Below are 72,089 nucleotides of genomic sequence, written 5' to 3'. Positions count from 1 at the left end.
CTGAATCGATTGCGCTCTTTTTAGGCTTAATATTTTTATGTTTCGAAAACGTATCGGTGACCAATCTGAGTCGAAAATCGACTCAGACAAAATACCTGCTAAAAAAGATCGAGCTAGATTTGCCGGGCCATGGAGAGGGGCCTTTGGCCTTTATGCGTTGTTGGATACAGTTGCTGACTTCTTGAATAACTTGAATAAAGTTTCGATAGTCTGATTATTGAATTATCAGCTATATTTTTGATGCCGCGACCGGCTTGAGAAATTGCATTTCGCCTGTGATAAACCTATGAAATAAATAACGCTTGCGTGTGCTAGGAAATTCAGCCGAAAGTTTTCCGGACACCCGCTTGCTGGCTGGAGCTGCAAACACTGTACAGCGCTGTGATTTTACAATCTGCGTGCGTGTAGCCGAACGAAAATGCGTGGTGTTGGTTGAGATTTTATATAGTTTCTTGTTATATATTACTTACAAGCGTAGATTCGTGTTTATCTTTTGTATTTATTTGAGCTCACCAATCTGGCGCGGGACATAGTCATTAACTTGCCTTTTATTTCGATGCCAGTATTTGTGTTATTGGTAGTGAAAATTTGAACCAAAACGTCAAGTATTTTGGCGCAGCTTGATTGAAATCAAAGCATAGGTTACTCTGGGCTACAACTTGATTACAACAAAGGTCCGATAGCGAGATATTAAAACGTTGAGGGTCCTGTTAGTGAACCTATTTTATTTGTTTCGTTCACGAGATCTGAAAACGTTCAGTTTGAAAAATTACAATCAAAACATCATTCGAGACCTACAATTTGTTCAACCTTTCTGCTATTATCGGTACAGAAACGAGCAGCAGTCTGGGCAAAAATGTGAAGTCTTCGCCAGATGGTTGAAAAATACGAGGTGGAATTGGAAGGAAAGGAGAAGTTGATTGTGAGACTGATCAGAGGCTGAGAAAAAAAAACTTGTAAGACTCATCCAAGTTCTCATCAACTTTCTTTCTTCTTGATGCTATATTTTAACCGGCAAATCTAGACTCCCAGAACCCATTTCCTATCCCATATAACAATTTTTTCGAGTTCACGGGTCACCGATATCCCACCCCATACACATTTTTTGTTGAAAAACATCAATTTTGAAAATTTTTGGTCAAAATTTAGAATTGACCAAATCGGGGTGAACGTTGGTACTTGGGTAAGTCTATTACACCTTTAAGCGAAGCGACCGAAAAAAAAAAAAGTTTGAAAAAATTGACCAAACTTGAAAAAATTTTGCAAAAAATTTATATAAAGCGTTGATAGATGGCAGATAGAACACTTGTATAAAAAAGAGTATAATTAAGAGTTTGGTCAAGATTTTCAAATTTTGGAAAAAAAAAAAAAGAATCAGATAACTGATTTTTTTTAAAATAAGCGCTTATTCTTGGTAACTCGCAAAAAAATTGTGCATTTAACATCAAGGTTCGGAGTTTGAGCAAAGCTCAAATCAATTATGTTGTAAAAACATTATATGGTTTTCATATTAGCTGCAAGTTCACTTCATCACGCCATAAAAACTGCGCCTCAAGTAACACAAAATCGTTACAAACGTAACGTTTACGCATTACCGGGCCTGAGTTTTAATCCTAACGCTTTGAAAGTCCGAAAAACCGCGCAATTTCAATTGAGTCACTTCTTCCGTGACAAAAAGAGGCTAATTATATGGCATGATGTGGTGAACAATTCATTGTCCCGTCATCGCAGTAACAACAATAAGCCTTTAACACCTTCGCAGCTTATTGAAGTGCTTGAAAAGTATCAGGAGCGCATAGAAGCTATAGTGTATTGCCCCAGAGAGGGAACTCCTGATATTTCTGATCAGCTCAAGCGTAGTACTCTAGTTACCATACACTTAGTGAAAGACATTGTGTCTAGACGTAAACAGAAAGATCCTAGTTTACTTAAAGAGTACAGAGCATTACACCAAAGGCCTGCGCTTGAGCTGAAAACACTGACCATAGTCTTAGCTCATAAGAACAACCTCCGGTCCTTGATAACACGCTCCCGACCGAAGAAACTTTCAAAGCGCCGTCGTAAAACGCTTCGCACCCGTCATGCGTTCGAGGAGGCGGAACTCACACAAGCCTTTGATAACCTGAATGTCACTTAGTCTTGCGCTGTTTTGGGAGTCTACCCGCTGACTGGCGGTGTGACTTAGTTAACTCACGAGTTACGGGTTAGTTTGTGGTTGGTTCTCTCCGATAGCGCTTTACTAAACGTTTCGCTCTCCCCATTCTTCGAGTTTTTCACCACCGTCCGTTTTCCGCAGGTTATCTGGTTTCATTTTCCGTTTCCGTCCTTTTGTTTCCTTGTCACTTTGTTTCCTCCTATCTCCCGTTTATCTGTTGTATGATGTAGTATGTTGAGTTTCTGCTGTAGTAAAATTTCTCTCTGCTAGTATGCTGGTTTGTTGTGTAGTCTCATTCCTCGCTAGGGTGTGACTTAAGTTCATTCTGGAGTTACGGCTGGTTTGTTTCGTGACTTTCACCACACTGGTTTGCTAGCAATTTGTTGTAGCTTTAATAATTTTTGTAGTATGCACTTTTGTTGTCTGGGCAGGGTGGTTTGCTAGGGTGTGACTTAAGTTTGTTCTGGAGTTACGGCTAGTAAAGCTCCTGACCTTTTCGACTTTTGGTTATACTACACTGTTGCCGTAAATTGTTTCATGTTTGATGTTTTGTTGCCGTTGATAAAGCCCCCATAATGCTTTGTGCTAGTTTACCTGGCAGTAGCTCCTCTCCTTCTTTCTAGGGTGTGACTTAAGTTTATTCTGGAGTTACGGCTAGCTTGTTTGGTTGAGTTTGTTGCTGTGGTCTGTTAGCATCGATCTTCCCGCCTCCTCGCTTGGGGTTTCCGCCCCGCCCGTGCCGTTTTCCCGTTTCGTCGCGCGCCATCCGCCCGACTTTTCCGCCCCGCCCGTGCCGTTTTCCCGTTTCGTCGCGCGCCATCCGCCCGATGTTTCCGCCCCGCCCGTGCCATTTTCCCGCTTCGTCGCGCGCTTTTCGCCCGACGCTCCCGTTTGTCCGTCCGGTTCCCCGTTGCGTCGTGCGTTAATCGTTCGGCGTCTCTTCCCGTCCGTCCCGTCTCCCGTTCTGCCCCCTTTTCGTTTTTCGGCCTGACATTCCTTGCATGTATTACGATTGGCGAAATTCTTGAAACCGCAGGAACAGTTCCAATCTCCAGGTCTCCCGCGATTTCCACCACCATCAGCTCCACCGCCAAATCCCCCGGCTGAACTAGCGCCTGCACCCTCAGGTCGACTCTCTCTGCATTTTCTGCATGAGGTACGATCCATAAAGTTGGTCGATCCACAGGAGCATGTCCATTCTTCCCTCTGCTCCCGAGCTGCGCCACCTTCAGATTTTCCTCCAAATCCACCTCGGTTTCCCCCGAATCCGCCTTCACTCTCGTCATTTCCTCCGAAGCCACCTCCTCCAAAACCACCCTCGGCTTTTCTTCCAAATCCAACTCTGTCTCGTCCGTCCCGTCTCCCGTTCTGCCCCTTTTCGCGCTTCCTGCGCACCGTTCTTTCTTTCTTTCGCCGGGTACTATTGTACTCGACGAACATCTTTGCTCTTTGGCGGTTTGCTAGGCAAATCGTCACACTAGGGTTCGGTATAACCCATTTGTGTTGTGCTGTTGCATGTGTGTGTACGTTATACTAGTACCAAATTAAACTTGTGGTTCCTGTTTTTCTTAAGATCATGACAACATTGCAGGACAAATTCAACAAACTTTATAGCGCAAGAGCAAAATTAGAGGCTGAACTTAATAACATCTATGGGGAAATTAACAATGCTGTTGATAAGCAAGACAGGAAAGTTAAGATCGAACGTCTGATTGTGAAGTGCAAAGATGCTTTTACTAGAGTGGTTGATAAGAATGAAGAGCTCTTTGATCTGGCACAGAGGACTGAAGATCCAGACGCTGCCTGTAAGAATCTTGAGAAATGGTTAGAGACTGTAACAAACAAAACTGACGAGTTCATTGCTGCTGCTCGAAGGTATATCAATTCGGTCCAAGACAAAGAGAAGGCAGAGATGTATACCTCTCACCACTCAAGATCAGGTTCGCATATGACTTCCTCAAAAAGATCAAGTCAGCGTCAACGAGAATTAGAATTATCAAGACTAAAAAGGGAGGAACTTGAGAAACAACATGAGGCAAAGCTTCGCATTGCTAGACAACGTCTTGAAATTGAAAAACAAACGAAATTGCGGGAATTAGAAATTGAGCAGCTTGAGGAGGATCATCGCAAGGAAGTAGCTGCTGCAGCCCTTGAGGAAATTGAGTTGATGACAAAATCAGCAACAGACGGGTCTGATACAAGCGAAATGAGTGGGCTCTTTACCGAAAGAAGTTCAGTTAAGAGCAAGAAACTTGTTCAAGATTGGGTTAATTCGTCACCGGCCGGGAACATGGCAGATGTTGCAAACGAACCGAGTTTGCACTTTTCTGGTTCCATCGCCCAATCTAACCAAACAATTGTCCAACGACCTTCTTCAGCTCAACTTCCAAAGTCACACTCTAATCTCAATACTCATGGTCAAGTTGAGGCTAACATCAACCTCCCTGTCCATGAGCCGCAAGAACCAAGTACTAGAACCAATGTAACCAACGATGCACATGTTGCAAATAACATCATGCAAGAACAGCAACAGCCTCAATATACGCCTCCATCACCAGTAAACTTTGGTATGCCAACTCAACTAAACGCCCCAAACACAGCCCGACAACTGTCTCAAGCAACAATGCACTTCGATGGTTTACAGTTAGACCATCAATTCCCTCGCAGGTCGAGCATGCCGGGACAGTTGAATTTAGTCAGCCCTCCGCGTTCACCACCTTTAAACACACTCGTTAATGCTCCGCTAGCACTTAATCCGCAACAATCACATATAAATGTACCAGCCCCCCCATCCCCCGTTCTAAACCCCGCACCACCGCATTTCCCGTTAATCCCACCAGCATTCCGCTTTCCTCCTTCGCCGCCACAAGCACTCCCACTACACGCAACTAACCCCGTGGCGAATAATGTCAATCTGTTACCCCATTCTCCGCCTGCACCATTCGTTTCCTCCGCAAACAATTTCGTGCCTCAATTAATTCATCCACCACCTCCACAAAAGAGTTTTCAGCCCCAAAACTTTGTCCCTATAACCCACGCACCTCCTGCTCCTCCGGATTCAAATGTCTGGCGTTTTCCGGCAGCAGTTCCACCTAATGCAGTACCACTTGTACGTACATCTGCAAATTTATACACCGCACAACCGGCCCCGTTAATCAACCCTCATATAACTACATCTCACCACTCCTCTCATGTACAAGCAACAGCAGTGCCTCAAAATTACGTAACTTCAGACTTCATGCAAGCGAATCCATTTAGTTCCTCCACAGGTATCGCCCCCACCTTTGTCCCTCCGATCATTCCGCCAACGTATGGAGCTACCGTTCCGAACCCGTTGTGTTGGGGTGGCCCGCCGCATCCCACACCTTCGGCTCCTTCTTTGGACTCTGCGGATTTGATAAAGCAGTTGGCAGAGGCAATTACTTGTAAGAAGAACGATCCACTGCCCGAGTGGAAGTTGTCACAGTACAATGGTGATCCACTGCAGTGGCACGAATGGTTCGGACAATTTAAAAGCGCCATAGACTCACAGTCCTTGACTGATGACGTCAAGTTAACATACTTAAAAACTCTTGTAACTGGAAAAGCTAAAACCGCCATCGCTGAGTTCGCATACTGCGGTGTAATGTACAAGGACGCACTTAAGACACTCGAACGTAAATTTGGCCAACCACAGGCAGTAGTCAGTGCACACTTAGAAAAACTCAGCTCTTTTCCACCACTAAAGATGCACAATAGTGATAACATCATAAACTATTCTGCAACAATTTCAAGTCTTGTTGGGGTCTTTAAATCACTTTCATATGACGCAGACCTTAAGAGCGCCTCACTTCTCAATACGGCTGTGCAAAAATTGCCGCCCAATCTGAAAGAGTCTTGGTCACTCTTCACAGTGAAGAAACATTGGGTTAAGCCAACACTCCTTGACTTCAACGATTGGTTGAAGGAGAAGGCCGAGGCACATGATTTAATGAAACAAACTTCGTCGAAAGCAAGAACTGAGGATAACACCAACTCAGTAGTAAAGACCAAAGTTGCCTCAAGAACTTTTGCTGCTATTACACAAACTAAGGGCACTCAGAGACCAGCCTCAACATCGGCAACGCCTGCAACCCCTCGCTGCATCGTGTGTAAAGGCAATCACCGCATCTGGGAGTGTAGGGTATTTAAAGAAAAGTCTCCCACTCAGCGAGCAAAGGTAGTGGCGGAAGCAAAACTGTGTTTCTCATGTTTGAGAGAAAAGCATATGTTCAGGCAATGCCCAAACCCCAGGAAATGCAGGAAGGACGGTTGCAACAGCTCCCATAACACACTTCTTCATGGAGCTGAGAGGGTTTATCCATCAAAATCCCCTCCAAACGGCAACAACAGTAATTCTAATGCTGGCGCAAATCAAAGTAAACTTCCTAGTGTCCAATCATCGAGTAAGACCACCACTTTGTCATCTGTGAGTAATGTGAAAGGCCTCCTTCAGGTGACTGAATTACATTTGAAGAGCTCTTCCGGTAAAGATACCACGGCTTTAGTTTTGTGCGATACCGCTTGCAGTAACTCTTGGGTGTCCAATGATCTTGCAAATAGACTTGGTTTGCACGGTACAGCATTGAAATTAACAGTCAAGGGTATAAATACCGAGGAGGTCGTAGACACTAAGTTAGTTGAACTAATTGTAACACCACGCGACAACCAATCATTTGAACCATTTAAAGTAAGCCCTTACGTAAAGGAAAATTTGAATGTAGGCGCCGATGTCATTAACATTAAAGCACTTCAGGAAACATACCCGCACCTAGCAGTTCTAGACCCAGTTACATATTGCTATGGAAACATCGAGATGATACTTGGACAGGATGTGTATCATGCCATCCGCCCGTTAGAGTACTTCGCTGCCGACGAGAAGTCCTCGCCCTTCGCTGTTCGCTTGCCCATAGGTTGGGTTCTAAGCGGCCCTCTACCGTCGTCTTCAGGTTTAGTCTCGACTTGTTTCAAAGCTAATTTGGAGCAGGATTTTGAACTCGCTAGTCAGGTAAAATCTTGGTACGACATGGAGTCGTACGGCGCACTTAAGCAAGTAGACCCACGATCCGCATCGGATGCACGTGCGCATGAAATTCTTGAAAACACCACCGTGCATAATGGAAAAAGGTACGATGTCGGAATGCTATGGGCTGAAGATAACATCGAACTGCCCAACAATTATTTCTCAGCACTTGTTCAATTAAAGTCTTTGGAAAAGCGGCTAACGAAAGATCAGACATTAAGGGAAAAATACTCGAATACCATCAAAGAGGACTTAGACAAAGGCTACGTAGTAAGGGTCAAAGATGCTCATAAGGTGGAAAGTCGCTCGGAACGAGAGTGGTACCTACCACACCATCCGGTTGTTAACCCGAACAAGCCGGGTAAGGTTCGTAGGGTACTAAACGGAGCAGCAAAATTCCATGGCGCATCTCTTAATAAGTCATTACTTACCGGACCCGACCTACTACAAAACCTAATCTATGTACTCCTACGGTTCAGACAACATCCATTTGCCGTATCCGCCGACATCGAGGGAATGTTCCTCCAAGTTGGAGTGTTGCCATGTGATCAACCATCATTGCGCTTTTTGTGGCGGGAGGACCCCACATCAAATGTTGTGGTACACCAGTATACGCGCCACATCTTTGGGGCAAAAGATTCACCCACCTGCGCCAACTACGCACTTCAGCGCACGGCACGCGATAATGCTAAGGAGTACCCAGAAGCTGCGAAAGCCGCCCTCGAGAACTTCTACATGGACGATTACTTGGACTCAGTGGAATCCCCCGAGAGGGCCCTCATTAGGTCGAAGGAATTGGTACATCTTCTCCATCTAGGTGGGTTCAAGCTTACTAAGTTTGTAAGCAATGTACCAGATCTTGCTGACCGAATTGATGGGTCTGCTCAATCCACTGAACCGAAGGTCATCGTTTCATCAAAGGAGGAATCAATGCACGTGCTTGGGCTTAAGTGGGATCACAACAACGATACTCTGGTTGTGAGTAGGGGTACTAACAGCACCATCACGAAAAGTTTAACACAGCGCTTGGTCTTAAGTCTTGTGTCAAAGGTCTACGACCCAATTGGTCTTGTCGCACCTTTCACTGTTGGTGCTCGGTTAATCTTGAAAGACATTTGGCGTGTCAATGGACAAAGTTGGGATGACGAGTTACCTAAAGACACAGTTGACAGATTCCTTGCCTGGTGTGTTGAACTGCCGCGGTTAGCTGAGATCACTATACCGAGAAGTTACTTTTCAGGACCATTCCAACATCTTGAACTCCACATGTTTGGTGATAGCTCGCAAGACGTATTCAGTGCAGTAGGTTTTCTCAGGGCTCAAGTAACTTGCACCTCCGGGGAGATTAAAACAGAGCTGGCGTTTGTCTTGGGCAAGGCCCGTGTTGCACCTATGAAGGTAATGACAGTTCCTAAGTTGGAATTACAAGCCGCTCTCCTCGCTGCCCGTTTAAAAAGGGAAATCTGTCGAGCATTAACGGTTACTGTGGATAAAGTCTTTATGTGGACAGATAGTACCATCGTCTTGCAGTGGGTAAACTCAACAAACAAACACCCCATCTTCATTGCAGATCGTGTTAGTGAAATCCTGGAGAACACCAGCGTTGACCAATGGAACCACGTCGCCACTTGTGATAATCCGGCAGATGCTGGCACGCGTGGCATATCCGCTGAAGTTTTGCAATCAAGTAGCTGGGTGAGGGGTCCTGACTTCTGGAGAACTAAACAATTCCCTTTTGTACCAAATACTGACGTCGTTGATAACATCAAGCTCGGCGTTGTAACCAAGGAACAAGATGATGACTCCATCTCATCTTTAGCCGCATCTTTAACCAATTCCCCAAAGGAACGAAGCATTAATCTGATCCCGTTTGATAAGTTCAGTTCTTATCAAAAATTACTTCGTGTCACCGCATATGTGCTCCGTCTTTTACCATCTCATGAAAGTTACCGTACCGTAGACGGCAGCATAGCCGACCCTGTTGAGCTTGACGAAGCCGAGCGTCATCTCCAGTACTTGGTTCAAGGAGAGTCCTTTAATACTGAAAGAAAGGATCTTCTTGACAACAAATCCGTTAAGAAGAGCAGCCGCATTGCTCAGTTTACTCCGTTTATTGGACCTCATGGTCTCATCCGTTCCTCTGGTCGACTCCGACGGCTAGTGGAAATTGACTTTGACACTAAGCATCCTATCGTGCTGGATGCGCGTCATATTTTTGTTAAACTGTTTCTGCGGCATACTCATTTGAAGAACCATCATCAGGGCATCGATTACTTAAGGTCAATGGTACAAGAACGTTATGCCATCCTAAAACTACGCTCCACACTGCGTTCCATCAAATCAAACTGCGTTTTGTGTAGAAAGTTCCGTGCAGCAACCACTCAACCTATCATGGCAGACCTCCCAAAGGAGAGACTCGCATACCAGTCTCCTCCCTTTACCAACACCGGGGTTGATTACTTCGGCCCATTCTACGTCACAGTTCGTCGGACTACCGAGAAGAGGTGGGGATTTCTCTTCACTTGTCTCACTACTCGTGCTGTCCATGTTGAAGTTGTCCCGTCCATGGACACTAGTTCTTGTGTAATGGGAGTGGAGCGGTTCGTCTCCCGTCGGGGTACTCCTGCTACGATTTGGTCGGATAATGGTACGAACTTCATTGGAGCGGAGAAAGAGCTCCGTGAATGTGTGGAAAAATGGAACACGCTTAACATTGCCACCGAACTTGCACATAAGGGCATTAAGTGGAGGTTCAATCCACCCAGTGCGCCACACCAAGGTGGCATCTGGGAGAGGTTAGTTCGAAGTTTTAAAAGAGTACTGTACACTATCCTCGGTACGCGTCGCCTCACAGATGAGGTGTTGAACACTACTTTTTGTCTGGTCGAATACGCACTAAACTCACGTCCCTTAACGCCCGTAAGCGCCGACCCGTCCGACCTAGGCGCTATAACACCTAATCATTTTCTACTCGGTAACCAAGCAACCAGAATTCCGTCTATCGTTGGCGTCGACGAGTTCGATCATCGTAAGCGATACGCCCGTGCACAGTCATACGCCAATGCAATTTGGGCACGTTGGCTCAAGGAGTATGTACCTGCGTTGAACCGTAGATCTAAGTGGCAGACGCCTGCCGAGCATCACCTCAAGTTTGGTGATTTAGTTTGGATCGTTGAAGAAAGCAACCCTAGGAGTTACTATCCAACCGCTCGGATTGAGGAACTTCGGTACGGCTCCGACAGCGTCGCCCGCTCCGCCGTCTTACGCACGTCATCCGGATCGCTCGTCCGCCCACTCGTTAAGCTTGTACCGATCCTCCCAACATTTTCTTCCGGGCCGGAGGATGTTACCGAGTAAACTAAATGAACAATCTATTTAAAGCGCTATTTAAATAAAAGAGCAGCGAGAAATCTATGCGCTATCCAGCGAGAAAGTTTATTACGTAATCTCTTAACCATATAAGCCTTATATCCGTTCTTTTATACGTAGAGAGCTCAGAAAAAGTTCGTTAAACATAATTTTCGTTGAGCCTACTAATATACTGAATCGATTGCGCTCTTTTTAGGCTTAATATTTTTATGTTTCGAAAACGTATCGGTGACCAATCTGAGTCGAAAATCGACTCAGACAAAATACCTGCTAAAAAAGATCGAGCTAGATTTGCCGGGCCATGGAGAGGGGCCTTTGGCCTTTATGCGTTGTTGGATACAGTTGCTGACTTCTTGAATAACTTGAATAAAGTTTCGATAGTCTGATTATTGAATTATCAGCTATAAAAAAACTGATTTTGTATTTTTAAAACTGAGTGCTGCTTATGATATTCATCAACGAAATTGAAACTTCCAAGCCGTTAAATAAAATTTGCAAGAAAAACGGTTTTTTAGTGAAAAACGAATAATTGCTTTGTTGGACAAAGCGTCAATTTAACACCGATGCCGATTGCTCACCAACGCTTTGGCAAGTTTACTAACGTTGTAGTGCGAGTCTTTCTGGGTATTCCTTTAATGGTGAATACATACTCAGCAAGATTGCTTCTAATGAATACAAGTTTTTTTGCAGAATTCTAAATAAATTAGCGTGGTTTCTAGTTCTCGGGTAAAATTTTAAAACTTTGCTAATTTAGGTTATTGCAGACTAAAAATATGGGTTCCAAATTGAGCTCAAAATGAATAACTAACAACTGAGTTGTAGCAAAAAATTGTGGTGACTTAAACGAAGGACTTTGTTGACACTGTTAAAATTGATATCTAAAATTGCATTTCAATCGTTCTCGATTTAGCTCTCCATTCGCATCGCGAGTATATTGATTTTAGTTCAGTTTTTGAGCAACATTTTCTTTACTACTCCAGTAGCTACTCCAGTAGCTCGAAGGAGTTTCCGATTCATTTATTCGTACTTGATATTCATCATGTGCATCAAAAATTCTTTCTTTTTTGCTTCTTTGTGAACGGTCACATTATTAAAACTTATTAAACCTAATCCTTTTTCAGACTGCGAGTAGGTTAATTCTAGACAATTGAGATGAATCAGCTTGTTCTATTTTCATCACAAATCTACATTCCAATCTTAACATTGTTTACAGAATGCGAATAAAGTAAATTAGTTTTATCTCACCGCATGCCGCAGCTAGCAGTGCGCAATTTTGGAAAATTACTACTCGGAAGACAACCTTTTTGGGAAAAGCCAACCATGGAATCCTTGTTAAGATGGTAACGTTGGACAATACGCTTGACGATGGACGGAGGACTCTCAATCGAAACACTGCCTAGTCCCCCCCCCCCCCCCCCCCCCCGGCGATGTGACCTAAGAAAGCCCATAAACTAAGGAATGCTCGATTGAAAGTCAGATGGAAAAAATTCTGTTCCTTTGTCATTAAAAGCAGTTCCTTTGTCGTTTTTCTAGTCTTGGCGTGGAAAGGCGACGCTTCTTCAATAGTACAAAAATCTTCATTGAGATGTCAATGGTTGTTTAATAACTAAACAACTGTCGGACTGTCTATGATGCATTCAATAAACAGCGTACCATTACTTGCGATCAATATCAATGAGGAAACACGTCTAAAAATTAAATCTGTTGGAAAAGTATTTGGTAGCCTTACTGTTGCCAACAATTGTGATCTTGGCAATAAGGACTTTTTGTACGAGATGTTTTATCTAAAAAACCGCTTAATGGGGAGATCCAAAGACACTTGCTTCGCGAAACAGTCGAACTAAATGGGGCGCAGAATTAGAAATCAACTATGAAATGGGACTAAATATACTCTTTGTGCCGCTACTTTGGGCAAATATACTTTTTAATGGCCAGCGCAAAAAACTTGACAATTATGTTGTATAACTTAAATTCAATCTTTTCAACGCAGTGGTTCACGAGGTCTGCGCCAAAAAAAGTCAACCCCAAAGGGAGTCTTTGCAATATCGATCTCTTGACTGTACTTCTTGCATTCATGGGACAGCAAGGCAATCGTTTTAAGACTATCAACATATCTATCAAATTGCATCTCACTCATTGAGAGAAAAATCAAAAATAGATTTTATTCACTCCAATGAAACTTAATATCTCACTTCAGAATGATGTAATCAGTCAAATGAGAAGCATAAAAATACGAAGTGGACACTAAAATACATCAGTGTTCTGAACTTCGTATCTCTTTCCTTATCTACCATGTTAATAATACGTTTCAACTACAAACTAAAAGGCAACAGTCGTCATTTTATGAAAGCTCTAGAAATCTTTTCGATTGATTGTGAATGTCATGACGACTATGTCCTGGTTAAATTTAGAAGCTACAATTAGAGGTAAATCAATTCGATATCACACCAAAGGAAAAACTCAAACCATTTGAAATTAATTAATTAATTAATTAACTTGATACCATTTCTATTTGATTTAATACATATCCCTGATAATTAGAGTCACTGAAATTAAACGCCGAAAATTTTTCAGAAGAGTTGGTTTGAGAATATTTTTAAAGAATAAATATGAGTAAAATTCTGATCTATTGAACTACACTGCTGGAATGTTACACTGAGGATAGAACAATTACACAATTCTATACTTAAAATCATATTTTATCTGATCGGATCATCAGCGAGGTTAAGTTAATAATCAACAATTTCGTTATGAAAAGTCAATATTATAACCACCCTTACAAATCCAATTCCACAATAACACAATAGTAATATATTGCCAATCAGTAACTGAGATATTGCGATATGAGAAAAACCTGGGAAGGCACTAAAAGCAGTTGAATAACAATTTTTAAGAGTTTGAGCTCCAGTTTTGTGATCTTGGTTGCAAGCTATAGTGAAAATATAACTGCAAATGGCTTCGGTATGCTCTAAATACTCCAGATTTCAGTTACATATTAAAGAAAATTATTACACATCAATATGAAACGTTTCAAAAGGATTATACATTCTAACAAAGAATAGCTCTGAAATGATTGGAGCAGAGTCATATGAACTCAGTTTTCAGGAATATATTTTTGTGACTTTTACTTTGCTGAACTTCTGTGCATCGCTGAGTTGGTACCGAGTTTCTCGTACATATTATGGGGTAGCAAGTAAATGAAGCTGGTTTCAAGCGTGCGCTCGGGTAATTTCTGTTGCTTCAAGCGCCCTCGTGCCCATCACTTTGGGGTTGTTTACTCTTGGGGAGGTGCCGGCGACACTCGAGATCGTCGGCTCAAAGCGGATGGTGACCTGTAAGCAAAGCAATTGATTGGTGGCTGCGAATTTTCTGTCTCTTATTTTAAATTCATTCTCACATCTGAGATATGTCGCTTTTTGTTTAAGGTTTTTGGGTCTTTCCCATTATTGCTCCCCATATTATAGCCCCCATTTTGTTATAATTACTATGATTGTGGGGGGGGGGGGGGGGGGGGAGGGGGGTTATAGGTTATCTGACCACTAATCGGGGGGGGGGGGGGCTATAATCTGACCACTAATCTGGGGGGGGGGGGGCTATAATGGGAAAGACCCAGGTTTTTAAGGTTTGTTTTGATATCATTACAAGCTTAGTGCTGCTTAGCTAAGGCCAGATGAGTTTAGTCTATTCTGATTATTTTGTTCATTTTTGTTGTAACAATTAGTATAAGGAAGATTCAGACGCAACATGCACTGTACGGTAGATTTGAAGATCTTAAGCTTCGATGTTTTAAATGAATGTACCTGGACTGGAATGCTCCGGCTGCCCCACTTGTGGCACTCTGTCCCATCTGGCTCCCGTTAGACACTGACAGCTTGTCTGCATCCAGCTGTTCCAGCTCCTGTCTCACCAACTGCTCCATCTGCTCATTGTCTGGATTCTGCTGCTGTAACACAAAAATTGAACAACTGCAAGCTGCATGAGTACATTACAGCGGTTCCGGAAAAACCCCACCGAAAAAAACCCTATCGAAAAACCCACTTAATTTAATAGGAAATAAATCCCCACTTTACTTTTAAGGAGCTGCGCATTTAGCGCGCGTGAACATGCCTCGCGAGCCATGGCAATGCCTTAGCGGCACGCGGGACTTGATATGAAACTATCACAACCAAAAACATCACGAAGAAAAATTAAAATGGGGGTTTATTTATCTAATATTATGTGGTTTTTTTCTGTGGGGGTTTATTAACTAGAATCACATTACAGGGAAATCATATAGGTTTGCAATTTTTCACCGTGAAAACGGAACCTGAAACACCTTAAAAACTGAGCAAACTTTGGTGTTTTAAAATTGTTTCTAACTAGATGTCACGAACTCAGCACTTCTGGCATTAGTCCAAACAGCAGCCCTAGATTGACTTCTTGTATCAATAGTGCTACTATTTCGTTCAAGAGTAATACTTACAAAAACGAAACGATCGAGATCGCTTTTCTTTTCCTTAATACGAGCTGACTAAGTCGCATATCTATACATTTTTTCTTTTAATCAAATTAGACGCAAAGTTACAAAGAAACTTAAGGCTATCAAATTCGGTCGGTACTTTAAATAGTTCAAATACAATGATATTAATAACATTGAGACACTCAATGAAATAATGCAGTTGAAATAAGGCATTTTCAAATAACATGCTTTGGATCAAAAACCAGCGGATGATTTATATTAATTTGCAAAAGGGATACCTCGTTGAGGTGGTCGAGCAGTTTGCCCATAGTCTCCTTCCTCTTCAGTCTCATCTTCTCCATGGCCTCCAGTTTCACAAGCACAGCATCTATCTTAGACACTATACTTCCAATCGAGTGCTCCATCCTGTCAACCTAATAAACACAACACGTAGTCAAGTATGCTGGTATGGTCAACTCATCAACTCGTAAGACTTAAGCCCAGATATGAACCCCAACACACAGTCGCTCCAAAGTATTAAAAATCCGTATTTCATTAGAATACGCAAAAAAAACCGTAACCAACTGTTTACCCGTTTTCCAGGTGTCTACAGAACTATGAACATTTATCATATTAACTGTCTGGAAATAAATAGCAATTCAAGGAATCAAATAGAAAAGATGCTAGAAAACCTTTCATTTCTTTGGAAAAATAAAGCTCTTCCTCAACTTGAAATATACTCAATTTTGCCTCAACTTTAATATTGCAACAGCAATATAGCGCACCAACCGGCAGCACTGCTAAGCCAGACTTAAATAAGCATCTGAAACTACATACTCTTCTCGCGAGGACATTGAACTCCTCCTTTGGCACTCCACCCCGTCCAGCTCCACCTCCACTTCCACCGCGACTTCCACCTCGAATGGAGCTGTCATCATCGGAGCCACTTTCAGAATCCTCATCCTCGTCCCCATCTCGGCTCCTATATGTACGATGAACATCAAATATTTCAACCGATGACAAAGGTAGATTTTCATGGTAACCTCAGTGCCTTCTGTGAGCGTCCCAGGAACTTACATTTTTTGAGCCAGCGCAAAATATTTCACTTCACTCTCGTTGAGCAAATTATTTTTCTAAAATTGCATTGAAGAACTATTCCATTCTCCGAAACCTTGCATCCAAATCAGATTGTCTATTGAGTTTTAGGAAATTATGTACTGACTTTGCAGATCTGCCTCGTGACTTTGGCCTGTCGTCATCATCCTGTTTGGCCTCAGCAATCTCCCTCTGGAGTTCGTCCTTCTGTCCCTCCAGACAGGCTGCCATTGCTCTCTGCTCCTCCGCACTCAAGACACCATCCGCATCCACGTCGTACTCTAAACGCAATCAAATTTAGCTCTAAAAAATCAAATAAAGAAGGCTCTTCCCGGCTGCTTCAGAAAATCGTCAGCTAGTTAGTTCAATGGCCATTGTTGACATAACAGCAATTTATCTTAGAGAGTAAGGTTCATGATCAGTTTGCTGCAGTGAAATGCAACGCTAATTTATTGGAGAGTCACATGTGAAGCTCAAAAATCCAACATAAATCACAACTCTAAGAACACCTTTCAAGACTATGATCTTAATCGATACTGAAACAACACAAAATTGAAAAATTGACTGATTTAAAACAAAATATCGGAAGTATGTTATTTTGATTTCAGTTGGTACTTAGCCTTATCTTCGCTTATTAATGAGAAGATAGATGGATTGGAACAATGGCAATAAGCCTTAGCACTGGCGACAAAGACAATTTAAAAAAATTAAAGTAACAGGCATCTAACATTGGTCTTTATGACTTTATCCCACTTCTGCATTTATTTTCGGTTATCAAAATTTATTCCGCGGTTCATTTTAGATTGCTTCTCTGAGACACCGGTGCTTGAGAAATAGCCCGTTCGGAAGATGACGCGGCTATTAGACACAACTGACCACGCATACAAAAGCAAATTTCGCTAGAGTTTTATCACCTACAGAAAAAAACTTGCAAGCCTGGTGCAAAAAAACAGCAATATAAATGGTAATTTGACTTTTTCAAGTGATCTTAGTAGCTCCAATATAAAAAACCATGAAAAATCCTACTTAGACTTATCACGTGCACTCGTGAAAAATGATACGAACTGATTAGACGAAATTTCCAGAGAACATCCATCCATAGCAAATATGGAAGCTGTCTTGACCCTTCGAAGCCAAACAAAAAATGTACAAAGCAGCAGAACTCGTCACTAATTTGAAATTGTTCGCTATTACAGCCAAAGTTTTTATGAAAAAGCAGAATAACAAACGTACAAGCTGAAAAAAACTTAATTTTCGAGTTAAAAAACTGAAATACAAAATGGACTCTTTCAAGAAACACGCTATTAGCTGGAAAAACTGATTTACTACATGCAAATAGTTTTTAAAATGCACAGTCTTCGGGATTTGAAAGTTTATCCCGTTTCCAAATTTCAAAATCTTCTCATAGCTGCTAAGACAGCCTACCAAAAAGAGAACAGCAACATTTCTTGGATTGTGAAAAAAGCACAGCTCCAGCAAAATCTTAATTCTTATATTCTGAAACGTGCAAAACAACGTTAAGAGCTTCAGCTTAGCTCCGCTGCTTTTAAAAGCATAGCCGGCAGATTGCCGGAATAGCTGCGAAACAAGACTTGAGTGTCGTATAATAGAGAAAGAAACAGATAGAGATATAAGAAGAAAAATTCATCGACGCCGCTCAAAAAACTATGGAAAAAAACGTTCAGCGGTAAATTAAAAGGCTTGTGAAAAATAATTGGGGAGAAGCCTTTTCATTAGGGGCCTTTATTACACATATGAGTTGCTTTGACCTTAACCAAATTCAAATTAAACCTACGTTTTAAAGTGCAAAAGTCATTTTATTGAATGAGGTAAGTCACGAATGATACAAAAACTTTTGCTAGAAGAAATGTGAGAATTGACGCCACGCGCACAAATGCGGTTAGTGAGAGGAATAAGTGATTCAGAAAATTTGACTTCAGCTTTGCTGTGTGAACAAATGTAAAACGAAAAAGAGCGTCAGACGACAAAAAAAACATAACAGGACAAGTCCTGACAATTCCAAGAATTTTTATTCACTAAACAAAAAAAACTAGACCTCAAATGGACTGTCTCGATCAGGAAAACCATTAAGAAAAAACCTCGATAAAAAACGAAAAAAAGACCAAAGTGAAAATGCCGCATGTTAACAAAAAATCACTAGCGAGAAAGCGAATTTTTGTTTGTACACCGTTTTTTCTCTCTCTCTCTCTCTCTCTCTCTCTCTCTCTCTAAAAAAACATACCCAGCAGATTGCCGGAAAATAGCCGCCGTAAAAATAGATTCCCATAACTCTATTGGGAGAAAGAATAAGATTGGGAGAAAGAATAAAAAGAATAAGAATAAGATTGGGAGAAAGAATAAGATAAAAATAGATTCCCATAACTCGATTGAAAGAAAAAATCAACAAAAATTGATTTTTGTATAAAAACATTTCTAAGTGCGATTTATTTTGATGTCACTTCGTAATTGAACATACTCCTGTCTCTCAGTGAGAGGCTACAGGGTCTAGTATCAATACCAATAATCATTATAGATAGTAACTAAAACTTATGAGAACAAAGTTCAAGTACCGGGCATCTAAAAATGGGCTTTATGGGTTTATCCCGTTTCTATTTCTGACTTTGATTTTTTTATACTGACTCTCTTTATTTTGAATTGCTTTGCTGAGCAGCTGCTGTTTAAAAGGACTTTGAGCAGAATGACAGAAGAGTGAAACTAGCCTAGAGAAGTCAAAGATTTTGCCTAGAGAAGTCAAAAAGCGGCAAAATGGGTAAAGCGAAAAAGTTCGACGAAGTAAAAAAAATATTAGGAGTGCTATAATAGCCGGCTGAGATGAGGGCGGCTATTAAAAAGCATGAAAAAATTTCAAGCCGCAAAACCACTCGCTTTTTCGCTCCACGTCCTGTTTTTGCGCGCCCAAACTCACTACTACAATTTGACTTCAATGTGTGAACAGATCTTTAAGACAGCGACCCAATACAATTCACATTCTTTGAATTTTAAGAAAAACCAAGATCACCGTAATATACCTCCGCCCAGCTTACAGCTTCGCAGCTATAAAAAATCTTCAGGTGTGCGTAGCTTTTTGGTACCATACAGTCTATCATAGAGAACATTGGAAATCGCGGTACTTGAGTATATTGATACAGTATATGGTTTAGAAATGAATGCCAAATTGTCTCCACTTTAAACAACTAACCAGCGAACATGGCTCTAATCTCGGCATCACTGTGTCCGTTCTTCTTCAGCTCCGCCCTCCACTCGTTGAAGTCGAGTTTGTTGTCATTATTGATGTCAGCCTTGCCAATAGCCCTCTGGATGTCCGAGAGACGGTCATGCTTGAAGGTCAACCGGGCAACTGCCTTGTTCAGTCCCTAAAATAGCAAGAAATAAATGAACCTCGTTCAAATTCCGTTTCAAATAGTTTTCATAGGTTAATGGCAACTTTATGCTGAACTTAACTCAATACGTCATGGCAAAAACCGGATCTGATTTTAAGTAAATCCAGAGAAAATTTCCTGTATAGACAAACGGCTGCCAGAATCAGTACAAAATTTCCTTGCTAGTGAAAGACTACGAATCCTGAACTACTTCATAGGGCCGGCTGTAAAAACCTTTACAAACAAAATCCTTAAATCGATAATCTCACCTTCTTGAAATAGTCGGAGATCTCAATCTCGCTCTTCTGGCTGGCCAGATCAGCCTTCACTTCAGAGTAAGTATCGTTGATGATAGCCAGGAACATGTTAAGCAGGACGAAAAAGACGAAGAACACGTATGTCAAGAACACAATTGGACCCAAAACTCGGTTTGCTGCCTCCAGGGCGTAGAAGTCGAAGTCACCCAGGATGATTCGGAACAATGTGAAGCTAAAAAAGATGAAGAGTTACGCGACAATTGTTAGTTTTCGTTAAAATTATGGAAAGTGCAGATAAGTTGGCCCAATCAGCATTTTTCGAGATGTTCAAATTCAAGGTGGTGTGGTCCAATCATGATTATATTGCTTTAATTACGTCTTATACCATATACACTTATACAATCATAAGATATACAAGATTTCAACTCTTCCACGATTATGAGTATAAAAGATATACAACACTATTTTCGGATCCATGTATGATCAAAAAGAGTTCTTGTAATTCTGACATAACCGTCTTCATCCATGGCCAAAATACAATGACCATCATTAAATAGATCTGGTTTAGCTTTAATTACATTGTTTTTCATAGACAAAAACTCTTAATATCACTATCACTATTAAGATAAGCTGGAAAAAAGAGAGTGAAGCCTCACATGCAATTCTTGAATGTGGAGAAATCTTTGACTTGGGTTCCGAACACCAAGTAGCTAAGCTGTGCATAAGCCAGGAAGACAATCAAGAACATCACCAGGAATCCAGCAATGTCCTTAGCACATCTGCTCAGAGTGGTCTGCAGTTGAGTCATTGTCTTGTTGAAGCTGATGTACTAAAAATGCACAAAATTGTCAGTCGAACCCTTCTAGAAATATTATTTTTTTTAAAAAAATAACTTAATACAGATTATTAATGCACCCTGCATGCATTCTCCCTTGACACAGGATATGCAACTTTGGACTTTGGTTGGCATCATGAAGTTTTGATTTCCTGATATTCAGCTATTTAAATAGTAAAATTGAGCATCACAAAAAGCAGCAAGGGGACAAAATAACTAATAAGGATCCGCCAATTTACTCGAAGTTACTTCAGAGCTACTTTGTTTCATTAATTCCAAATATTCAAGGTATGGATTTAAATGTGAACCAACCGGTTTACAACTTAATGTTAAAATTCTGCTGTGTTGAATTTTAATTTTGTTACAAGTAAACATTTGGTTATAAATTTACTTGTTTCAAAAAATAAGTTTCTTGAAGACACAAAAGTGAACTTTCAATGATTCTTAATTCATGAAAAATTCACTGACTTTGAACAGCTTGACCCATGCGAAGAACACAACCACAGCGAGTGCATTGTTGAACTGAGTCTGGAGGTATCCGAGCCAGTAGAAGTTTCCGTAAGTGTCACTGTTTGCAATCAGAGTCTCCAGTTTGCTCTGTACTGTTCTCTCCCGGTAGATAGAGTACACGATACCCACCATCGATAGCTGTAACAGTTAAGTATTAACGATTTACCACCAACAAATTGAGCAAGGTGTTAAATTGACACTGAGATCTTACCAAATAATGGTTTCGGCTAATTGCAACATCCGGCGAAAAAAATCCCAAAAGCAGCTATCTGCCAAGTAATAATCCCACACTTCCTCAATGAGCCGTTTATTATCACGAATTTCTCGACAGCTTCTTTTATAATCAAAGAGTACTAGAATTCAATTCTGAGGAAAAATTTCTCGTTTCTTAGATTAGCAGTTTTTTAACGAAAAGGCAATTCATGGTCGAAAATTTACAGAAAAAAATTTATCGACATAAAACTGCACTGCCCAAAATTTAACATAAAAATATCAAAACTTTTGCGCCAACAGTCATGAGTGAAAAAAAAGAGCAGAAAATACTGCTCGACAATCAAACTGACATCAGAGAAACAATCAAACTTACAGCAATAATCACGATATCAAGAATGTTCCAGAATCCTCTGAAGTAGTTGAGCTTGTGGATCTGGATCTCAAGCATCTCCTCAATAATGTAGTAGATGATGAAGAGAATGAACAACACTTCACACAGGTACACGAATCGATCGAACGCAGACACATATCGGATCAGCTTCACAGTTCTGAATTGCCACGAGGGAATCGCACCGCCAGTTGGAGGGAACTCCAATCGAAGTCTAAAAAAAGACAAAAGGAGTGTTGTGAACAGTTTTCAATTCCGTTCCTAGGTCCTGAACAACTATTGGCCGTGAACAAATCGATGTACCTATCATTTTAGTCGATAAGATATTATTTTAAACATGTATAATCTTTTGCATGTATAGCAGGCATCAAAAATACTCATTGGATGTCATATCCAATTCTCAGTTGAAATTTTCTAAATTGTTTGTAACAAGGAGGCTCGGTAATGTGCGTTCGCACATTAAGTTCCGACCCCGCCCATCTACATTTTTCTCTTAATTGTCTACCAAATGAGGAAGAGATAAAAAAAATTAACATATCAACATATCGTTCAACAAAATACTAAAAGAATAAAAAAATCTACTCTATAGGGCGTATGAGACCTGTGGCTACCATAATATGACTACCAGAAAGGACGGCAATAAAAATCAAATTGTTACAAATATTAATTACGACCAAAACTCGTTGTCCATTTCTTGAAAACCACTAACAACCAAATCAAAATGGCATCAGCTAAAAATTAACCGGTAGTTTTTGGAACAAAATATGGGACTTTTCTTCAATGCGACTTGGCAACAGTGGCAAAAGTTTGTTAAAACATTGCTTTTTTTTAAAAAAAGAATTAAATTCGAACTGATTAGAAACATTACGCATCAAATGAAATCATTGAGAGAGTCTTTTATACCTCAATAGAGAGCGACTGAGGCTTTTCATTATCCAGGATATGTCATATGACTACAAAAAGAACGACAAATACAGGCAAAAACGAAAAATTTGCAGGAAAAATTATACATGAAAACGATGTCCCCCCGATCAATTAATATTAAGCTGATCACTAAAAGCAATAAAAATCTTCGTTTGCACCTTTTGCAGGTGACAACATTTGTAATTCAAATGACGCCCATTATTGTGACACTGTGAAAAGAAAACAAAAGACTACAAAAAAGGGGGCAAATTTGCAAAAATCACGAAAATTGGTTTTATGAAAACTGATTGTTCCAAGAAGAAAGACCATTTGAGGAAAATAAAACCGTCATGGAGAGCAAATTATATTTCAAAAGATAATTGATGTGAATTATATATAAAGATGCTTAGCAACAACTTAACAGAAATAAAATTGGCAGATCTTAAAAAATCTATCTCTTTTTTTTAAATACAAATATTTTCAAAATTCATAGCCAACAAAAGCTTTCGACTAAAAGAGTAGACAGTTTGTCTTGCATCTACTTGGAAAACTAATTGCGACTGTTTTCAATGAGACTAAATCATAAGACTATAAAATAACATTAAATACAATCTGAACAAATATGTTTCAAAAACAACTTTACGAAACCACAGTTTTGAAGGCATTAAATTTATTCGCAGTTAACCATAAGATATTAACAGCAAGAATATAACATATTCATTTGCGTCTTCTTTGATCATCATAACACCCTTTTGTAAAAAGACCATCACAAAAAGACAACAAAAAGACACAAAAACTGAAAAGTATCTAAACTTCACAAAATTCTTCTGAAACAAAATTGTCTACGCACTGAAGACATCATTTAACAAGTTTAAACAACAGAAAAATTATTTTGTTTGATTCAACAAAACATTCAAAACAGCTCTAAATTATGAGGCTAATTTACGAGAATGATACAACATTGTAAAATACGAAAAAAAACGCAAACCAGAACAAAAAGGGGATAAGTTGAAGAATACTATTACTGTTTTTTAAGAAATTTATGTCGAAACGCAAAACAACCATTAGTTATTTACCAATATCAGCTATTTAATTTCACTTGTTTATATAGAGTTGGCCACTGAGATCTTTAATTACACAATATTTGGCATGTGACAACAAAAATTAACAACAAATAAAGGGCAAAAAAAAAACAATTTCTGCAAGAGAACGGTGTCGCAGCCCTTCAGACCATATGTTATGAAAACATACTAGAGTTCAGTTTCAAATGTTGTCAAGTTTTTTTCAGTTAGATTGTTAAATAATTGACATTTTACAAAAGAAACAAAAACAACAGCAAAATTGGGCAATTATGCACAAAAATCAGAAAATTTTGTATGAAAACTCGTAGAAACAAAAGCAAGAAGACCTTCTGTTAAAACAGTAGGACCCAAAATTAGTTTTTATTCTGTAGGGAGGAAAGACTGACCGGTACTTACTGAGAACATGCAAAATGTTGACTAAAGTAATATAAAAAATGACAAAATCAAAAAAATCACAGAAATTTCCCTAAAACAAATACATTTAATGATATAAGAGACATTAGGTAACAACCGAATGAATAGAAAAAATTCACTTGCACCTCTTGAGGAAGAGATTTAGATCTTCGAGTGGTTAAACTTAAAGATCAGACTGCCAAACGGATAACAATTGAAGGCAAAATACAATTCAGTTAAATTTTACTAAAACTCTTCCTCAAAGCCATAAACCCTTTGGTTCTCTGAAAACAAACAATCTACATTTGGCCTCAAATTTACGTAAATTGGAGCTGTCATTGACGGAGCCGTAAATAAAAAATATTGTCAGTATTTAACATTAAAAAAACAAAAGCAAAATTTTTTGAAAAAAGGCAGCATCAAAATAAAAATCAAAGTCTCTGATTCTAAGAGTCCATGATATTATCAAACCTCTCCCTGATTTTGTTGCACGCCATGCAAGCCGACCAAGTGTTCAAGTTATTTGCGAATTAGACCAATTGTTGAATGGAATTCTTCAAAAATTGAAAAAAGATGCATTTTGTATAATTATCGAGTTAAATCTGTAAAAAACGGCAAAGTTTTAATTCCGGAAGACTTTCATGTGTCGCCTTATTGCAACAAGCGCTCTTTTTGAGATTGTGGAGTCTGTGTTAAGGTGTCTAGGTCACTAAGTCTGGCAAACTTTAACAAAGTGGAGCAAAAAAGCATATTTTGTGCCATTTTTGATGAAAAAAGTTTGAATTTTGAAAACTTCATCAAAAATTTTAGCCAAAAAAAATTTCAACCAAACAATTCAGCAAAGCTCTTCTATCTCTAACGGTAACAACAACACTTTGCCGTTAAAAATTTTAACTTATTTTGAATTATATTAGCGAAATTGTGCCAAATTTTAGCAAAAGTTACTGAAAATGTGAACAAAAACAGTCGATGTTCACAAAACGTTAAACCTCGATAACTCCCTGTAAAACACGAAAATCAAAAAAATCTTTTTAATTCCGTATTCTACGCTGGACGGGCTTTTTCATGATACCACTCACAATTCTCTACGATGAATATATCGGTCGGCCAAAATTGACTGAACAAAAAAAAACCCAGTTGAGTATATAGTTCCTCCCTCCCCACTAAAGTGGGGGTCGGAACAATAAACAATTGGGCCGTTACCATTATACATGATAATCCCATTCCCCCCAGCAAGTTAGCCATACGTATTACCCCAAATTACGGTAAACACACCATGATGGAGTATATAATGGGAAAGACCCCAACAATGAAGGTTTGACTTGGGCTTACGTGATAACGCAGAAAAGGTTGATGTTGGCATTGTAGACAGTGAAGTCAATGAATATGGCCCTGGTGCCTCTGTCCACCCACAGTCCACTCTTCAGCTCCGCTATCACTGCCTGTGCATCCTCCTTCAGCGGAGGCAGATCCTGCAACAAGAAATTGAGTGGTGATTACTTCTCAGTACGATTGACACTGCAAAAGAGGTTGGAAACTAGTCTTGCCTGGTTTCAGAGCACAGTGTCAACGCACAAAATCTTGTTTTCAATCTTAATCCTATTATATACATCGTGGTTCTCAACACACTATAAGGAAACTGAAAATAGGGCACCTCAATAACTTCTTTTGTTCAGCGAGTCAATCATTTTCAAACAAAGGTTCCATACATGCTTAATGCTAATATAAGCATAAGTGGGTGCAAAATCTCCATTATCCATAACTAGTTACAAAGCTGAGGATGTTCAGACCGGTTAAAATACAGACCTGGTAATATCCGCCACCTCCGTACTTGGCCAGAGTTCCCCAATCTGTTGCACCATCCAGCTCAGATTCGGTAGAATACGTCCAACTGAAATACAAAAACATGTCTGAATGTTCAGGCATCCGTGCTATTGCAACCTTTCACTAGCAAAACTCACAGTATTAGTGACAATTCTTCATCCCGCTTACGCAGTATAATTTGTACTACGAAGACTAAAATACATTGTGGCCCAGTAAAAAAGAGCATTTTTCATTATGATTTATTTAAGCCAATTAATCAATGTTCGTCAATTAATTCATAATAATACATTTGCAATCTAGTGGTGGGAATAGATTACATAAAACTTCATGCAATGTAGCAAATATGAAATGAAAACTTTATAAAGTTTTGAAAAGTAATAAGCGTTGACTGCTAGTTTTCTCTCCAATGCAGCTGTTCAATGAAAATTGAAACTGTTTCAACAGTTCTGCTTCATCTGCAATTTAATCGTTTTTTAAACGGATTGTGTAAAAAATTTCTGCGCTAAAAGTCAATATTAGACCGTTTTTTTCTTTCGTTGAAACTGAACCTCTCAAATTTATCAATCCCAGCTCAGCAAATCCTTGACTTTATAGCTTCCAATGCATCAAAATTTATGGCTAATGTAAATTTAATTAATGCCTTTGTGCGGATTTGAAGTTCACGGGCGGATTTAATATAATGATATAACGTCCTTTATTATTTAATTGGGGTTAGAAGGAACTAAGGGAGGTTTCCAGAAAAAACATCCGAATAATGAATTTTTGAATTGAGAGAAGGAGGCCGGCAAATGTGCAATGGCACAATATTTCTACCTCGCTGATCCAAAATATTGTCCCAATTGTCTACAAAGGCACACACATGGACTGCTTTAAAGAAGGAGCTCATTTTTGTTGAATAAAATTTGGCAGATTCGTTAAACTGAATTCAGACAGAACTAAAAAAAATGTCATCAATCTATGTCAATTAAATCTATGCTAAGCCATCATTTGAGAAAGAGAATTAGATTGACGTGACTCGTTTTTGACTTATTAATAAGACAGACCTCATCATGTCTCTAAGTCAGCTATGCCTCTAATAATGCAGATTTAGATATGCATCATTATTGACTTATGAACCCCAGTCGTTGATAAGCTTCTTTTACGCCACCTCAGATCATTGAGATCTTTTATTACTGATGACTCTCACAAACCCACAGAAAAAAAACATTTAAAGTCCAAACTGGAAAAGTTAAAAAACTTTCTAAAATGATTGGTTTTAAAGTAATCAGTGCCAAAAACAAAAAAGAACACATTATTGAGATTTTAAAAACCTTATTAGAACCTCAATGAGACCTCTGGGTGTTGTGACTGCGTAACAAAAATTAAGAAAACAAAGTTTAATAAAAACACGTATCAAAGTCAACAAAATGATTATTTCACACCGACCAATTCGGACGACAGCATCTATGCGCCACGATAAAAAATACATAGGATTTGCTAGAGTCAGTAGTTCTTGTTTTGAAAGAAATTTCCAGCAGGTTCTTAAAACAGGAACGATAGACATATACAAAAGAAGTTTAACACCAGTGAGATGAATCGTCATGTCACCAGAATGATTACAAGAACAAATGGAAAGACAACAATTGAATGAAATTTAGTAAAATTTTGCAATTGAAGAGCAACTATTATCAAGTAACCGCCTAACTTAACCAAATAACGAAAAATGAGATCACCAGAAATCAACAATTTTTCCGTTTTCAAACCAAATTTTCAAACTGAGAATTCTCAAGTAGCAACTTCAGTCATATTCAGATTGCCTGTTAATTTTTTCGGTTAGGTTAAAAAACTCTACTTAGATAAATAACCTAGTGCATATATAAAATAAATGAACTCTGCAATCACCTAAAAATGTTAATTTTTTCGGTTAGGTTATAAAAACACTACTTAGATTATAAATAACCTAGTGCATGAATAAAACAAATGAACTCTGCAATCACCTAAAAATGAAAACTGTGAAAGCAAGTTCAAAAAGAGGACACCCAAGAAGTATAATTGCAAGCTAGTTTTCAGGTAGGTATGCCAAGATTGCCGGTCAAACTGACCAAACATTCGATTTAAGAAACTAGTTATCAAATCATATGAACTCACATATTCGAAAACAAAAAAGGAAAAATTCCTCAAAAAACTCAAAATTCAAAAAATCTTTGATAAAACTTCAGAAAATAAAATCTCATCGAACATTACATAGCATCAAACTCTTAAAAACAGAGCCAGGAGCAGCTAGAACTTCTGTTAAGGAGAACCACTGACAAGTAGAAAAAAGCGGATCAATTTTTGTCCCCATAATCTGTTATTATTTTTGAAACAAAAGTTTAACACCACGAGATGTCAAATGGACACATTTATAAAGCTCAACTATACTTCTAACTCTGTTAATCTTGTACGCAATCGGAATCCTTGATAAGTTAAATATCAAACAACCAACTTAAAACCAGAAAACCAAATGAAGGAAAGACCAAATAGACAAAACTGTCCAAATTTTTACACAATTAAATGGAGACAATTTTATACCTATGACTAGCCATCAACTGAAAAAAATAACTTAGATTGAGATATGCCTCTTTTTACTAATAGGAGTTTAAAAAATGAGAGAAGGCCAGCCAAGACAACAAAACTAAACATAGCTGGCAGATTGCCAGAAAATAGCCGCAATAGATCCGTAGATCGGCAGTCTCAAAAAAACAGAAAAAAAGAAAGACCAAAAAAATTGTCATTTCATTGAAGGCTGATCAGATATATTTTGATTGAAAATCCGTATAAGTTATTGCTGCCTCTATTAGCTGATCGCAGATAACCTTCATTTAGAGTGACACACACCCATTCAACCTTATCTCTTTGAATTGAAGTAAAAAGTCAATTTCAAAGTGAGGTAAGTCAAGTGTGACCGAAAATTTAATCACGCGAATGAACAAAAAAACTCGCTCCACCAAGAGCTAAAAATGACGTCACGCATGCAATTCAGTTGAAATTGCATGAACGAATGAACAAAAAGTGGCTGTGACGTCATATGGTCGTAACAAAAATCATGACGACGAAATAAAAAAAACCAAGAGAAGGCCAATAATAGCCCCAGCTATCGCTGTGTGGCTATTAAAAACAGAAACAAACAGAAATCAAATTTGTTCAAAAAGATATTTGTCCAGTCTCAAAAGTCATTGGCGAACAATTAAATCAATTGATAAGCTTCCTTGATTCCACTAATGAAAACAATGAGAACTTTCATTATTCAGACTGTGACAAAGCTAGAGAAAAACATCTATAACCAAAGTATTACTGAAACAAATGGTTTCGAAGTAATCATGGCCATAAACCAAAACTGATAGCAATATTAAGGTATATTCCAAACTCATGAGATTTTCAGTAAAACCTGTCAGTATCGGGACCAAGCAACAAAACAACAAAGGGAGAAGTGGACTAAAAGTTTTAATGAAAATTTCCAACGACAAAGTCAACAAAATCATTAGTTGCAAGAAAGCGGCATGCTTACATAAACAGAACTTCGGTAGCTTGCAAGTTTTTGAGCATAACACAAATGCCTTACGTAAACACAAAATTTTAGGAATACTCAATGCATACAAACCAAGGTTAAGTAGCTTGCGAGTTATACCTGCCTTACTTTTTGCTATATTTGTTTGAGTGAAGCAATTATGTCATATTTAATCCTGCGCTTCATTATGCCTTTCCTACGATAAGTCGCAACTAGTTTATTTTGCCAGAAAGTCACGAGAAAAACAAAAGAAACCAAACAGAAGTCAAATGGCCGCAAAGGAAAAAGAAAAAAGACTAAGAAATCCAAATGCAAATCTGTTTTTTTTAAAAAAACGTGGACGTGACAAAAATGGACACTACGTTGCTTCAGGATTACTAAAACCCATAAAGGTTGAACTTGGTAACAAAATCGGGCAAAAATATACAAAAAATTTCAAAAAAAATGTGAACAAAATCAGTGTTAAAAGTGAAACTTAAAACCTCAATAACTACTCAAAGACAAATAATTTTAAATGCTTTTTAATTTCACATTCTACAACTAACGAACTTTCTTCTTATACCACTCACAACTCTCTATGATAAATATATCGATCGGCTTAAATTGGCTGAGCAGAAAAGCCAGTTGAGCATATAGTTCCTCCACCTCAAGTGGGGTTGTAACGAAGATTTTTTTCCGTAGATGATTAGGAGAGCCAAAATTTCAAAACCTAACATCTCAGCAGAAACAATATTTCCAAAAATCGAAGAACTTCTTTGTTGAAAATCTTCTCTGGGGGGCTTTAAAATGATACTCTTTCTCCAATCAATATTCGGGGGACGAAAAAAAAACAGAGCAAAAATATAGCAACCGACTAGGGTTGACGAGTGGAATGAGGTGTTGGGGTGTGTCTGCATGAATTTAAGTCTCCTCAGTAGTTCCGGTGATCAGCATACTTAGAGACTAATAACGCTTTAATATATCTGCTCAGCGACTAAACGCACTCCGGACGTTACCTGTTTATTCTACTTTTGAGGACAAGTCAAATGGTCAGAAGAAAAGTTGATGGTACAAAAGATTGCATCAAAAAGACCTGCAGGACTAATATAATTGCTACAAACTTCTTTGGAAGCAGTTAATAGCATATTTGAATAGAAATAAGAGCTGAAATTACTTTGATATAAGGGACTATTTTTCATTTCCTACAATCCATTTGCAATAGAAAAGGTTATTAATTAATGCTTACGCAGTGCCATTGCCTAGACCAAAGTCGGATATGTCTTCATTGGCTGGCGCATAAGCTGCGAAGCACTCCTTGATTTCGTTTTCAAAGTCTTCAGGGATATCACACGTGTCGTTTCTCACTTTCACCTGTTAAGAAATCAGTGATCATCAGTAGAAACCACCTAATGCCCCTCCCAAATCATCAAAACCCTACGTTTGCGGCGATTATCGAACTTTTATTTATTAATGCGGCTGCTTAATTAAAATAATTCCCACAGGTCGCTCAGGAACGGCTAAATGCGCAGCTCTTAAACAGTCTAGTAGGGGTTTATTTCCTCTTTTTCCTTGTGGATATTTTTTCCTGAATTGGGGGGGGGATGCTGAATCCAAAATTGATTCAGCATACCTGTCTGAGTCGGGCGAGTCCCATGAGTTTGTTCTCGTAGTATATGTATCCCTTCTCATCATCCGCCAGCTCCTCTCCATTGTACCACTCCTCCCAGTAGAGTCCATTCATCAATGGGCCCTCTACGTACTAACAAACAATCAAATATCATCCGGGATCAAAAAATCATTCTCATCAAAGTCTCTAAGTTCTTCCTTTCATTGCTCTTTCTTTTATGATAAATGATACGCAATGTTTCCAGCCTGTAGTAATTAGTAGACATAGCTGTGTAGTAACTACTACGGTGGGACATTACATATTTTAAGATAGCCAATACCATATAAGGAAGGATAGAGGGGGACATGGGACGGGACATTTCCTACAATTTTTGACCAAAAAGTCGAAATGTCCCCCCGTAATAGTTACTACACAGCTATGTCTACTATTGTAGTACTAAAATTGAAAGCTAACTAATTTACATTACTTAGTTTTGGTCTAATGTGGACTTTGATTTAACTGTTTCAAATTATTAAAAGTAAACATTCAATTTAACGTGAAATTAAAATTAAGGCAAATTTCTATTTCGGGAAACAGCAGAGAGCAACCTTATAATTTCAAATTGGAAGAATTTAAAATCATGCAATGAATTTATCTCTCCGATGGTTGATAATTGAATGGTAAGTTGTTGGAACAAAATTTATTAGTTCAAACTCATTCGTACACTCCACGGCGATCACTTGCCAAGGCAGCTTTAACTTCAAAACATCACTCAAATATGAAATATCATGACTTGCTTTTGAAATGTCGACAAAATTTAGAAAATTCGATAGCTGTTACTGTCTGTCAAATAAATTTTGTAATTGTGTCGGAACAGTTCACCATAAATTTAAACAGTCCATTGGCCCATATTTGATTTTGTGACGCCACTAAAATTTTTTGATGTTGTGAAGAACAAATTTCAAAGCAAATCCGGTTTCGTTTCCATTGGTAAGGCTGAACATTAACGCCCCATTACCATAAGTATAGTTTGAATCAGAAAAAAAAGTTTGAATTTAACCAGCTCGTGTCTTGGAAAGCGAATACCATACTTAGATTATGAATTTTGACTGTTTAAACTCAGAAACAAAAATTCCAAACTCCAAATATAACAGCTCGTTTTTAGAGTCCTGAAGTTTTTTTCATTCAAAAGGGCAAGCGAATGGTGATTTTAAGGAACACTCGTTTTAAGCGTTGCATTGCAAAATTCGTTGATAGTAGCCGCAGAGAGTAAATCAACAAAGATTTAGACTTAAGAACCACACATCAGGAAAAGGAAACTTCACACAAGCAGTGATTCTGGAAAACCTGTAAAACTCTTAAACAATAGCAAATTCCGTTCAATTCATTCCTAAAATTTACATACAGAATTTATTCACAATATCGCTCACGAACAATATTGAAAAATGGCTTTAAGTTAATCCCGATTGGATAAAATATTGATATAACATTATTCAAATACTTAATTGTGATTCGATAGACTTATTAGAAAGGAAAGTTGTTTTCACTAAAAGGTTGGTTTGTTGATTGAGGCGATTGAAGGTTAAAAATTATAAAAATTCAAAGCAAAATTGAAGTACCACTCTTCAGAAAACGCGATTTCACACTTGAGCAATGACTTTGCAAACCGTTCAAACTCTCATATATAAGATTGCTCTTAGGCCTTACATCCCAGAAGTCGTTGATGGTGGCAGCGGATCTGAAATCCACCGAATCATCCACCGTCTGGTCCAAGAAGAGGACCATCAACACGTTAGTGAAGTAGTACATGGAGGATGAGAACATGCCGTATGTTACTACAGCACCACGCAGAACGCACAAATGCACCATTTGTTAGAACAATTTCACATTCCAATTTAATCGAATTAAGATCGATATTTGCATCAATTAACCAACTGGAACGGATTACATAAGCGAAATTTGGGGCGCACAGAAATGGTGGACTTAGAAGTAGGTTCGTGACAGCGTTGGGACGGATCCTACATATATGCATTGGACCACCCCAAATTATACTACTTACAATCGATATTCTTGAATTTTTGTTACAATAAATTTTTGTTACCGAAGAATGAAAAATATTATAACATAGCTTGCAGATTGCATGAAAATATTTGCGATAGCTTTGCAGATCTGCATTCTCAAAACGATAAAAACAGACCAAAAGACAAATTTTTCTTTTTTATAGTAATTGCTGATATGTTGTATTTTGATTACGAATACGTACAACTCATTGATGTTTTCATAAGCTAGTCTCAAATTGAAAAAAGTCATTTTGAAAGTTAGGAAAGTCATTTTAGAGAGTGAGATAAGTCAGGTGTGACCGAAAAACACAATCAAACAGATGAGCAAAAATTGTTGCTCCATTCCATTAAGAGTAAAAATTACGTCACCCACGCAATGCAGTCATAATTGATTGAGCTAATGAACAAAAAGCCAATTTGAAGTCATCCTGACGTCATATGGTCGTCAGAAAAATCTTAACAAAATCAAAAACATAGCAGGACATATCCTGACCTATAATTCAAAGAATTTTCAATGACTAACAAAACAACTAGACCTCGAATGGACTGCGAAAATTGAGAATGGATTGCGAAAAAAATAGAAAACAGCTGGCAAATTGCCGGAAACAGCTATTAAATAAGATAGCCGGAAGACACTGAAATCAACTCGAAGTAAAACTTAACTAACGCCCTAGCGAACTGAACTTAAACCGTTTACTTCACTGTACCAATGAATTTGAATCAATAAACGGAGGAAAATAGAAGTTAAAAGCAAAGCGTAACTTTCAACAGTTTCCTGGAAACTTTTCACAAGTCGGGGCTTCAAAACCGGTCATGACTTGTCTGATATAGTTATTTTAAGTTTGACAGATGACAACTATATGATAGTGAAGATATAATATAAGATACATCTCGGGATCAGAGGAAACCAAGCGAAAAGATAATTCAAATCTAAACATCTGTTCACTGAAAACTCTCTAAAAATTGCGGAGTCTCAAAAATTGTAATCAGCACAACTTAAGAAAAATGTTCCTTTTATCCATTGAGCACCCTCAAAACACCAAACACACTGGAGAACATTTAAAATATGAGCAAACAAAAAACTTGAAAAATTCAAGAGTTGGCTTACTTATTTTATGAAAACATGGTCTATCAATTCAAATTTTTTTCACCTAGTAACAATACCCCAAGGTAAACTAAATAAACAGTTGAACGAGAAAATCTAGATTAAAATCTAGAAACAAATTTTCAGTAAATTGCTAGCAACTTTTCCGGCTCAGCTTAATCTTACATTCATAAGAATTAAGTATGTCATTATCCTCGATGGTTCGGAAGCATTAAAGTACCTTTTTATCTTCCAAAAATAATTGGACCAAAATTGTAATCCTGACAGTACCTATTTCCTGCATAGAACTACTTGACCTAAATGCTCAATTTATCAGCTCTTCCTAGAAAAGCTGCACTGTCCATTACATGATTTCATTTTTTCAAAATTCTTTAAAAAATCGTTTGAATTAAACATCTGAAATTTTATTAATAAAATTCATGTAACGTAAGCTGTTCATCAATTACGTCAAAGAAAAACCATTCAAATCCAAGTCAGAAGAACGAACAATGTAAAAAAGTAACGCGTCATTGTGAGCAAAAAGAATTACTATTTATGTTATTTTCAAACAAACATTGATGAACAAAAAACATTACTTCACTCTTCAACTCTATGTCACAAATATGGATAAAATTTCTAGCTGGATCTTTTTTACATTTAAAAAATGATATCCTTTATAAACATAGTACGATAATAGGCGAAAAAATAGATTAGGCAAAAGCAAGTTCTGTATGCATTAGCATTAAGCACAAATTATCAGGATAGATAAATGAAAATCAGCCGAAAGCTAATTAGAAACAAACCGACAAATGTCGGAAGAATTGCTCTTGAACAACAGGCGAGGCAATTTAATTCAGGGGCTGTAGCCTAGATCAATTTTTCTTCATGGGTGCAAAAAACCTTTCCCCCACCGGGATTCGAACCACTGACCTCCCGAACCGTGACCCCAAAGCACTTCCAACTCCGCCAACAGAACGTGCGGTGTAGTTTAGATAATTAGGGGTGACTTATATAGGAACAAAAAATCTCAAAATGACATCTTCGCCTTGAACATTACCAGCAGTTCCTAATTACTATACATTACAAACGAAGCTACTGTTAAAGTCCAATGTTCGAAAACAGAAGTCAACAATCAAAAACGGAAATGCTCGAACAGTAAGAAGTCAAATTCACGTCATTAACAAATTTGCTTTCTGCTAAAAAAAACCTGTAGAATCTCAATAATCCTCTTCGAGTCGTAAAAAGACACACACGTTTACAATACTTGCTATTTACTTCATTCAAGAGCAATTAAACAATTCAGATGATCACTTGAAAATATACTTGACAACATAACGTAGTCAGTTTTCCATGTTTTACTCCTTGTGCAAATGGGTAGCGTAACGTATGAGTAAGAAGAATCTGTTTTCCAAAACTTTTGCGTCAGTTCAACCAAGATTGTATAACAATGGCAGTCTAAAATAAAATATTCATTGCTTTAACCTAAATTTTAGAGCTGCTGGTCAAAAAAATGAAAAACTGCTGGATTGATTGAAAATGATTTGTTAAACATGCTTGAAAGTTTTTTAAAAATTAGTTAGTTTCTTATCTGTATTTATAATGTATTTTCTAGTGAAGACAAAGATTCAGGACACTTGATTGCTTTATATAGTCAATTAGGTTTAAAGTGCCCTAATTTTAAGTGTTTCAGTTGGTGACAGCCTTATTTCTACAAATCTTAAACTGAAAATAGTCGTCTAAACAATTCTTTTGTCTAGTCAATTTTCCGCCAAATATCCTATCCCATCTCCAGTCAATAACTGTTTCTAATACCCGTCGAAGTTCTTTTTTTATTTTCCACACGTTGGGACCATTGTTACGATCGTGAACAGTGCTTCCTAGGAAAGCTCTACTTTCTTTTATTTGTGATTGAAATCGTTCAGGCGCCTTAAAAGTCGAAAATCAGGGTCCAGGTGAAACTTCTTAAGATTCCACTACAAAATTACAATTCCTTGGAAATAGAAAAAATCGGTCGATTGAAGTATTGCTCATCTCATTTATCACTTATCATAAACTCGGTTTTTGAAAGGTTATCGATTACGTTGGTGCTCATAGGAGTACTCTGTTACGTTGTTTCAGTTTTGCTGTTAATGCCCTTCGCTATTCTGAATGGTTGCTAAAATGTTAAAATAACCGTATTGTTTGCATTTTCTTCGCCAAATTCAGTTTCCTTGTAAACTTTTGTGAATGAGCCAAATTTGGACACATTTATTTAAAAAGTATCTGAAACGTTTCAGGAGATACAGCTCCATAAAATATTAACTCACCTGGGATAGAAAAAAGGACATTAGGTTACCATCGGATTGTCAGATAACTGCTAAGTTGTCCTCAAAATTAAGTTCTACTTTTATGTTATTTGTAACGCATGAAATTATAAGCTTATTTATCCCATTAGAAAAATACAAAGGAATATATTACCAGCTTAACTTGCAGACGCTGCTACTCTTAAAACGTCTTGAATAATTAGAACAATTTTAACATGAAATCCAAGAGGCTATTTGCATTGTACTCAAAATGCAAAAAGAAACATTCTCAACACTTCTAAGGTTTGGACGCGTTACTAATCATGAATTTTTCTGACATCCGAATAAATTGTCAAATTATTGCAATCATGAACTAATACAGTTTTCAAGCTTCAATGGCACGCTTAGCAAATTTTTAGATTAAATTTTATATGGGTCAAAAAATCAATAGAATTGGACATTGAAGATGCTAAACCCCATAACGAAGTTAATTAAAAAACAAAGTGCATGTTTGTTTTCTCCGTTCTGAAAAAATATACCTGATTAATGTTCCTGGTTCAGCATTAAATGATGGTATTATCAATGACATTTTAGAATGGCAAACTACCAATGACATTAGGAGCAAGCTAATTATGATTTCCTCAGATGCTCGTTTTTCTTTAAAAAAAAATAAAGACTGCTTCAATGCACAGTTAGACGTTTCTCTTCACGACTGCTAGTTGTTGTTAAACGCATGCTTTGTTACTGCCCATGATTAATAATTCTGACAACTACACCGCTTTTAGTATTCCACTTTAGGACTAAGAGGAGGGAGGGGGCACTACCTGCCAGAAGTAGTCAATGGAGTTGACATCCCTGAATGTCAGGGTGGATCCGGTTGCCGAGGAATCCAAGAAGAGATTCATCAGCACAGCCGTGAAGTAGTACATAGTCGAGTTCACCATGCCATACGTCACTAATTGTTACGTCATAATCGAATTATCAGAAAAACCACTACATAATTCCTATACAGGTCTCTTAACATTGCCTTAACGTTTATAGAAGCCAGTTACAGAAAACTTAGTTCAAACAAATTCAAGATTAAACATACTTGACATAATTAAATAAAACTTCGTTTAACAAATGCTTTCTTGGATACTAATACCAATAATACCAACAAAATGCTCAAATTACAGGATTTAACGACCCGCAATATTCGCTCCATGGCAATTAACGGACATAGATATGACAAAATCTTTTTGACTAGAATATTTAAACCGCCATTCTTCCCTCCGCCATATACCCAAAGATAACCACAAACATATTTCCACAAGACAACGTTATATAGCACAGCATAAATTACAACAGTTGTCATATAGCACAACCTCAAAGAACATCACAATATGTACTATCATCTATCTTCTTCAGAAACTTTTAAACATCGACCAACAAGATTATTACGTTAGATCTATCCTTGATTCCACAGTAAATTTATAATACCGATACAAACTAGCTTCAAAAAAACCTTCGAAGAATCAAACAAAAAGACTCAAGAGAAGAACACAAGCTTACTTATGCACAGGATGGTGAGGAAGATGCAGTAGACGACCAATTCCCTCAGAGTGGTCCGGATCACAGTCTCTCTCGTCGCATCTTCCGGAATCGTTAGACGGGTACGCCAGATAGCTGTAAAAAGAAGACTAAAGCTTAAAGTCCGACCGTGATTTTTTGTCTCCTTTACTCTAAAACTCTAGTCATTCTCCCACTTTTATAAATAATGCGGCCCGCTATAATTGAGTTTTTTTGTAAACTTTGAGTCTCCGATGGTAGTGTATGTAAACACAAATAACGTAGGCTTCGTGCTGATTGAAGTTTTGTCTGTACCCTTAACAACAAAAATAAAAAATAATAAAATGTAATAAATTCAGACTTAAATTTTCGATTTTTCCTAGTCCTTCCTAATTTTTCTGCAAACACCTTTCGCATTAAAAAAAAGAAATTTATGACTTTGAGAGAAATTTACATTAAATGGGCTGATACTAATACAGATAATGTAAACAAGAGGTTTCTCTTTCAATGCACTATTTAAAGCCTATGTCTGACGTCACAGCGCCCTCTTTTAGGTTTTGTCACAAAACCCCAATTAACACAATATCTCGCATTCAAAATTGTTCTCAAGTCCCATTTTAGATATCTTTTGTCTTTCTAAATGTCATCTAAATCAAAAGACGTCAGAGCTTCCACAAATACGTGGAGAGACAACAATTTTATGGCCACTGTTCAATCAAAAAACATATGGAAAACTGGGAAAAGACAGGTGTTGATTGCCATGGAAACGTGAAAGAACAAAAGACCCATTTTCAATCATGCGTATCCAACATATTCGTTTTACAATAGCTCAAATAAAAACATGAATTGTAATTACGACAGCAATTTTTCAAGCTTTCTGATTTCTCAGCTGTTTACATTGGATGTTTTTGAGAACAAAATAAATCTTGACGCCAGTTAAGTGATCAAAGGTCGTGTATAGGATTCAAAACTGGCGTCAATTTAATTTGGTGCATGGAAACTAGCCATGGGTGCAAAATTACTCGATAAAAACACTTTTCGTTAAACTTCGAAAAATTTGAAAACTATTCCATTTCTTCAACAATTGGAAAAATAAAATAGGCTCAAGAAGCTATTTCGCATTTTGAGATCCGATCAAATAAATAGCAGCTCGGGACAAAGTTAAATAGAATATGGCTATAAATTCATATCAAGTCCCATAGGCTGCTGAAGCATGGCTGTGGCCCGCGAAGCATGGCCAAATGCCTTAATTTCATATGTAAGCGAGTTATCTAACAGTTATTGTTTCAATATGTCAGAAAATTACGCTTGTGACCCACTGGGTAAAAAGGGTACTTAAGTTAAAGTTGGTTGGCAAAATTTTACCTAAACATTCTACAAGAGTTTCTAACATTTGGCTTTTACAAAATTTTACACATTTGACAATTGCGAAAAGTTTTACGAAATTACGATACGAACATCGAGCGCCAATTAGAGACTAGTGAATCACAAAAATGTTTCGTTAACGAAGTTGGGTTTCTGAAGGTCGTTGAGAAACCTAATGAGGGTATCACTAGTGAGTACATGTAAATTGTGTCAGGACAACATACCCAATGCCATTACACCCAACGCCAATACGTCCAATGTCATTATTGTTGTGAACATTTGTTGTGGCCGCGACCCAACAAATGTTGTACTGTATCAATACAAGCGCCATATATTCGGGGTTAAAGACTCGCCCACTTGCGCTAACTAAGCATTGCAACGCACGGCCCGAGACAACATAGGTAAGCACCCGGAAGAAACCACAGCCCTCCTAGAAAACTTCTACATGGACGATTACCTAGATTTGGTGGAGTCCCCTGAGAGGCCTCTCAATAGATCCAAGGAATTGGGTTCAAATCTTAGATCTCCATCTAGGTGAGTTCAAGCTCACTAAGTTGGTAAGCAATGTACCAAATCTGGCTGGTCAAATTGATGGTTCACCGCAGTCCACCGAACCAAAAGTAATCGCGTTATCTAAGGAAGAATCTTCGCAGGTGCTTGGGTTGAAATGGGATCACAACAATGATGCTATAGTTGTGAGTCGAGGTACATCCAGTACAGTCACTAATTCCTTAAAACAACGCTTGGTACTGAGCCTAGTGTCTTAGGTACTTGATCCCATCGGTCTAGTGGCACCATTTACCGTTGGTGCCCGATTGTTACTAAAGGACATCTGGCGTGTAAGCGGGCAGCATTGAGACGAAGAGCTCCATAAGACACTGTTGAAAGGTTCCTCGAATGGAGCGTAGAACTACAAGCTTGCCGAAATCACTACAGCGAGGAGCTGCTTTTCGGGAACCTTTGAACACCTGGAATTGCAAACGTTTGCCAATAGTTCGCAAGAATTTTTTAGTGCCGTTGCATTCCTACGAGATCGAGTAACTACTTCGAGAGTGTCTCAAACGGAGTTTGCGTTTGTCCGGGGTAAACCTCGTGTACCACCTATGAAGGTGATGACAGTTCCGAAGCTGGAATTACAGGCAGCGCTACTGGCCGCTCGATTGAAACATGATATCTGTCGAGCTGTCACAGCGAAAGTCAACAGGGTTTTATGTGGACCGACAGCACTACTGTCTTTCAATGGCTTAACACTACAACCAAGCACCCAATATTTATTGCAAACCGTGTTTGCGAGATCTTAGAACCCACTAGCGTTGACGAATGGAACCAAGTTGCCTCAAGTGATAACCGAGCAGACGCCGGTACTCGTGGTAAGTCTGCTGAGGTTTTGCAATAAAGTAGCTGGATGAGGGACCCAGATTTCCTATGAACCAAGCAATTCCCGTTCGAACCAAGGACTGAAGTAGTTAAAAACATCAAACTCGGTAGAGTAACCAAAGAAACTGATGATACTAACACATAATTGGCCGCATCCGCAACTAAGTCAATTAACGAACCACCCCCTTAACTAATCCCCTTCGATAAGTTTAGTTCTTATCAAAAATTGCTTCGAATACCAGCATTCATACTCAGGCTGTTACCCTCACATGAACGCTACCGTAATATCGATGCCAGTATAATAGTTCCCACTGAGCTTCACGAAGCCGAGCTTCATCTGCAGTATCACGTTCAAGGAGAATCTTTTTCTTCCGAGAGAGATTTCCTGAAAACAAATCGGCTAAACGGAGTAGCCGTATTGCCCCGTTTTCTACCTTTGTCGGACCAAATGGTCTAATCCCTTCGGCTGGCCGCATCAAAAGCCTGGTCGAAGTTGATTGTGATGTAAAACATCCTGTCTTTCTTGACGCACTGCATATGTTTGTAAAACTGTTTCTACGTCATACTCACTAAGAAAAATCATCATCAAGGCGTTGACTATCTGCGGGCTAAATTACAGGAACGCTATCATCCTCAATATGAAAACCATTGCGTACGATTAAATCTAACAGTGTCACGTGCAGAATGTTTCGCGCTGCCACCGTTCAACCCATTATGGCTGAGCTCCCAGTAGAAAGACTCCCATAACAGTCTCCTTCCTTCACGAACACAGGGGTCGACTACTTTGGCCCGCATTACGTTACTGTGCGTAGGACTACCGAGAAGAGTTAGGGTTTCTTCTTCAATACTCGTGCCGTTCATGTTGAAATTGTTCCGTCCATGGACGCCAGTTCGTGCGTAATGGGAGTGGAGTTGTTTGTCTCCCGTCGGGGTAAACCTGTAATAATTTGGTCAGAAAATGGTACGAACTTCGTTGACACGGAAAAAGATCTACGCGAGAATATCCAAAAATGGAATACAATCAAAATTGCGGAACTTGCCCATAAAAGCATTGAGTGGAGGTTCAACCCGCCCAGCGCGCCACACCAAGATGGCATCTGGGAGAGGCTAGTACTTAGTTTTAAGCGAATACTTCACACCATCCTCGGTACTCGTCGCCTCACTGACGCAGTTTGAACACTACTTTTTGTCCCGTGGAATACGCACTTAATTCACGCCCGTTAGCGCCGACCCGTCTGACGTAGGCGCAATAACACCTAACCATTTTCTATTTGGTAACCAAGCAAACGCAACTCCATCATTCGTTGGGGTTGACGAGTTCGATCACCGTAAGCGTTACATCCGCGCAGTCTCAAGCTAATACTATTTGATCTCTTTGGATCAAGGAGTAAGTCCCGACACCGAACCGACGTTCTAAGTGGTAAACGCCTGCCGAGAAAAACCTAAAGACTGGTGACTTGTTTTGGGTAGTTAAAGAGACCAACCCTAGGGGTTAACACCCTACTGTCCGGATCACTGAACGCCGTTACGGTTCCGACAGCGTCGCTTGCTCCGCCGTCTTGCGCACGCCCACCGGATAGGTCGTCCGCCCGCTTGTAAAATTAGTACTCATTCTCCCAACATCTTGTTCTGTGCCGGAGGATGCTACTAAGTATATTGATGCAAGCGAGAGAATATTAACCAAAGAGAAGAGTATTTAAAATACGTTCTAATATACGTAGAAACTTCCGAAAAACTTCCTATAACCTAATTTTAAGTAAATATAACCCACGATATGTACGGATTAAGGTGGTTTTCGGCTGAATATTTTAAGGTTTTCTACACGATTGTCGGCTGATTATGAACCGAATTTGACGTCAAAAATATCAGATAAAAACCGGTAAAAAGATCATAAAAACCTCGCCGTCAAAGTTTCACTTGTTGCTATGATTGTACTAATAATTATACGTGTTGTCGATAATACGTTGACTTATTGATCTTTGCTTATATAGACGTTGCTGTACTGACATACTAAAGAATTCAACTTACGAAAGAGTCTTTTACACCTTTATAATTATACCAATGCGATTTGATAATTTCGTCGAATAATCCGACTACAAATTAGCATTCACTATTACACATATGTTTTAACGCTCTTAATGGCCATGGCCAAACCTCAGCGGCCCCTGGGACTCGAAAGTAAACTTTCACAACCGAACATGGGATTAATTGTCCATTTCAGTATGTTATCACAAACGTGAAATGGCGACGGCTAATTTGTAGTCGGATTATTGAACGAATATATCAGAGTGTATTGGTTATACGGACATTGGGTATATTGTAATTTATCCTTGTAAATTGCGGTTTACGCAGTTATAAATTGCGCAGTTGTACATTTGTATTTGCTTTAAAAAATGGTTTAACTGGTTTGCGAAATAAACTACCTGAAATATGCATCCACATCATATCGCAAGATCCAATATAGATAACCGATGTTTAATTAATCGCATCATTTTCAAAACCCATCAATCTTTCTGTACCATTAAATGCAATAGCAAAAAAACCCAGGCAGCAGTTCGCAAGTTCTCGTTCAGAGAATTTAGCAAATGCTTCGTTATCAAACTTAATTACAAATATAACCAGACTTAAGTCACTACAATCCATATGGCAACAAATGGCGACTATGCAATGCTCACTAAGAGCAACAAGGAGGCTCGGTGATATGCGTTTGCACAAAGTTCCGGTCCCGCTCATCCCATTTTTGGCATGAATGTCTACCAAATGAGGATCAGCATTTTTCAAGAAATGTGTATGGACAAAACGATCGCCTCCAACGTATATAACTCAGTGAAGTAAAAAAGCCGCAACAGATTGATGAGATCAGCAATTATTAAGAAAGCAAGTCAAGACGAACAACAAAATAAAACCAAAATAACAAACATTAATTAAATCCAACAACTTATGTCCATTTTTCTTAAAAAAACATAATAACAAGTCAAAACAGCGTCCAATAAAACTGAAACTAAACAAAATAACTTGTGTACATCACTAGAAAACATACGAGATCACTACACAATAAGGCTCGATAACAATTAGACAAAAAAGAACAAAAAAACCAATAAAAATTCAAATTATATTTTTTAAAAACAATTAATTTCGAAGTAATGAAAACCATTAGATAGCACTTGAAAACATCCAAAACTTTTATTATCACATACGCCTCTAGAGGAGGTCACAAGACCTATTATAATTCATATTTGTGGTAACAAAAAGAACAAATAGAGACAAACAAAAATTCGATTAAAACTTGCGAGCAAACGCTGTCGAAGCCGTAAAGCCGGTCTTTGACCCACAAAATATGTTCAATTGCGTCTTCCTCGAACACCCAATAAAGTTGTATGCGACCTCTCATAATATTAAATAGGAAACAACAAGACAAAAAAGAAAAACAACTACGTAATACTTTTCGAAAACGAAGTATTTTTCGAAAACAATTATCTTTAAAGTCATGAAAGCCATTAGCTACAGAAAGAATTAATTGAATAGGTTCGTTTGTTCGCCCAAAAGAAGCGCTTGAGACCTGTAACCATTCAGAATATGTCTTTTGTCTACAAACAGAACGTCAAGTATAGACAAAAAATCAAAAATTAGTTTACTCTTTTTGCGAAAAACCCGTAACGAGGCCGGTCCATTCATAGCGAATTCTTCAAAAACATCAAATTTTGAACATTTGCACCTTTCCTCGATGACAGTTATGTCATATGTGATCTTTAATTAACAGGACTAGGTAACATGTTGACAAAAAGAACAAAAATTCAAAAAAAAACTTATTTTCATTTTTTAACTTCACTTTTAATTTTTTTTTAAATTTTTTTGAGAACAATTGTTTTCAAAGTCATGAAAGCCATCAGCTATCTGCTCAAATAAAAAATGGCTCTTTTATTCCTACATAAAAAGTCAATGAGTCCTGTCTCTATCCAAGAAATTTCATATGACCAAAAAGACAAAGTAAAAACTACAGTTAAAGATAAATGTGAAACAATCAATTAAATTCTTCGAGGAAGGGCTGTCGAAGCCGTTAAAAGCATAATATATGCTTTTAAAAACCTCTACATATTCAATTGTGACTCATTTTTGAACGTCAGTAATGTAATATGTGAACTGTCAACAATGTGACAAAACGAGAAAAAGAAACGTGAAAAACGGGCCAAGGCAAAAAATCAAAATTTTGTGAAATTTAGTAGTATCAAAGACAGAAAACCATACCTTATCGCGTAAACCTCAAAAAATTGCTTTTTAATTCAGTAGATTGAAGAGGAAGAAGAATCATCTTTCTTTGCTGCCATTAAGCTACAAGTCGAGGGGTTCAACAAAGTTCAATAAGCCATTGTTTATTTAAAAATCAAACATTCCTAAAAGTCAAAACGACCATAATCTTTCGATTATGGTCGTTTTGACTTTTAGCCGGAAGATTTCTGGACGAAAGCTGCGAAATAGACTGTCGAGACTCCAATTCTCAAAAGATGATTTCAAGCTCTATTCTTACTTCCAAATGAGATTTCAGACACCAATGATCCTCAGCCAACTCATATTACAATTATCTAGCTTTGACCTCTATCGGATTTAAATCGCAATTAACCAGTGCAGAAGCCATTTTTTGTTCCGACCCCTCTTGGGGGGAAGGAACTATATACTCAAATGAGTTTTTTTTCTGTTCAGTCAATTTTGGCCGATCGATTATTTCATCGTAGAGAGTTGAGACTGGTATCATTAGAAAGCTTGTCCGGCGTGGAATATGGAATTGGAAAGATTTTTTTAATTTTCGTTTTTTACAAAAAGTTATTGAGGTTTTTTAGAAAGTGTTGTTGATTTTTGTTTGCAAAGACAAAAAACTTTGTTGAAGGCTATTTTTATTAATTTTTTAGTCAAAAATTCTGGCTAATTTTTTTCAAAATTAAGATTTTTTCGTCAAACACAGCACTAAATAACTTTCTTTAGTCCAGTTTGATTAAATTTGCAAGTAGTACAGACCCCAACACCACTAACACAATCCTTTTAGACTCAAAATGGGCCTTTTTCTACTTCAAATTCCGTTGAGAGTGCTCTGAAATTAAAACTTTGCCGGTTTTTGCTGAATTATTCGTTGATTATCAAAAACGCAGCATCTATTTTTGAGTTTTTAACTAACAAACTATCAATATCTAGAATTTTCGAATAATCAAGTGTTCCTAGTGGACATGCACCATTAGCAGGGCTAGTTTTGGACCAATCAAAGTATTTGATTTTTAAATAAATAATGACTTATTGAACTTTGCCTCTATTTTTCTCTTAATTTGGTCAAACTGTAGCTTATTGTCAGCAATGAAAGAAAGCTTCTTCTTTCTATTGAAATCAAATTCAATCTTGATTGCGGTTTTACGCCTTAAGTTATGGTTTTCTGGCTTTGATATTACTAGATTTCACATTTTCTTAAAATTTTTTTTAGGTATTTGCCCATTTTTCAAGTTTTGTCACACTATCATGTTGTCGCCAGTTCGTATATCACGTTACAAAATAAGGTACAATCGATGATATTAAAATCCTTGAACATATAGAATATGATTTAAACGGCTTTTCTCGAAGAATTTAATTGAATTTTTTAAATTTTGTCTTTAACTGTCCTTTTTACTTTGTCTTTTCAGTCGTATGAAAATTCCAGCACGAAGACCCGGTTTCATTGGCTTTTCATGGAAGAATAGATGATCCGACATTCTGATATTAGTAGATAGCTGATGGTTTTCATAACTCTGAAAACAATGGTTATATAAATTAACAAAACAATTTCGCTTCTTTTATTGTCTGTTTGTTATCTAGTCTCGTTAATTACAAGCTAGATATGACATTATTGTTGTCAAAGGAAGGTGTCAAGAGGCATTGGTGTCATACAATCTAATGTTTTTAAAGAATTCAATGACTTTACTGGCTTCGAAACGGAAAAAAAAAGTAAATTAATTTTTGATTTTTGTCATGTTTGACGTTTTTTTTGTAGACGTAAGACATATTCTGGATAACTTCAATTCTCAAGGGCTTGCTTTGGAAGAAAAAACAAACCTATTTAATCATTTCATTCTGTAATTAATGGCGTACATGTCTTGGAAATATTTTTTTTGAAAAAAATTGAAGTGTTAATTTTGCATATTTTCTCATTTTTATCTACTTGTTACCTAGCTTCATTATTGAGAGGTTACATAATACATTATCGGTACTCACAGAAAGTGCAATCGAACATATTTTGATGGCCATAGTATGGCTTTACGGATTCGAAAGCGTTTTCTGCCAAGTTTTAATAGATTTTTTGTTTGTTGTCTATTTGTTGTTCTTTTTGTAACCGCATAAAAAATTGAATACCGGCAGTTCTTAATTCCTTCTATAGAAGCATTGGTAATTGTACACCTATGGGATATTTTATTTGATTTGTAATGGTTTTCATTACTTTGAAATTAATTAATTTAAAAAATAAACAAATTTTACAATTTTACTGTTTTTGTTCTTTATTGTCTAATTGTTACCCAGCCTTTTTATTGAGTATTCCCATTTCTTTTCTGGTGAATTAAAAGTTTTTTGTTTAATATCAGTTTTATCTGACGCTATTTTGACTTTATTAAGTTTTGTTTTTAAAACGGACATGAAGTTTTTGATGTAATTAATTTTTGTTGTTGTTGTTTGATTTTGCTGTTCGTGTTGACTCGCTTTCTTAATATTTGCACATCTCATCAATCTAATGCACCATTATTCACGCCACCACTGAGTTATTTGCTTTCGAGGCTATCATTTCGTTCATACTTGAACTTTTGGTTTTTCTATGTTCCTCATTTGGGCGGGGTCGGAACCATATGTGCAATGGCACATTACCGAGTCGCCTTGTTTTATTGAGACTTATTGAGTGCATGCTCAAAAATTGACGATCACACAATTAACCTAAAAACCTTTAAATAGTACAGAAACAAATGACATCACGCACACATAATGAGCTACCGGGTGGTAAAAGTTACTCTTTTACTTTTAGGCGCCTATATAGATGATGGGAACAAAATCGAGGAAGAAGATTTAAGCATCATAGTCCTGCTGAACTACAACAAAAGAATTCTCATTGACCAATTTTAATCACCAATACAAATTTCTGACTGTACTTTAAAAAAGAGGGAAAAATTTTATGCCTCAAAACCACTCGCTCATAAATTCCGTGCTCAAAAACACAAAAGAATTAATTAACTCAGCTTTTGAGGACAATGCTCATTCAGGGATAAATTGACCACAACACAAGGTCAGGGACAGTTTATAGTGCTAATGACAAAACTTTTGTTAACTGCTTCGTTAATAAGCTTCAAAAATATGTTCACTGGCATTTTAGGGAACATCGCGACCAAGGTTTTAAACTCAAAGCAAACTGATGAAATTTGCAATCGATACAACGATGAACGTTCCAAACACCAATGCTACTTTGGAAGCCTATAGATCAGCATATTTTAAATCAGTTCCAAAACTGATGCTGATTATTTTCAGAAAGGTTCGAAAGAGATATATGAGTTAATGATCGAACAGATACCAAATTTTAAAGCTCGGCTGATTACGCACGTCTTCTTTCGCTCTCGTTTCAGTAACAGCATACGCTATGCTATGCGTATGCTGTCGTATCACTAAAATGAGAACAAAAGAAAATTTTAAAATGTATTCAAAATTTAACAGTTGTCACAAAACTGCTAACCAGCCAAAAGAAATTACATTGGGAGCTCGATGCATAATCTTAATATTTGGTCGGTAAATAGGAAACTAAAATAATTGTGAAATGTGCATGTGATAACTGTTGCTCCCATTATTAGGACGAGACAACAAAAATTTGCCCATATCTTAAGATACTTCGACTGCAGTTCACCACCGTTGGTAGTTTAACCGCTTATACAATAACTATCGAGCTAACCTCTCAAAAAGCTAAAGACCAATAGAAATGTTGATGACAAAAAAGGTGTTGAAGACAAATTAAAGGTAAATTTAAAGAAGTTCAAACTTACTGTATAAAACCTTCTTGCCCAATGTGCAAAACTGTTTGGGCTTGTATTCGTCGTCATCTTGGGCCTCCACATTGTTCTCTCTGGCCCTTTGCTCTCGCCTCTGAGCTGCTGCCGGATCGACCAGTGACCTGTAAGCACCAAAAAAATGATAAGCACCAGAAAAGATCAATATTTTTCAACGATAATTTCAATTACTTCATTTTCTTGACGTTGAAGTTCAGCATCCAAAATTGCGCTCAAATTTGTTAACTTTAGTGGCAATTATCTCTATGTATATTCAAAATAATTTTTAATTTTCATTGGGGATCGAAGAAAAAAGTTAGCTGAACTTACTTCGAAGAGTCAGGTCGAGGAAAATCAAAATCTTCTTGCATTGCGCGTCTGAAATAGAATAAGAAACCGCATACACATCTCAGTTCCCAACTTTACCTAAAATTGATTTTCTAAAATAAACTAGCTTACCAAGTTAGGAAAATAAAATTTAGTTAGAAGGCGACTCTCGAATCGAGGTCTTGTCAAAGGTTTTTTTTAGCTAAAGCTAAAAGGTACAATACGTACAGCGTTTTCACTTCAAATGTAGGAAATGTGGAACGGTTCCAGCTCTAAATTCATCCACAGGCAAAATTAGCGGAGCGAGGCGAAACGAATGTATTTTTCCATAAAAGAAGAGATAGCGTCTTTATGAAAAATTAATCAAGCGAATATTATTCAATACATGGCAGGTGTGGATTTGAGTCTGTTACCAAGGAGCAGATGTTTTACTTCCAACGAAATAAGCAGCAACGGAAAAATTTGCGTTCACTGGATAAAAGCGCAATGATCAAGCGCGTTAAAGCAAATAACTTGATTTAGCTGCTTACGTAACACCTGATCAAGAACAACTCTTCGCAATTTTTATGAAAATAGATTCATGTGGAAGACATATGTCGTCTCATGTAACTTTTACCAGTTTCTTCCCAGAATATTTAAAACGTGTAATTTAAAAATTAGTTTATCTCTTACAGTTTTAGCATGATATAAACGGGTTCCAAAATCAAAATTGGCTTTTAAAAATGCAAAAAATTTGGGCCTTTCCCATTATAGCCCCCCAAGCTTACTGGTCAGATAACCTATATCCAAGGTCAGATCTCCACAGAACATCGGCCTTATTCTTTTAAATCTGATTAGGTGGGAAGAGTCCGAATTTTCTGGTTCGACTAAGCTCCTGTCTCGAAATTGCAGTCCCTTATGTGGTATAGTTACGGTTATTGCGAAGAGGGCATGAGTTGATAAGTTATATACCCACTAAGGTGAATTCCTGCAGCAGGCGAAGAGTGCAAAGTAGTAAAAACAAGACATCATAGAACGCAGCAAAGGTGATGGCTGTATTTTAATTGTAAACACCATTTATTGGGGATGAAGATAACGGACCACCCGCAAACCTGTGTTGGAGGTTCTGACATCTCCAAGCTACGAGCGGATTCAACAAAATATAAGAAGATCAACAAATAGTAGTAAAAAAGGATCTATTCTGTATTCCGTTTTCTATGCCCCCGCTAACTATAATTATATAGTTCTACTATAACAATATAAAACTAACTATAAACCCCGCCTGTGTTACGAAGCGTTTTATAAAAATATCATGTGCGCCTGGGAGCCGTAAAAATTACACGCCCATTAAGCTGGGGGAGTTTTACGCCCAACAATAAGCATTATTCCATGTTGCAGTTGCCATAGCTCAAGTATTTGACTTTCAAGTTTTACAATGACTGCATTCACTTTGATCATGCAAACGGTAGAGCGAAGAGAGAGAGAGAGAGAGAGAGAGAGAGAGAGAGTTCAGGCTTCTGTGTAGTGTGTGCACAAGGGTTTGCACCCATCATTGAGTTGACCACTTTCTGAATTGTGTTAGAGCTGCCACAATTGCAGAGCAAGGTCCAAGAACAGGAGTTGACTTCAGAGTAACAATTTTCGAAGTAATTCCAGTAAACTTTTGTTAGATATTGTTTGTCAATCTGCTTTATTTCAATGTTAGCGCTTTTAATAATGATATTCAGTAGCTTGCAGAATCTAATCCAAAAATTCTCATCCGCTTTTTTGGCACGGGTAGTTCGAAGTAGTATGATAGCGGCAGAAGCTTGAGTTTTGCCATTCTACTTTTATAATTCATTTCCCAACTACTCAGAATCCATACCGTTGCTTTCTTTTAGATACGTTCTACTTCTTTGCATTCTGTTTTGTTAACAAACCAAACCATTGAGGCATAACTTATTACTGGTATGACATCCCACGTAAGCATTAAGTTTTGTTCTAATGTTTGCTAAAAACCGATACCTTTCGCTTGAGAAAATAGAAAGCTTTCGAAGCTTTTTACATCGTTTTAGACTATTTGCTCTCCGAGAGAGTTTTTCAGATATAATGACACCATTTTTATTCAAACATGCTCTCTAGGAATTTAGAATTTAGCTGGAAATAGTAATCGTTATTTTGCTGTTGTTCTCTCCTGCGCAGCGCTATCATATGTCTCAGAAGGTTCAGTGGTTCCAAAGGGCCGACTGATAATGATAGTTCTAGCAGTGTGTTGTAGCTGAGTTTAGCAATTAGAATTGTTTCAGAAATTTGAATGTGTTGCCTTAGAATTATAATGGAATCGCGGTGCGGATCCGAATTTACGCGGAACAAATTACTTTTATTTGGTGGAATCGCGGCGCGAATCCAATCTAGAAATTGTCTCTGAGAATGAAGATCGTTTACAATGATGACTTGAATTCAGAATGCTTATCGAGATTATGATTACTTATAAAAAAAAACTGTGAACGAAATATGAATTAATTTAGTAGACTAGCGGGAATATATTTATACGTGAATAATAAGAAGTCATGACCTTAGTTATAAATTGCATGATATAATATTAAAATAAAGGATAACAGATAAATTAGTACAAATAGAGGTTTCGATAAAAATAAGTAATCACATGTATCACATTTCCCCCATGACAGAAAAGTTGAAAATTTATTTACAATTTAAGAATCAACAAAAAGAAGAGATGAAATGATGAGTGCATAAACAGAGACAACGAATGGAAAGGTGCCGCAAATGTTAAATTAAATGAACAAAAAGGCTAATAACAGTGGATTCGCAAAGCGAATACAGTGTATAATTGTAACATACAAAAGAACCGAATTGGAGTAAATACATTAACATCACACACATTAGAAAGTGGATTTGCGAAGCAAATACAGGAACAAATTGGAATGAGCAATTGAGAAACAAATGAAATAAACTAAAATGAACGTACACAGTTAACATTGGATTCGCAAAGCGAATACATAATAAAATTGACATGAAGGAGTTTAAAAGACTTTGTAAAGTTCTAATTGATTCACTAAATTTAATTTTCAGCGTCCCAGACTGATAACTCAAGTTCCTGCTCATACTCGTAGTACCTGATTCGGGGATCTGGTGGTGAGGTCTGTCCAATTTGAAAGTCCGGTCGTGGTGGTGATGGGATTCTTGAGTGTTCGGCATCCTGAATTAGCGCTACTACAGAATTTTCAGTCTGCTTCACCTTTTTGGTTTTGCGTTTCTTTGGTTTAGCCGAACTAGTAGAAGCCAAAGAACTTGTTGGGGAGATATCTGCATCTGTGAAGCCGTAGAATTGAGTCCGTTTTCTTTTACGGCCTTCAGTCTGATCTTGGGAAGCGGAGGACATGGGTGGTTCCTGATGGTCTTGTGTAGTGGGCGCCGGCGGGGCAGGTACAAGGGAAATTAATTGTTGTGGAGAGGTCGGTGCAGTATCGCTTGTCTCAGTTAAATTTGTTTGACGACGACGTTTAGGTTGATGCTTAACGGGTTTTCGGACTGTCAGAGCGCGCGAAACATTTGAATTGACTGAGGAAACTACAGAAGTAGTAGCTCGTTGGCGGTGGCGAATCTTTATCTCTCCTCTCTTCTGTCTTTTCAGGTCATTGCTGTGTTTCGCAATCTTTCTTTCAGTTGTCTGTTCATAGGGCGCGGGACGGCGTTGCGCGTACATCCAGAGATTGGTTGATCGCTCTGCTTTGGTTCTAAATTTGGCCAAATCAATATCGCGGACTTTTACTGGAGATCGTCCAGGTTCGTTGATTATCGTCGTCGTGGGTGAGGATTTCGTTACGAATGATCCTGGTTTAAGGACCTCATAGAGACCAGCTAACTGCCTCTTCGCTCTCTTTTTGTTCGGGAGTTTCCGAGCTAATTTGCCGCTAAGGGTCTTCTCTGTCCGGGGAATGGGGTCTGTGAGTTTTGGATGGGTAATAAATCGGGATTCCTTATCCTCTGAATCTCGATATCGGGAGCCCGCGTCTAGTGATGCCTGACACATTTTCTTTTCAATCTCGATGTCACTTCGGTTCGGGTTGACCCATCCAGCTGCGTCCAGAAATTCGTCGGCGGAAACTGTATCAGCATCTAAATAGTGATTAATGATTTTTTCATAAGTTAGATTTAAACTTGATGGAGTAGTACTAATATTCCGTAAGGGAGTATTTGCAGGACGACCGAAATGAGCTTCAAACGGTGTTATCTGTGTAGCTTTCTGCCTTGTTAAACGTAAAGCGGAAATTATCTGTTTAATGGCTTTGGATTTTGAAAAAGTGTCTTTATTTTCAGCTTTCATTCAAGATAAACGGCGTTAAATTGTTTGGATCATTCGCTCCACTAATCCAATAGCTCTATGATCACCGACCGGAGCATCAATTATGTTAATATTATTTTCATTACAGTAATTCGTAACTTGTTTACCAACCAGACAAGTTGCTTGATCGAAGGATATGTTTCGTGGTAAGCCGTGAGTATATGTATAGTCTCGAAGGAATTTCACTACATTTGCGCCATTAGCTTTTCAAAAACTCTAACTGTCGGATACTTAGAACAACGGTCAATACATGTTAAGAAATATATATCATTATCTTGCTCATTTATTATCGGACCCCCAAAGTCAATCTGAAATTCTTCATTAGGTTCTGATTTGTGATTTGATGTATGTTCTGATCAGGATTTGTGATTGAATTACAATTGAAATTGATTTGTGAGTGGATTTGCGCTGCGGGTGCAGTATTATTTTGAAGCAAGTGATTTGCGTGGCAATTAAAAGCAGAAATGAAATTAGAATTGTAATTGTTGACTTTTACTTGAGTAGTGAATGAATTATTTGAGGCATTTGAAATATGCATGCTGTTTTTAGCAGGTTTGCAAGAGTGGACGCGCGGCGTGTTTACTTGTATTTTGCGTGTGCTGGTAGTGTGCTGCTTATGGAAAGGAATTTTATGTAAGTGACAGAAAAATGATTTAATTGCGTCGCGAATGCGGGAAATTGTTGCTACCATGAATTCCTCATCATATTGAGTGATGCTTTTTGCTTTTTGATTGGGCTGGCGCGAAATATAATCGACTAAACCCATTCTAGTACCGGGAATATGTTCTATATTAAAGTTGAAAGGTAACAAACGATCAATCCATCGTGTTAATCGGCTTTTATATGATTTATTTGAACGATGAGATTTTAGAACCGACAGAAGTGCTCTATGATCTGTCAAGACTGTGAAATTTTTTTCAAAAAGATAATATTTAAAAAATTCGATGGCCCAAACCACGCCAAGCAATTCCAGTTCATTTATTCTATAACGTTCTTCAGTATTATTAAGAAAGCGAGAAGCAAAAGCCACCGTTTTCTACCCGTCACAATTCAATTGCTCAAGCGCAGCGCCTAATCCTTGGCGAGATGCATCGCATTTGATTCGCGTTTCCAAAGTTGGATAAAAATGAGTATTCTCTGTAGCGTTTGCGATTACGGTTTTAATATACTCAAAATGCTTTTGGTGAACTTCAGTCCAAATAAATCTTTCATTTTTCTTCCATAAGGGTCGGAGAGGGTGACAAATTTTAGCAAGATTGGGAATAAATATGCTTAAATGGTGAACACTGCCCAAGAATGGTCGTAATTGTTTTAGTGTTTTAGGAGCTTTAATTTCTGCAATTGCTGCGGTTTTTGATTCTATAGGTTTAACGCCGCTTTGTGAAAATGTGAATCCAAGCCAATTTATCTGATGTTTTGCGAAGTGACATTTGCTTAAATTAATTCTGAGATTATCAGCATCGATTTTCTGCAAACATTTGTAAACGTATTTGAGGTGCGATTCCTTAGTGCCTTTGCTGACTACAATTATGTCATCGAGAAAACAGTAAGTATTAGACAAACCAACCAGTGTGTAATCCATCGCTTTCTGGAATTCTGCTGGCATATCCGTAAGATAATAAAATCCCGTTTGAAAACGATACGTACCTGTTGCGTCGCCACAAATAATGTTAAAATTACAATGGCGTGCAGTATCCGGATGCAAATTTAATTGACTATATGCATATTTTAAATCAATCGTCGAAAAATAAACATTATCACCATGATTAGAATCGTTAATATGTTGTGAAATCGAATCAATAAGATTATCTATGTTGGGCATTTGGTACTTATTTTTATGGATAGCTTTGTTCAGAACTTTAGAATCAAGAGCTAACTTTACTGACTGGTCTTTTTTAACTCTGATTACAATTGGGGAAATAAAGTTCTTGTCAGAGCATTCCTGCAATTTCTCGATATGTCCTTGTTCTGAATGTCTTTTCAATTCATCAGATACTTTGTCTAATAATTTTATGGGGACACGACAGCCTTTTTGGTGTGATGGGGTATAATTTCGATGAAATTTTGAACGAACTGTATGCACTTTGGACTTACCAATTCGGGAGATTAGATCAGGAAAATCAGTTGCGATTTGCGTTTTGATTGGGCACTATTCGTGATCTACCTGATTAACTGTCTTTTGATTATTAGATTGTTGGATAGAAAGACCAAGAGTAGGGAGGAGATCTCTCCCCAATAAAGGACGATGACCATCTGTCACTACTTGAATTTCTATAGGATTCGCTTACCAATTGTTGCTTCGAATAGATGTTTGAAGGGTGCCTAGCGTTTGAATGGGCTCGTTAGAGAAAGTTTTCAATTGTTTGGGATTCGCTTCGCGTATCCACTTCGAGTTTAGATCTTGGGAGATAATTCAATCCGCCAACGACTCATTTATTAGTGTACATACACTACCCGAATCTACCAGAACGTTTGTTGTTGTGTTTCCAAACACTACAGGAAGATTAATTGCTTCTACAGAAGTTGTAGAGTCTGCCGAAGATATTGAAGCTACACAATTGTCTTCATCCGATGAGTAATTTGATTCCAAATCAGGGTCAAAATAAACCGAGATTTGATTAATATCTTCAGTTTGATCATCTTTCTCAACATTATTAACTCTTGGCTTCGGTTTTGGGAAAGAGTTGGGATCTTTAGGTTTTCGGCAGACCTTTGCGAAAGGGTTTTCAATACCACAGTTGTTGCATTTCTTCCCGCGTGCTGGACATCTATTGCGGTGTTCTGGGGTCCAATTCATTCCACAGAAGTGACAGGTTGTGGGCTTTTTCCGTGCAGTGGTATTCATAGAAGAAAAAGGAGTAGTATTCGCGATGCGCATCCGTTGTACTAGATTAACTGTTGAATTGAGTTCAGTTTAGTTTGCGTTCATTTTAAGTTGATTAAGGGTACCCATTTCAATATTGATTGATATTGCTAAAGCTTTATCAGGCTCTACCGTTTCTTTGAGAAGTTCTTTTCGGATGTCTTCATTTTGCATATTTGACATATTTGACGATGAAAACGTCTCTGATAATTGTATCCCCTTTTTCACCGAGATCACAATTTTTAGAGAGTTCTTTAAGGTGGCCTTAGAATTTTTCGATCGGTTCCCCCTTTTGCTGTTTCCTTGTAAGGAAGAGGTACCGGTCGAACGTTATATTATGGATTCGAATAAATGTTTTATTCAAGACATCCCAAAGATTCCGTGTAGAAATTTCGTCAAGATTAACAGTCGAGTTTTTAGAGTTGAATACTCGTCGCCCTTCCGTTCCCAAACTCAAATACATCAGTGAAGATGCTTTTCGATCGCAAAGTTGCCATGGTTTATCTCCACATAGGATGCCTACCGCCACAACACGTTGACAGTGATTTTTCCACGCAGTCTTTGCCTGCTCGTTACGAGTGCGTCGATCTCGTTCCGATTGTGCAGTAGGGTTTTCGACTGCATCTTCATATGCCGGTTCGGGTGGCAAAATGACATGTTCTGGAGGTTCAGCCAGGAGAATGTCCACTACAATGCCTTCATGGGTAAGAATTGCGAGTTTGAGTTGCGTCCTCCAGTATTCCCATCGAAGTGGAGGCTCTAGGGTTGCCTTTTCCCAGAAGGGTTGAATTCCGAGTGGAGATTTGCCACTGTCCTTTAATGCTGCCTGACTGCGCCATGTTGTAGCTGAGTTTAGCAATTAGAATTGTCTCAGCACTTTGAATGTGTTGTCTTAGAATTATAATGGAATCGCGGTGCGAATCCGAATTTACGCGGAACGAATTTTTTTTATTCGGTGGAATCGCGGCGCGAATCCAATCTAGAAATTGTCTCTGAGAATGAAGAGCGTTTACAATGATGACTTGAATTCAGAATGCTTATCGAGATTATGATTACTGATAATAAAATACTGTGAACATAATATGAAATAATTTAGTAGACTAGCGGGAATATATTTATACGTGAATAATATGAAGTCATGACCTTAGTTATAAATTGCATGATATAATATTAAAATAGAGGATAACTGATAATTTAGTACACATAGAGATTTCGATAAATATATGTAATCATATGTATCACACAGTGTCATAGAGTGGAAGCGGAAACTGGTTTCATAACAAATTAATTTATAAAGAACTTCAATTCTCATGACCCAACTTTAAAAAAATTATATTGCTTTGTCTTTAATATTTTATAGAATGCAGTGGTCTCTCATAGTAGGGGAGCGCTACTCGTCCATTTGATTGTCCTGCGCGGCTTAAGAGCAAACATTTTTTTTTTGGAGGGTATAACTGATTCTCTTTTCAAAAAGGAAATAGCACGCGAAACAAGCTATGAAATACACACAGTTAACTTACAGCAGAAAGAATTATCTGGTTAAAAGAGAAACATTGCCGAAATTATTCAGTTGGTACACTATCGGTGACTTTTTAGCGTACGCCAACACCGTTGCCCCGGCTTTTAGGCTTGCTTGATGATCCGGGTATTTCCCGTTATAGCCAACAATTAATAGCCCCCCATTATGGTATGTTTACCATGATTGAGGGCGGGGGGGGGGGGTAAAGGTTTGCTAACTATTTTGATGGGGGGGCTATAATGAGAATGATGATCTCATTCAGTTAATCCGATGATCTCATTCAGTTACTTAACGCATTCGTGCTTTACCAATTTATTTCAGTTTTCATGACATATGCAATCAATTTGATGGTCAAACGAAAAGTTATACGTTTATTGCCAAACTTTAAAAACCCTGCTTAGACTCGCCGTTTTGGACATAAAAAAACTTGTAAGCGTAGACATAATGTGCGCCCTTACAAATTCGAAGTCACTTGTCGAGTACCTACCAGTTAGATCCGTTGAATTTTGAATTTTGATTAACGATTTCCCTGCTATCCTGAAGCTTACTTATCAGTTCATCTTCGCTGCAATTTAAAAATTTTAGCCGTGAACAAGACATATCTGGGAAAATGAGGCTGATATCAATAGAAATGAGAATTGAGTTGATTTCAATAAAATGCATTGGCGATGGAGAACTGCTCGAAGATAAAATTTACAGATCAAAATTGTAGTTTCAAGCTGCTTAAGTGCCAACTGAACAAATCAGATAGCGTAAAAGATTGAGGCATCATTGTGACATACGAAGTGACGTGGATAACTGATGTAGAGGTGAAGAGAAGAAGGAATTTTCAATTTAAAATTAAATTGATATAAAAGAACGAACCGTTTCGAACATTGCGTCAATCGTCAGGTATAGCAATCTCGAATAATATTATTTACAATGTAGATAAACTTGTCTTTGACTCTATCTATTGTATTCTAAAAAACGGGTTTTTGAAATTAGTTACAGTTAAACTCACATCTACATTTTTTACATTTGTTACACCAAAATTGTTTCTGCCTTTATTCCGGAGTTTTCGAAATTCCCGGGTGTATTGTTTTCTGTTCCTGAAAATGAGTTTTTAATTTCATTCCTATATATTGGTAAACCTTGGGGATGACAAAATTTCGATTTAAATTGCACCAGAATAATTTTTGAATATCAAAAGACAAAAAATTTGCATTTGAACTAATACTACAGTGTCAGTTCCCGTCCTCGGTACACGTCCTCGCGTGTATTTAGTTGCAATTTCAGCTTTTTGATGTGGATCAATTTTATTGTCATACGACAAGCATCTAAAATCTCCCATTGAATAGTATTCGCTGTACCACAGCATTCAACGAGGTGTTATCCTTTAGGGGAATCTTCCTTTAGATGCTCCGAATTTCTAATGGTGGCATGTCCGCTGGTTCGGCCAATATACATGGAACTGCATCTATTACATATAACGTTGTATCTTACATGTAACTTCAAATTTTTACCAGAACTTGATTTCAGGGTGGGCAAGCAAGTTGTTAATTTTTTCGTTGTGAAAACGATTTGAATATCACACAAATTTTGCAGTCTACTCGCAAAAATTTGTTTGATGTTTCCATTGCATTGAACAGGAAACATCGGTTTAAGCTCATTTTTGTAGAGACTTTTAACAGCTTTGAGATGTTGTTCATTTTCGGTGGGTTTGCTCTAATCTTTTTCTACATGACCATTTTATCCAACGTCTCATTAACAGGACTGTAAGACAACTGAATTTGATCCTGATTGTGAGTCCCAATCTCTTAGTTTTCTTAGGAGCTACATCAAAGAATTGCCAGTTGCAGCCAGTATTGAAAATCCTATGTACAGTTCCTTGAAACTCTTTTTTTCTATGTTGTAATGGTGCAAAGCTACAGAAATTCAACATTATGCCGGTATCAGTCAATTTTTGATACCAATGAAAGCTAGTTTTTCTTTCAAAGTTCACCTTTATGTTCATATCCAGGAACTCCAGGTCTCCATTGCCGTTGGGTGTCTCAGGAGTGAATTGCAAATTTTTGTGACGACGATTTGCGTAATCAATTTAATCTAGAGGGTTCTCCTTGACTATGTCACCCACTTGCTTCTTGGTTAGTTTTAATCCCTGTTTTTCCTCTGTTGTACATTATTCTGCACAATATTAACAGATACGAACAATTTCCTGCATGTTTATTTACTCCGTGTCAGTGACACCTTTGCATTTTGCATGAAAACAGTTTTTTGCAAGATTTGCCTTCAACTCCTTTCCCTTGAAAGGTAACGCTTCGGTTGCAATTAATGCCAATTCTCTTCAATTCAGGAGTTGTTTCTCCCGTCCCCTGTTTGGTTTCTGCAAGGATTTTTTAATAGATTTTATCCACAATTTTCCAAAATTATCGCAAGCGAAACACATATGAACAAACCGTCCGGTTGAGTGTACCAGGTTTTATTACATTTAAAGTGAACCTTCTTTCCCTAGTCTCAAAAGGCTGTTCAAAGCTGACCTCGGATTCTTAGGAACCTCGTCACCGGCGTACAGTTATTCAAGATTTTAACATCAAGAGATGTTACTACTTCACCTTCCTTTAAAATGGTAGCCTCTAAACCGGCTCTGGCATCCATCCTCCAATTTAGTCTCAATATTTGCACCTGGCCAACTGGCAAAAAATGAGTCATAAATTTTTTGAGTTTCTCGTAAATGCTACCGGATATTCACAAAACAGGTCGAAGCGGAGTACCGTTTTTAGTGTAATTTAGCATGACCACAAGTCCAGGCCGGGTGCGAATCAGATGTCTTGAGAAATCTTTTCACTAAGCTTTTCCTGTTTCATTAGTTGATGCAAACTGCTTTTTGTCACTTTCTCACGTTTTACGGTTAGAACACCACTTTCTCCATTACGAGCCTCAAACTGACTGGCACCAAGGATTTCATTCAGTTTAATCGCATAAGTTGTCTCTTTCATTACAAAAACCCCACCATTTATCAAAAGTTACAGCTAGTATTTTGTAATTTTTCAAGAAGTCATGAATTTTTATCCCCTCTATCCAATGGTGTCTCACGTAAATCTTTGGCGTACCGTTTTGCCGACGATTCCATTCCACATAGCCTATCACCATCAGTTTTGATCTCACTTAACTCACGAACTAATCTGTCTACCTCCGCAAGGAAGTGCACTTCTTTAAATTTTTCTCTTATTGGATGCTTTGGACTTAATTATGAGACTTCTATGACAAATTTCGGCAGTTCGACACCGTCCAATGTAACAACATTATTATGAGATCTGTTCCTCATGGATCTGTCGTGTCTGCCACACAGGTTCGCCAACTTGTTGATCAATCTCCTACCACTTAATTCGGATTGATATCTCGTTTCTTCTCTAAAGCTGTACACAATTGATGGTAAAAAAGTGCTTTCGCCTTTTTCCTGAGATTGTCCCTATCCTCGTCTTGTTTTTCATCGAACAATCTACGGCCCTGTTCCATTAAACTTATTTCTTCCTTTAAGAGCTTAAGATGAAAACTCTGCACCGCTTGTTCTGCGAAACCTTGCTCTTGTGAATTCGAAACTACAAAAAAGCCGGAATGGTATCATCATTATAACAGTTTTTCAAAAAATCTATTCAATGTTTAAAGTTTATTAGGGAAATAAATAAGTCATGCGGAACAAGAATGAACTTGAGGAGGATTGGGACATTATCAGGAAAGATGTGAAAAAATAATTTTTACCATCAGTTCTGTATAACATTGGAAAAGAGTTGAGATATCAATCGGAATTGATTAGTAAGAGACCTAAAGACAAGTGGGAGAAGCTGTTTGTGAGACGGGACGTGCCTTTGGGGAAAGGCTCTCATAATAATGTTACATTGGAAGGTTTTGAACATAAAATTGTTACATGGTTCTATTACGACTGACGTTTCGACTTCAATAGGGTGCATCCTTGCTATTGGAAAGGAGCAAGTTGCAAAAGGCCAAATGGGGGGTCAGAATCCTCTCTTGCAGCTCGCGTTGTGAGTGTAGCTGGTTTTTCAGCAATCAATTTTGCATCACGCTAGTTATTTGACTCTGATTTGAATAAGCGGCACTTGAATCATTGCAAGTGCCGTTTTTGCTTCCTTTGCTTGTCAAGGCTCGTTTTTATCTTATTATTAATTTTTATTATTTCTCATCTCATATGTTATACATATTGCCTTTGTTTTCTTTCTTGTGCCTGAATTTTTAAAAATCTGTTTTCGCATTTAACCATATGCTCATACAGGATCATTCCTTTCTTTTTGTGTAATGTCATTATTTTGTGTTGTACAACATGTTATATTTTGGGTGGTCGACTTTCAACGTAGACGGCGAAACCACAATGGCTACGTATCCTTGTGCTATCAGTTTGTATTGAGTTTGTTGGTAGCATATCCTTTTTCAATAGAGGTCTCCCGCACGCTCACTTTTCCACAACTAGAAGATTATTTTTTAAACGCGACTCCAAAAAAGAAGCAGTGATTTGCTTTATCTGGTTTTTTGGCACACTCAAAGAGTTAAATGTCCTTCAAAATCGAACTGAAATCGATTGAATATCTCTCAAATGCCGCATTGGCTGGCGCTTCAATAACTCAATGTGATGATATTTTGAAGAATTTTTTAAACCGGTAACAGATTAGACAATTAACCTGGGTCAATTTTTATTAGTATTGGGATCTATTCTGTTTTGACCCCACCCCAGCTTTGTGATCTTTTACCCCCAGACGAACGTTGTATTTTTTTACAAAGTAACGTGCTATATAACAACAAATAATTTGTAACCGGGGCCAAAACAGAACAAATTCCATTATTGGTACTCCATGTAGGAAAAGTAACCTTCAATAATTTTAGAGTTTTTGTGCCGTTGGATTTAATTGATTTTTTATTCGAATACCTTTAGATACACGCTAAAAGTTTTACTTCATTTTTGTTTTTAGTAAAAAACTGTTCTTCAAGGTAATCTCTATCTTTTTGATCCACAACTTGACTCTCTACATTTGGATTATGATTTAAGTCAAAACCCGATAGCAAAATTTGAAGTTTTTATCAATTGCGCAGATTTTGTATTTCAAAGCTCTACTCTTTTTCTCCTCATTTAGGGAAACTACCCTTATTGTACGGTGGAAGACAATTATGTCCAAAGCGCGGTTCGGTGAACGTTCCCGAGGACCGCTTGTTTCATGCAATCAGGAAACTGATATCGATCATCGGCCCATATCTGCACTGCGAATTTAATGAAGGGACAGAAACTATTTTAAGCGGACATAATATCTTAACGAAAGCAATATCTTCCTTTATTCAGGCGCACGTGGCTACTTATTGTTAATGCAGCGCAGAATTACATTCTAAAAGATTCTGGGATCATATCTTTTTCCAAAAAGCAATTCTGTTGACATATTAAAAAAAGTGATTGAATTGACGAGAAAGACAATGACCGGGTGCCGCTTGTAGTTTACGTTGTATCTTCAAATCTTCCTTGGTCATTGACCATTGCAGTTCTTATAAGATGTTACAAGATTCTTAACAATACTACATATCTTGTAATTGCTGATAAGATGGAGCATATCTTGTAAGATCTTACAAGACAGAGTGAATCTTGTAAGAGGTAAGTATCGTCTTATAAGATCTTACAAGATTTGCTCTACGGAAGAAAATTGCAAAACTTATAAGATGTAAGATTATTTACTTAAGATCTTGTAAGATTTGGTTTGTATATGAACATTGTAAATCTTATCAGATGTAAGATTTATTACGTGCGATCTTACAAGATTGACTCTGACAAAGAACAAAACATATCTTACACTCACATCGCGATCATATCTAATTTTTGTCTAAGCAAGGGTCTAATTTGGAGTCTGATTATCAGCGCACTTTAACAATGACGGTCTTTGTCTACACAAAAATTTTGAAACGGTTATGTCTAGAAAATCAGAGGTCCTTTTATCTTAAAAAAGGTTGCAAAAACAACTTACTTGAACTCTAACTGGGCATTTTGCTGAATGCAAATAATGAAAATTGTTTTATAATGATTTTTCTCAAGTGCAAAAAGCTGTTTGAACCAAAAGACTGGCCAGTTCAACATTTATTTATTATTTGTCGTTTCAGGAACTTGTTGTTGTTTTTTTAAAACATACAAAACACACTACCCTTTACGGTGTGGTGAATTTTTTGTTTTCAATTCGTGGTAGGTACTTTTGGTGTCCCATAACTACCGAGAGGACTTCGACTGATTCCGAACATACTTCCGAGGGGCAGTTTTAAGTCGTTTTGCAAAAATTTTGGGAGAAATTGGTGTCTCAAGAGAGCCTAAAAATTGGAGTACGTTTCACATATTTGTCCAATTCTCTACAACTACTATACCAAATAGTACTGGCTTGATCGCTTTGTGTTTACACTGACGTGTTCTTGACTGGACAACGTAACTGGCTGATTGAAAATTGCTGAGAAAAACATATTGTTATCATGACCAAATATCCAATGCACTGTATTTTTTGAGTGTTTAAAACTCATTGTACAGTATTCAACTTGATTAATTTCCTTTTTGAACTATTATTCTAATTTTTCCATGTCTTTCGATCTGATACAAATTTATGTAGACCTAGAAATTTCGTAAATTCATCTTAGCGTCGTGTTCTGTGGGAATTCATGAACATCAAAAATGTTGTCAAGACTATGTGGTATGACACAGTACATTTGGAAAACTACATCTTTTTTCAAAACTCGATGTGAAAGCAAAAGCGGGTGACAATAACATTAATTAAAAATGAACTTCCGATAAATTTTGGCTCTCAAAAGAATTAAAAATGAAAATTTAGTAAATATACATGATAGTATGCATTTGTAAGGCTCTTCTTCTTGTCACCCCTATCATTTCAACTCCCGGATTAGTCACCACAACACTTTTCCCCAAACAGTATCTCTCTATTTGCAAAGATTATAACCTAATTCTTTCATCCAAACTCTATACATATCTCTTTTTTGGAATTGTTATTAGCACCAATTACATAAGACTTAAAATCGGGGTGAAATGATAGGGGGGGGGGGGGGGGGGGTGGGGTGAAATGATAAGGGGGGGGGGGGGTGAAATGATAAGGGTTAAATTAACTGTGTTGAAACTAAGGGGTAAAAAAGAGTGGGACACCCATTCATTGCATTTGAGTCAATTGGCTTGGATTATTGCATCATAAATAAGTATGACATCAGGAGGAAAAGCATTATATAATAAGCTTTCTCAATATTTCGAGTTGTTTTGTTTTCCCAGTGTTCGCGAATTGAACCATTTAGAATCGGTCGCATTGAACTTTTGCAATGCTTTTTTAAAAATTAAAATGGTTGTTGCGCTTTTTAGTTTGCAATTCATTCAATTGCAAGTGCAAAAGAGAGCAGGCTCATGGCGAAAAATTGTTCTCGAGGGTTAGAGGAAAAGGAGACCCATTGAAACGAAACTTGGTATATCTTTCTACGAAGATCTTGACTTTCTTTGACAGAAATTGAAACAGTTTGCAAGATGTTTTGATGATGGATCCTACAATGTGTTGATTAAAATAATACGGTAAACGATCAATTTTTTTTGCCACATAAGGTAAGATTTCGCAAGATCGGAAAAGTCTGCATGAACAGAAGTTTTCTCGCCATGAACACTGACAAGAATTTATCAATTTTTCAAGGTTTGTTTTGCAGGTAAGAAACACAACCGAACCATCTGCAATCAAGTTTAAGAAAAAATCAACTCTATTTCACAACATTTAGGAAATTCACTTTCAAAACTATGTGGTTATCGGAGAAGTAGAGTTCGATGTGGTTGAAACCAAAGATGAATTAGTTGCGGTGATGTTGGTTGTTGTCGATACTGCTTTAGTGTTGTTAACTGAAACAAAATTGTATGGCATATTTAAAACGTTAATTTTAAGATCAATTCTGTTGTGCCACTTTAGAGATCAAATAACTTGAAGGGAGGAAGGGAGGGAGAGAAGGACGGAGGGAGTGAGGGAGCAAGGGGCTCTATTTTGTTATTGCCCCCTACGTCAATTTGCACCCCCCACTGTAGTATTACGAGAGCCGTTACAAATGAACGGATAATTAATCCCGCATTAGAGCGAACGTATTTAGGCGCTAATTAACCATTCTTTCGCCGCGCGCTAAACGAACTAACGCTTGTTAAGACTACCAGTACACAAGTATTTAAACAACTCAGTTCGACTTATTTAAATAACACAACCTTAGGCCTGGATCTCCTCGCTTATATCCAGGATAGAAAATGTACGTTGTTGAACGTAGGCGGCCTGTAAAACCACAGTTTCTTTTGATTTAAATTACTTCTGCTTTTGACAGTTGCAATGCAGATCTTTCCCCCCAAGTTCAATAAAGATGAAGCAAATTGCTTCAGGGGAAAAGACAATAGAGTCTCATAAAAAGCCCCCAAGAAAACCATAATTGTTGCGGTTTTAGAAGAGGGGAAAAGCAGAAAACAGGCGCCTACGAAATCAATAATTGATGCTCTCAGCTTTTTAGATTTTTATTATTTTTTGGAGTTTCAATAATTTCTCCGTGAGATAAAAAAGAGTTAATTCTCTTGCCTTCTCGGCCAATAGGAAAGTTAAGAAGCACCTCACTATGAACGTGAGTTTGTGATTCGCTCCCTATCGGCCCAAACGGAGCTGAGAGGAATTAATTGTTTCTCTCAGCGAAGTGGGACGGAATAAAATTAGAGAGACAGAAATCACTCCCAGAAGCAAGCAGCAGACAACTGCTTTCACTTTTCTCAAAATTTAACTTCACTTTAACAATAAAATAGTCGAACAAAATTGTTTAATAACTTAGACAAATAATTCCAGATTTATTTTTATAACTTTCTTTTTCGACAAATAACATAACTGAAGAAACACCCAAGTGAACGATCGCCCAGCAGCTCACCTCCATTTCACCACTGCACAACTGGTAATTAGTAAGCTGTAATTTTATATTTACTCTTTTATAAATTAAATGCTTTCAGCCCCCCAACTATTTTAAATTGAGACTTATAGCACAGACAGGTCTTAGGCATATATCTTTGCCTTCGATTTGTTATATCTTTTGTCACATTTGACTGGCATACATAAAGAGATCCCGTATTGTGTGATCTGTAAGAGCCCAGCCAAATTTGATACCACTTATACGTATTATATCTGTCATATTGTTTGGATTTCCTACCCTCACATAGTCGATTTAAGACAAATGACAATTAAATTATAAGGACGCAGCGAAGTTTCGAAATTAACGCGTACATAAAAATTTAAAATTTGCATTAAATGTAAGCGACAGTTGAATAATGCGGGTTTTTATCAATTCGATATTTACCTTTTCCAAGAACAGTCTCTTCAATTTATTGTTTAAAGTAATCGCGAAAAATTTCTGGCCTTTCCCTTTATAGCCCCCCCCATAAAATTATGGCCCTTAGGGAGCTCTAATTGGAAAGACCCAAACTCCTTTAATATAGCTCGGATGACGACAATTTACTTTAATCAAAACAAGTATCGATATGTAGCAAAAAATGAATTACCGGGGGTTGCAAACAGATCAACTATATAAAGCTGGGGGGGGGGAGGGAGGAGGCCATAACAGAAAAGATCCGGAGTGAGGGAGCGAGCGAGCGAGGGAGGGAGGGAGGTAGACAGGGAGGTAGAGATGGAGGGAGGGGGAGGGAGAAGGAGGGAGGGATATGTGTTCTATGTCCGCTAAACTACGGCGCTATAGGAATAATCAAACATCATTCACTCAGTATAAAGAACGTAGCAGGAAGAATGCCCGAAGATAGCTAAATTGAACAGCTGTTGTTTCCTAAAATTCTAAGGGTTGGATCCGGTGTATGATTCGATGCCCCTCTAATGACCTTCAATAAGTAAAAATTTTTGAAATTTACATTTCTTTACATGAGTGCAGAAGTCAAATTTTAAGTGAATTAAGTTGAAAACTTATGACACAATAGATCTAAAATTTGACGCAAAAGAGAGTAAACATTGACGTGACGCGCACCAATTTAACAATACACCAGTAGAAGTCTCTGAAAAGGAAAAAGTTAAACGATTGCAAAAACTGTCGACAAAGACGATGAAGTGAGAAAGATCCTGAAAAACAATCCATGGAGATGAATAGAAAACAAAAATAGACTTAGATCTGACTAACAGACCATTATTGGAATACGAGCCAAACAGAGGAAAAACGTTTACAGACAGGCACAGACAACTCAAAACAAAATGTCAACCACTAACTCAGCAGAAACTGCCGAAAATTCATGGTTTTCATGTCATGCAAAATCAAATTTTAATTCCGGAAAACTACAAAGAAACCCAGCTACAAGCTATAAAAAAATCATTGATCTTCTTGAACACAAAACACGAAATTTGAAAAAAAAGTTACGAAGGCACTTGTCCGGAAAGTCTGTCGCAAAACCCATTAACAGTTGCCATAACGTAAAGAACCATTAAATCGCAGGCTAGCAGAAACCTGGATGGACATTCAGGAGAGAAACGGAGACAGGGACCACAAAGTTATAGGAAAGTTGAAAAAACAAGCAAAGATTGTATAAGAGTGCACGTTTTTATGCGCTCGAAACATTTTTATTCTCCCAAATATTAACCATAAAACACGCGCAAGTTTAACAAGGATTCATTGGACCCTAACAATTCAAAAATGACAGAAAACGATCAAAAAATTTCTGCTTTCCCAATAATTCTGTGAATTGTAACTAGCGTTATTTTAAGGCAGATTTGACCAAGCACTAGATTCGCAAAATGGCTATCAACATTTAAAACTGACAATTTTTGGTTTCGAAAATCCCTAAGCGACTTTTCACCTTGAGCTGGACCTCCCTAGTTCAAAAACTAATGCAAAGTTTGCATACATTTTTGTGTATTTTTGAACGATAGTGCCAAATTTGTAAAAATTTAAAAATTATATCTTCACAAGTTCAAATTTGCAAATTTTTACAAAATAATGTTAAGTTTGTAACACGCTAGAAGGCCAACTACTGACGATAAAGGACGAAAATTTTCAGACATGTTCGCAAATATTTGTAAAATTAATGCATTATTTAGTAAAATTTGCAAATTTCCTTAAAAATAATTGCAAATTTGACATTAAATTTATACTAGGGCTTCCTAGCAACTTTAGTGCTTAACACTGGAAAAATAAACTAAACCTGTTTAGGGTATGTAATGCAAAATTATTTTCATGGCGTTTCACGTTGATCCCTTCTTGAAATTCGAAGCTCACTGAAAAATATGTGCACAACTCTTACAAAAAAAACAGAGTAAAGAAATTCAAACTCCATGAAATGCAACAAAAACTACAATGAGATCAATAAAAGTATCGCTCTCGCTTCGCGGCTATTAATAAAATTAAGGAAGGTCTAAGTTATAAATGAATCCATTCATGTTCGAATAGAAAAAGGATGCAAATTTGTGAGAATCTATGCAAATAGTGAGTCTATGATTCTAGCAAGATTAATCTCGAGTCTGTTAGTTGGGCTATGTTTTGAGCCGATTTTTATTATTTTTCAGTGGCGTCGTTCACGATCAATGTTTGACTCTCATAAAAGGCAAAATTGATGAATAATTGGCTATTTATTCTTTGATAGAGACCACAAAAACTAAAAATCTTTATTCCGGCGTGATATTACGGCTATCGCAATTCCCGCTAATTTGTGGAAGTGCGATGTGGAATGAGAATTTTAGTACCATTGTAGCCAGTTCCATTTTGGGTGAAGTAAAGAACGTGATTGGCAGGTTCATCGCCCAGAGCATAGATAACTCCAACTGTTACCATAGTCACTCCTGTTAGAGAGAATATTGTGGCAAACACAATCAGTGCAACCTCACAGGGTGTTTTGTCAGATGCCATTATACAATAAAGAATATTGATTGACAAACGGTTTCTATCGACATCGGGAACATTCCAGAATCCGAGGCCCAACCGAGTTGTTGCATAACTTCGAGAGGGCAATAACAACAGTGTGGTAATGTTCTTAATCAACTATATATAGTTGCTATTACAACAATTGCATAGCTTAGCAACTGATTAGCGAATTAACCACTGCGGGCTGTTGATTGGACTATCTGTTTCCGCCTCTCTTCCTATAGCAATAGTGGCGAGGAAAATGTTCGAAAAAGATAGTCTAACCTCAAAGCAGAATTTTGCCATTGCTTCAGATGTTCGCAGTAATAGTTGGGCATAAACTAGATATTCCATCGGTGAGTTATGAAATTGCTGTTATCGCAACGGTAGATGGTTACCATGGTTAAATCTTCATCGCAAAAAAATTTCAGTCCGTACACAATTTCTCAAAACTGAAGATCTGAGAAAAGTTTTCCCGAATCAAGAATAATGTAAACGATAATCTGGTTACAGACGAACGTGACGTGGTGTCCGTTAATGCAAAATTACGAGTAAAAATCTCGGGTTGAATTTTTTTGCCCAACAAAAGTAAGATTGAGGTTGCAAGAGAAGGACCCATAACCTAGGTTGACCATGCCATTTGACCTCGACTATAGACCACCGATGCCTCACCCAAAATGTGGGTTCATTCATACGACTAAGATTCGTAATGTTCCGAAGAATCGAACAAATGACCCCTGCCCATTTTAACCCGTCTGTACAAATTACCCCTTACTCTTCCATCATTTGAACTTCTCGGCAGCCTAACTCTTATATCATTTTACAAAAATGCAACCCATCGATTTCGGCTAATTCCTCAGAAGTTTTCACATTGCTGTCAGTTGTCGCCCCGTAATAAATCTTGGCTTTGCACAGGTGTACTTCCACAAAAGTCCTCTCATTGTAACCCCAATCTTGCATCATTTACCCCTATTTTTTCCAAGTGCCACTTTAAGATTTAGGAACAAACTGATTGTCTTTTTTTTGCTCTCTGCACAATTTGATGTCTACTTTTAAATCATGATTCTCAGGTCATATCAGAATACAATCTACAGACTACGGAAAATCAGTTGACACATGTGCAAAGTCAAATAAATAATCCATTAACCTCAAAATGGTAATAGCAAAATAAAGATAAAGTGAAATCACAAAATCCAAAAACAGTCAGCTTAAACGTTTTTTTCTTTTACAAATCTTTTAAAAGTTAACGCACAGATAGAAGTGGTAACAGATATATAACTGTTAGTTATTGCCTTTCATTCTACAGTTCCTGTTCAAAAACGTTTGTCCTATTTTCAAATAAACAGGCAGCTCAGATACGAAGTTTAACTTGCTCAGTTGAAACAACTTTTCCTGTGTTGAAAAAAAATCTCAACATTTCTCTGGTGAAAGTTTTACACGGAGCGCGTCATCATAGAGATTCATTACTTGACCATAATATAAATCATAATGATTTTTAAGCGGGCCATTACTATGTTCAGGTCCGAGATTCAACTGTTTAATATAATTTTAGTAAGACAAAATGAGTCATCAACTGACTTTTCTATGAACATGAGTTTTGTTAATTCGATTTGCGGTCTGGACATAGACAAATTGTGTCTGCCCTGGTTATGGGCATATTAAAATGCCGCCTGTTTTTGATATGCGCAAAAAGTACCCAAGCTTTCGCGTTTTTGTTTGCTCAAGAGCCAATTACCTTGACTCTCTCTCTTTCTCTCTCTCTCTCTCTCTCTCGTTATCTCTGTTTTGATCGTAATTAAAATACATGCGTTTTCAATATACATGCTCACTGGAGGTCAAAACTGAACTGATAATAACTGCTGATTTTATAACTATGATTGTGACGATAATAATAACTATGATTATAAATAACTATGTATATAAATAATTAATAGCTAAAAGGAATTAGAATTAGTTCAAAACTTCGAACAGTTAAACTTAAAACTTTTTACTGGTTGCTAGATTTGGGGTGCGAATGTGTAGTTTTTGATTTTGTCGCATGCACCTGAGTTTGTCATGTACTTGTCAGACATCGAATTAATTTGAATTGCGACTCTTTGAATAGCTCCACAGACCTCCACCGACCTCCAAACTCTTCTCCTGACATCACTGTCAAGCAGGATGGCTGGCGTAAGAATTGTTTATGTAGGTTCTTCAGTGTGAACGGAAGGTCTCAGAGACTGATAGGCTCGTGTCGACATCCTGAGAATTACTTCCGACATCCACTTCACGATCGAGCTGCACTTTGTTTTGTGGATACCTGCCAATTCCATGCCGATCTATACCGCTTAGATGCCTCCGCCGACCTTCACCGCTTCCACACCAAAATGTGAATGCACCAATTTATGTTATAGTTGGAGCTAGAATTGTTTTTGAGGGTATCGC

General features: G+C 37.7%; 1 protein-coding gene across 4 annotated transcripts; it reads right to left on the bottom strand.

Moving 5' to 3' along the window:
• Positions 1 to 13,030: 13,030 nt before the first annotated feature.
• LOC142350797 (polycystin-2-like) lies at positions 13,031 to 49,436 on the bottom strand. 4 transcript variants are annotated; one of them, XM_075402751.1, is made up of 19 exons: positions 49,296 to 49,436; positions 49,071 to 49,118; positions 48,738 to 48,865; positions 37,972 to 38,085; positions 37,245 to 37,375; positions 31,019 to 31,147; positions 30,635 to 30,759; positions 25,866 to 25,950; positions 25,392 to 25,531; positions 21,667 to 21,895; positions 21,039 to 21,218; positions 20,392 to 20,564; positions 19,748 to 19,967; positions 19,298 to 19,472; positions 16,226 to 16,379; positions 15,841 to 15,985; positions 15,303 to 15,437; positions 14,366 to 14,508; positions 13,031 to 13,897 (listed from the first exon to the last, which is right to left on the bottom strand). In XM_075402751.1, the coding sequence occupies exons 2-19, from the start codon at positions 49,109 to 49,111 to the stop codon at positions 13,840 to 13,842; spliced, it is 2,505 nt and encodes an 834-aa protein (XP_075258866.1). In that variant the 5' UTR covers positions 49,112 to 49,118; positions 49,296 to 49,436; the 3' UTR covers positions 13,031 to 13,839. The 4 variants fall into 4 exon arrangements, with proteins under 4 accessions (XP_075258866.1, XP_075258867.1, XP_075258865.1 ...); XM_075402752.1 differs by lacking the exon at positions 37,245 to 37,375 and adding an exon at positions 32,702 to 32,829 and having other exon boundaries at positions 49,200 to 49,425; XM_075402750.1 differs by having other exon boundaries at positions 49,200 to 49,424.
• Between the last annotated feature and the right edge of the window lie 22,653 nt (positions 49,437 to 72,089).

This window comes from Convolutriloba macropyga, chromosome 12 (genome assembly GCF_964194025.1).
Source record: "Convolutriloba macropyga chromosome 12, txConMacr16.3, whole genome shotgun sequence".
Taxonomy (NCBI): Eukaryota; Metazoa; Xenacoelomorpha; order Acoela; family Convolutidae; genus Convolutriloba; species Convolutriloba macropyga.
The sequence above is the reverse complement of the archived record's forward strand: the minus strand, read 5'-3'. Positions and strand labels throughout refer to the sequence as shown.

Coding starts and splice junctions, on each gene's coding strand:
- LOC142350797 (XM_075402751.1), bottom strand. CDS start 49,111: ATGCAAGAAGATTTTGATTTTCCTCGACCTGACTCTTCGAA. Junction 20,565..21,038: donor CATGGGTCAAGCTGTTCAAA/GTCAGTGAATTT, acceptor GTGCATTTTTAG/TACATCAGCTTCAACAAGAC. Junction 15,438..15,840: donor TCAATGTCCTCGCGAGAAGA/GTATGTAGTTTC, acceptor TGTGTTTATTAG/GTTGACAGGATGGAGCACTC.